Source organism: Nicotiana tabacum, chromosome 24, assembly GCF_000715075.1.
Source record: "Nicotiana tabacum cultivar K326 chromosome 24, ASM71507v2, whole genome shotgun sequence".
NCBI lineage: Eukaryota > Viridiplantae > Streptophyta > Magnoliopsida > Solanales > Solanaceae > Nicotiana > Nicotiana tabacum.
Window position 1 is genome coordinate 22,310,762 of NC_134103.1, and position 71,389 is coordinate 22,382,150.

A 71,389-nucleotide genomic window follows, 5' to 3' on the forward strand; every position below is an offset into this window, starting at 1 on the left:
GTCAAATTCCTTATTCTATTTATCTTTTAAATATATAGTGGTACAATTTTTCTTGGCAATCATGTCATAGTTAAATTTTACTACTTCATAGCGAAAAAAATAAAAAATAAAAAAAAAGTAGAAGCTCAATCCAGTCGGAAAATAAAAGCTGAAAGAATTTTTTTGAAATTAAACTATTTCAAGTCAATGATTGATTTTATTACGTTCAACTTAATCATTTATTAAAGATACACTTAAAGTGAAAATTTACACGTAAGATGTCTTATACTTTCTGTTAAGTTTTCCCCCATATAAACACTTGTTCACATAGTGCTCAAATGTTGTTTAGTTTGTACTCCCTCCGGTCCACTTTAATTGATTTTTAGCCTGTTTTTGTGGTCCATAATATTTGTTTTTACAGATATCAAGAAACAATTAACTTTTTTTTCCAAATTTACCCTTGAAGTACAGAACCTAAGAGTAGGGGTGTACAAAGGAAACCGACAAACCGCACCAAACAGATAATCTGAGTCAAACGAGAAAAAAACCCTACAATAGTTTGGTTTGATTTTGTTTGGTATTGGAAAAAAAAAATCCGGCTATATATAATTGGTTTGGTTTGGTTTTAACTAAAAAAAGTCAAACCGAAATCAAACCAACCCACATTATATGTATAGAAGTTTTAAATATATTTAATACATAAAAATATTTATTGTAGTGTAGTTTATTAATATTTCTTAAATTTTTTTATAGTTTTATCTTTTAACGTATTATTTTAAGTTTGGACTTATAATTTTTGAATGATCCAATAAGTTTTAAACTCCATAAATGTTAGTAACTCAAATAAAGTCCAAACCATAATCAAATCAATATTACGGCTAACAAAGGCAGATTTAGATAAAAATGCATAACCTTGTTTTAGCATATAAATAATTCGTACTTACTACTCGTACTTATTTTAGCATCTTAGTAATTTTAGATTATGTTCATTTTTATTATCGCTTATTAATAATATTTTTTTTATGATTAGGCAAGGTAGAGATAGAGGTGGGCCAAATAAGAGGTGGAGAGAGGTGATTAGGCAAGACATGGCGCAACTTCTGCTGACCGAGGACATGACCCTTTATAAGAAGGTATGGAGGTCGAGGATTATGGCAGTAGAGTATGTGGTCTAGAGTACTCATAACAGTAGTATTTGCACGCAATCTCGCTTTCTGTTGGTAGTAAGTTTTTTTTGACTAACTGTTATTTTTTTCCATTGTTGATCATTTTACTGTCTTGTTATTTTTATTTTGCTTTTATAAGGCTTTTTGGTACTTTCCCTTCTTGTCTATATTTTCATTAATGTGGTGCTTATGATTTCCTGAGCCGAGGGTCTATTGGAAATAACCTCTCTATCCTCACAAGGTAGGGGTAAGGTCTACGTACATACTACCCTCCCTAGATCTCACGATGTGGGATAATACTGGATATGTTGTTGTTGTAATAATATTTTTTATGAGATTTTATTATTGAATATTTTAGTACAATGCCATGACTCATATCATATTTTATGTTATTTTCTTGAATAACACCTTATATAATTCTGTCTTATTTGGATTAAAGATATATTTGGAGCACAAATTTTATATTTTGTGTTATGGAGAATTTATGGGGAAAATTCCAAAAATTCGAAAAATCCGAGATTAAAAAATATATTTGTATTAGTTTGGTTTGGTCTTTGGATTTAATAACCCGTCAAAATTGGTTTGGTTTGGTTTGGTAATTGAAAAACATGAGTCAACCCGACTATTACACCATGTGCGTCCAAAGGAGACGTATAATGAATATGAGATTTGTTAATCATGATTTAAATGAGTTTAAAGTCATAATATGGCTATATATGATGTTTGGATAGAAAATATGAAGTTTGAAAAAAATCGGATTAAAGTTGCGGAAAAACCGACTAAGAATTTGCCTTGTAACAGAGCTTTTTGAGAAATAAATTTTGTTTGCTATATGTGGTCTTTTGGGACATATTATATACAAAATTTAAGGTCTTGGAAAGTAGTTTCCAACGCTCATAATCGTTTGTTTATACGACACCCGAAAACAAAGTTATAAGCGTTGGAAGAAGGGCCAATCATAGGATGTCAAGCAGCACCTTTTTGACTTTTTTTAAAAAAAAGGGGATATTTACATCCCATCTCGTCTCTTTCTTCATTTTTTCAGAGAACACACCTATTTTTTCCGGGCACGAAATCAAGAAGCGTTAACATTAAAACGATCCCTATGACGTAAGTATTGCTATATCGCCTCTCTTTTTCTTTGTAATTTGAGTTTTGGAAGGTACTTCATAGTTAAGAAAATGTGTACTTTCTGTATTTAAGTGTTTAAATATCAAGTAATGTTGATAAATTCGTTTTCTAATAGTTAGAACTCACGGGGCGGTGATCGGAAGCCGTGAGTTCGAGTTATTTGACTTATAGTGGACTATTTTGTGGGTTGTTTCATGTTGCCTTTGGGCTGTATATTTTTCTACTGTGTAATGGAGTTTTGGAGGACAAATGGTGTGGAGAAACACTACATAATGACGGAATGGTGGACTGGTCGTTCGTCGTTACATTGTTTAGGTTGTTAGACACTACTTTGGTTGTCGTTTTATGTATGAAGTGATTAGGGTGCGCGAGCTATTTTGTGGTATATTGTGATGGAGATAAGGTTGGAAAATAATGCTTACATGTTGTTATTGTTGTGTTCTTGTTGTTGTTGGTATATGGTATTGGAGGAGGGCCTAGTTACATGGGAGATGCTACCCAAATTTACGTAAAAGAACTACTAGTTTAAGTTGAGGACTTAGCCTTTACTCAGCACAGATTTTGAATCTCCTTATGTTGTGGTAGATTGAGTTGAGTTGTTTGAATAATTTCTTGGTAGGTATTAAGGACTCAACGGAGTTAAGGTATGTTAAGGCTATCCCTTCTTTTTTTTGGCATGATCCAAATGATACAAACGAAACGAGCAAAATACTCAACTTTCATAAATGACTCTTTTCATAGAAATACTAGGGGTGTCTCTATTCTTGATTCCCCATGTGAATTATTATTATTATATCCTCTATTCATGAGTCTCAGAAAAATACGTATTTGATAAAGTTTGTCCGAAAGGCATATAAATTTTATGATATTCGAGAAATCTTATTAACGTATTTCTTATGTATTTCATGAATTTATACATGTACATTGACCCATGACCAGAAGGAGTTATATACGCGTATATTATATTTATATGGAATATGTAAAAAGGTTACGACGTTATATACGCACAACCACCTGATCAGCTGGTATACGTTGATAATTTTGCCCACAGTAGCTGAGATGATATGATGGGATGTCATCATAGGCTTGATGATGTTATGTACCCATATACCTATGCATGGTATGGTATTTGTACGCACATGCATGACATTATAAATTTTCATGATTCACAGAGCTATTTAGAATTTCAGGTTGTGTTCTTTACTCCATGTTTCTTTCATGTCTTTTATATACTACTGTCATGCCTTACATACTCGGTACTTTATTTGTACTGACGTCCCTTTTGCCTGGGGACGCTGCGTTTCATGCCCACAGGTCCCGATAGACAGGTTGAGAGTTCTTCTAGTAGGCTATCAGCTCAGCAGAAGGTGTTTGTGTACTCCACTTGCTCCGGGGTTACCTATTTGGTCAATATAATTTGAATATGTATTATTTGGTATGGCGGGGCTCTATCCCAACATTTATGGTATTTATCTACTCTTAGAGGCTTGTAGACATATGTCATGTACGTAAAAGATTGTATGGCCTTGTCGGCCAACGTTTAGTGTACGAGTGATCATTTTGGTCTTATAGGCCCAAGTTGGTATTACATGTTTTATTCTAGTTATCCTACGACATCCTTTCCATCTCATTTACCCATGATAGCATGATACAAAAAGATACGTTAAGTTGTTATTCAGTTGAGTAAGGTACCGGATGCCCATCGCGGTCCATCGGTTTGGGTCGTGACAGAAGTGGATATCAGATCAGTTCTGTCCTAGGGAGTCTACAAGCCGTGTCTATTAGAGTCTTGTTTATGGGTGTGTTGTGCACCACACTTATAAGCTGGAGGCTACATGGCATTTAAGACTGTCACTCTCTCTTCTTACTCTAGATCGTGTGGTAGAGCTCAGTTGTAAGAAATTCAAACTCCTAAATTCTATTTAATTCTCTGTGCAACGACATCTACATCCAGAAAGACAGTTGGTAAGAGATTGAATGTGGTTGTGGAAGAGTTGAGTCAGAAGAACTCGATTTTGCATCATGCTTATGATGAGTAAATGTAAGGCCTTCAGTAGATATGTGTTTGCTACGACGTGTGAACCTCTTGATAAGGAGCCATAAGTCATGAATATCTATCTACCCCTATGGTAAAAAGTAACGAGAGAATCAGAAGGTAAATACAAATTTCAACAAGTAAAAGAAGCTAGGTGAAGAAGGATACGAGGTACCCAGTTAGTGAAGATTATATGTATTTACAATTTAGGCAGAGAAATATAAGCATTTTGAATTACTTTTAACAATAACAAAGATATATTCACTTGACAACACCCATTTCAGTTATGTCATGTGGGAGCTAACAAATATAATTTAAGAGAAGGACGGGATATCAGGATCCGGCTGGGGTTAGAGTAACCCAAAATGGTGGATGGATTGTTTGCGTTAGTTGACATTTCCGAAGGATATTGCAAATGTGCTAATAAATCTCCTTGTGAGACACCCAGATAGTGCACTCTAAAATATTACAATTAGATGTGAATATTAGCATGATCAAAAAAAAAATTCAGAAGATAGGCACTGAAAGCTTGGAAGGGATAAATATTACCTTAGTGTAGCTCGCGTCCCTAGTAGAGCGAGAACGTTAAGCAATCCGAAGAGCCAGTGAGTCAAATCAAGGGGAACTAAAAGTGAAAGAATGTTTTGAAGAAGTTTTCATAATAAGGTGATAGACATAAATATTAGCAGGAGAATAAGAAGGAAGTAAATGAAGCATTATGAGTAAGATGTGATAAATGGATGATAATAGTAAATCAAAATATGACAGGACTACAGATTTTATAGTAAAGTGAAGGAAAATACAAGAAGTTAGAGGCCTTGAGACAATAAAAGAGTATAAGCCATAAAGTCATGTCCCCATTTCGAGAAATACGTTGGTGATTCATACGTGATTACCAGAAGGAAAAGTTAAACCCCCGGAGTAATATAAATTAGTATGGGCTAGTGAATAAGATAAACTAAACATGAATTCGGGACCGAAGGATTTGATAATAGTTGACATCGTGAGAATTTCAGAGTTCGCGTTCTAGGAAATAATTGAATGGACAACATAAGAATAACTTTTAAAGGTCATTCAGGAAGACATTTCCCTAAAACAAGCGCAATGAGCAGAGTTAATCTTAAGGGATTAAGTGTGCCAGTTACACTGGGTGTCACCTTTGTATGCAAGAAATTAAATTATCCCTGGTACAGAAGGGTCACCACAAGGAAAGTAAGAGTCTGTGAAGATGTGAAAAGACACAAAATATGAAGAGGTGAAACTTTTATAGGTAAATCTTCATAGCAATAAATGTTAGTACTCCCCTAAAGGGGGAAGATGGTGTGATATGGTATTAAGTCGGAGCTATGTGGTTATGGTAACTATGGAATAGTATAGGAAGAATGTGGTAGAAAGGCGAAAGGAATGAGATTGCATTTATTCAAATCGTATGGATATGATACAACTCCAAAACATTATGTAAGCATGATAACAGGGAGAGGCAGTAAGGGTTCCATCACTGGATGTTATTGATAAATAAGTGCAAATGAACACTGGATACATAAGAAGCCAGTGTGCGGGATAAGTTAAGACAAAGGATATAACCCAAGAAAGTTTATGCAGAATATAGGTATGAGAATAGACTAACATGTATTTAGTAGTTGATTCAGGAAGAGCCTAGCCATGGCTAAACAAGAGGATATAGACAAATCATCAGGTTGTGCAAGATAAACATAGTGAAACCCAACGTAGGGAATTCAGTCTCGCAAATATGATGACATTGTAATCCTTGAGAAATATTCAGATAGGAGTTGGGGTTGTACAGTCAAAAATTTCAGTTCAGAATCAACCTTACGAGCACAAGGGCGCGTAGGTAAGTAATTAAGGATAATTATAGGTGACTAAGAACATCAAAAATTCTTTCGGGTATACGATGTAATAAGCTCGCAGCTTTATAGGAGTCAAAGGGTCTCTCTTAAGTACTACAAAGAAAGACTAGCTGAGGGAATAAGGAAGAGGGCTTCAACTTAAGCATAGTTACATAAGGAAGAAATGGTCTTGTAACAACAGTCTCACAACAACATTGTATGCACTTCATAACAAAGTCGTACATATCATGACTAATGAACGGGAAGAAAAAAAAAATCAAAATATGATATTTGAGATCATATGAGTTACAGGAAATTTCAGTATTTGTGGGCAATGAGATAAGCCATGTATTAATGCAACAAGCGGCAAAACGACCATGAAAAGTAATCGCTTATGTTTAAAGACAACTAAGAAAGCACAAAAAGAATTATCTAATCCACGATTTAGAGTTAGCCGCGGTGATTAATGCACTAAAGATGTGGAGGCACTATTCGTATGGAATTTATGTTGATGATATCTATACAGATCATAAGAGCCTTCAATATATCTTCAATCAAAAGGAATTGAATGTACGCCAAAGGCAATGGTTGGAGCTACTAAAAGACTATGATGTTTATATTTTATACCATCTAGGAAAGGTAAATGTAGTAGCCGACGCCCTCAATCGCAGATCTATGGGTAGCATGTCATATTTACAATCATAGAAGTGTGGGATAGCCCATGAGATTCATCAGCTAGCTAGTCTTGGAGTTCGATTACTGGATTTAGGTGATACCTGAGTTACTATTCAGGACACGGCAACATCCTCTTTAGTAACTGAAGTGAAGGAACGCCAGTATGAGGATCCTGTGCTAGCTCATTATAGAGATACATCCCCTCAAAAGGAGAATACATCATTTGAGATTACAGGAGATGGAGTCCTCAGACATCGAGGTCGATTGTGTGTTCTAATGTGACAGGGTTGCGTCACCAGGTTATGGGAGAAGCTCACTATTTTCGTTATTCTATTTATCCAGGAGCGACGAAGATGTATTATGATATCAGGGGAATATACTGGTGGGACTAAATGATGAAGGATATAGCCGAGTTGTTTACTCAGTGCCCAAATTATCAGTAAGTGAAGATTGAGCAACAGAAACTATGTGGATTATTACAGGCTATAGATATTCCGACTTGGAAATGGGAAGTGATTAATATGAATTTCATCATAGGCTTACCTCATACCTAACGTAAGTTAAATGCTATATGGGTTATTGTCGATAGACTTACAAAAGCAGCCCATTTTCTGTCTGTCAGGACTACTTACTCAGCAGAGGATTATGCAAGGCTTTACATTAGGGAGATAGTACAACTTCATGGTGTCCCTATATCTATTATCTCTGATAGAGGTTCTCAGTTTACAGTTAAATTTTGTAGGTCCTTCCAAAAAGGATTGGGGACTCAGGTAAGTCTTAGTACAACATTTCATCCCCAGACAGACAGTCAGGCTGAACGTACTATTCAGACACTAGAGGATATGCTACGGGCCAGTGTGATGGACTTCAGGGGTGGCTGGGATGATCATTTTCCCCTTATTGAGTTCGCATATAATAATAGTTATCATTCCAGCATTCAGATGGCTCCATATGAAGCTCTTTACGTACGAAAGTGTAGGTCACCTATCAGATGGTTCGAGGTTGGAGAAACTAAGTTAGTTGGACCAGAGTTGCTACAACATGCAGTTGAGAAGATTAAGCTTATACGGGAAAGGCTATTAGCATCTCAGAGTCGTCAGAAGTCATATGCAGATAATCAACGGCGAGACTTGGAGTTTCAGATAGATGACTGGGTATTCCTAAAGGTATCACCGATGAAAGGCGTTATGAGATTCGGTAAAAAAGGAAAGCTTAGCCCTCGGTACATTGGACCTTATAAGATCATACGCAAAGTAGGCCAGGTAGCATATGAGTTAGACTTGTCTTCTAACTTGGAGTCAGTATATCCAGTTTTTCACGTGTCTATGCTCCGTAAGTGCATTGGAGATCCTTCTAGAGTTGTTCCAAATGACGATGTTCAGGTCACAGAGCAGATATCATATGAGGAAGCTCCCATTGCTATACTAGATAAACAGGTTCGGAGATAAAATCTCTGGGAGTTTAACATTCGAGGACGAATGTTTCTAAGGAGGGAAGATCGTTACACCCTGTGCGTCCAAAGAAGACGTATAATGAATATGAGATTTTTTAATTATAATTTAAATGAGTTTAAAGTCATAACATGGCTATATATTATGTTTGGATAGAAAATATGAAGTTTGGAAAAAATCGGATTAAAGTTGCGAAAAAACCGACTAAGGATTTGCCTTGTAATAGAGCTTTAGAGAAATACATTTTGTATGCTATATGAGGGTTTTTTTGGGACATATTATATACAAAATTGAAGATCTTGGAATGTAATTTCCAACGCTCTTAACCGTTTATTTATACGACACCGTGACAAAAAGTTATAAGCTTTGGAAGAAGGGCCAATCATAAGGTGCCAAGTAGCACCTTTTTGACTTTTTTTAAAACAAAAGGGATATTTACATCCCATCTCGTCTCTTTCTCCATTTTTCTAGAGAACAACGCGTCCATCACTAGGGCGAATAAGAACGGACTGAGTGCAGAACCTTAGTGTAACCCCATTACAACCGTAAAATGCTCAAAGTCACCTCCTACTGTCCTAACCCGAGTCTTAGCCCCATCATACATGTCCTTAATCGCCATAATGTAGGGAACCGACACACCTTTTGCCTTCAGGCATCTCCAGAGAACTTCTCTAGGAACCTTGTCATATGTTTTCTCTAGGTCAATAAACGCCATGTGCAGATCCTTCTTCCTCTCTCTGTACAGTTCCACCAACCTTCTAACAAGGTGTATAGCTTCTGTAGTCGAATGACCCGGCATGAACCCGAACTGGTTTTCGGAGACAAACATTGCCATCCTCACCCTCGCTTTAACCACCTTTTCCCACACTTTCATGGTATGACTCAATAATTGGATACCCCTATAATTGTTACAATTCTAGATATCACCTTTGTTCTTATACAATGGAACCACCGTACTCCACCTCCACTCATCTGGCATCCTCTTCGCCTTAAAAATAACATTAAACAACCTAGTCAACCACTCTAAACCTGCTCTCCACACACACTTCCAAAATTCCACCGGAATCTCGTCTAGCCCGATCGCTCTGCCCCTACTCATCTTATACATAGCTCCCACGACCTCCTCAACTTCGATACGCCTGCAGTACCCAAAGTCACGGTGACTCTCGGAATGCTCCAATTCGCCTAGCACAATATCCCGATCCCTTTCTTCATTCAGAAGTTTATGAAAGCAAGTCTGCCATCTCCTCTTAATCTAGGCATCTTTCATCAATACTCTACCATCTTCGTCCGTGATGCATCTCACTTGGTCCAAATCCCGAGCCTTCATCTCTCTCAACTTGGCCAGCCGGAATTACTTCTTCTCTCCACCTTTTTCCCCTATTCCTCGTACATACGACCATAAGCCGCAGTCTTAGCCTCCGTGACCGCCAGCCTAGCCTCCTTCCTAGCTGCCTTATACCTCTCCATGCACGCTCTCCTCTTCTCTTCACCTATGCTCAAAACTTCCAGATGACAAAATGGATGAGGGAACGTGAAGATGAAGAGAATGGATGAGAGAATTTGTTGATGAAGAACTAGTCAACCCCTACTACTTGAATTGAAGATGAAAAGTTTTAGTGAACTTTTTATATTTTTTTATATTTAATCATAGTACTCAGTTAGAAAAATTAAAGTCACATGTTTTGATATTGTTAAACTTGCTATAAATATTACCTTATAAAAAACATTGCTATAAATATCTGAACCATATAGCTAGGAACTCATTACAAATTATTGAAAAATTATTTCAGTAATGTTCTTCTGTTGCAAGTGGCCGCAAATTTATAGTAGAGCTTGAGGCTAATGTGAGTCCATGGATGGATAATATAGTTACTCATTTTATCTGTCGGTTAACTCGTTTATTATCCGTATTAAATATGGGTCGAGTTAGATAATTTACTCATTTTTTCATTACCCGTTTTCGACCCGTCCCATAACCGACCCGACCCGCCCGTTTGTCACATCTAATATAACCATTATGTATCATTCTAGTAAGGCTAATGTGGTGGCCGATGCCTTGAGTAGAAAGGCGGTGAGTATGGGTAACCTTGCATTTATTCTTGTTGGTGAGAGACTGCTTGCAGTTGATGTTCAGGCCTTGGCCAACCTTTTCGTGAGATTAGATTTTTAGGAGCCCAACTGGGTTCTAGGTTGTGTGGTTTCTCGGTCTTCCTTATATGATCATATCAGAGAGTGCCAGTATGATGACCCTCATTTGTTTGTCCTTAAAGACACAATTCAGTACAGTGACGCCAATGATGTTACTATTGGGGATGATGGGGTATTGAGGATGCATGGTCGGATTTGTGTGCCTAATGTAGATGGGTTACGAGAGTTGATTCTTGAGGAAGCCCACAGTTCGTGGTATTCTATTTAACCGGGTGCCGCGAAGATGTATCAGGACTTGAGGCAGCACTACTGGTAGAGGAGGATGAAGAATGATATAGTAGGGTTTGTAGCCCGGTACCTTAACTGTCAGCAGGTGAAGTATGAGCATCAGAGACCGAACGGATTACATCAAAGGCTTGAGATCCCGGAGTGGAAGTAGGAGCGTATCACCATGGATTTTATAGTAGGACTCCCACGAACTTTGAGGAAGTTTGATGCTATTTGGGTTGATTGTGGATCGGCTGACCAAGTCTGCGCACTTCATTCCAGTTGGGATTATGTATTCTTCGAAGAAGTGGCTGAGATTTACATTTGTGAGATTGTTCGCCTTCACAGTGTGCTAGTGTCCATCATTTCAGATCAGGGCACGCAGTTTACATCGCAGTTTTGGAGAGCCATGCAGCGAGAGTTAGGTACCCAAGTTGAGTTGAGTACAACATTTCACCCTTAGACGGACGGACAATCTGAGCGCACTATTTAGATGTTGGAGGATATGCTACGCGCTTGTGTAATAGATTTTGGGAGTTCTTGGGATCAGTTTCTGCTGCTCGTAGATTTTGCCTACAACAACAGCGACCAATCGAGCATTCAGATGGCTCTGTATGAGGCTTTGTATGGGAGGCGGTGTCGATCTCCAGTGGGTTAATTTGAGCCGAGTGAAGCTAGGCTATTGGGTACTGACTTGGTTCAGGATGCTTTGGACAAGGTTAAATTGATTCAGGATCTGCTTCGCATGATGCAATCTAGACAGAAGAGTTATGCCGATCAGAAGGTTCGTGATGTTGCTTAGATGGTTGGGGAGAAGGTACTGCTCAAGGTTTTATCCATGAAGGGTGTTAACACACCATATTCAAGGGGATGTGCCATGGTGCATGCTATTCGCCGATGACATAGTTCTGATTGATGAGTTGTGAGCCGATGTTAACGAGAGGCTGGATGTTTGGAGATAGGCTCTTGAGTCTAAGGGTTTCAAGCTGAGCAGGACGAAGACAGAATACCCGGAGTGTAAGTTCAGCGCTGAGCCAGGGGAAGAAGGCGTGGATGTGAGGCTTGATTAGCAGATCATCCCGAGTAGAGGCAGCTTCAAGTACTTTGGTTCGGTTATCTAGGGGGGAGGGAAGATCGACGAGGATGTCACACACCGTATTGGGGTAGGATGGATGCAATGGAGGTTAGCATCTGGAGTCCTGAGTGACAAGAGAGTGCCACCGATACTCAAAGGTAAGTTCTATAAAGCGGTTGTTAGACCGTCCATGATGTATGGTACTGAGTATTGGCCCGTTAAGAACTCACATATCCAGAAGATGAAAGTAGCAGATATGAGGATGTTGCGGTGGATGTGCGGGCACACTAGGATAGATAAGATTAGGAATGATGATATTCGGGAGAAGATGCATGTGGCTCCCATTGATAACAAGATTTCGGGAAGCGATACTTAGATGGTTCGGACATGTTCAGAGGAGAAGCCCAGATGCTCCGGTACGGAGGTATGAGCGGCTGGTTGTGGAGGGCACGAGAAGAGGTAGAGGGCTGCCTAAGAAGTATTTGGGAGAGATGATCAGGCCGGATATGGCGAGGCTCCAGATTTTCCGAGGACATGACACTTGATAGGAAGATGTGGAGGTCGAGTATTATGAAAATAACTAAAAAAAATTAATTAATGTGAATCGGGCGAGTAATAACAAAGAGTAGCTTGCATTAAACATAATTAAGTCATAATTAATACGAAGAGTTCCACACACTCGCTTAATTAGAAAGACGAAAAGAAACTAAAGAGAAATAGTGTAAAATAAAACAGAGCGCCATCAGTGGGATTATTTTGCCTAGAAAAAGTGAGAGAAGGGCAGATGGCTGTAATCTTTCTTTAATAGATTTGCTTCCATTGCTTTACTACTTTTTTGCTTAGCTTTTGAAAGAAGGGCTCAACTCAACAACCTAAACACCTAGCTAACTTAACTACCATATTCAAACCGTTGGATCCTTTTTCTAAAAGCACTTCCAACTGCCAACTTTGTTTTTCATTTGGTGGGAAACCCTTTAAAATATGAAGTTGCTTTTTGCACACCCCCTCTCCCCTCCAAAAAAAAAAAATGATTGTCTCCTTTTAGTTTTGACAAATAAAATTATTTAGATAGGGATTTAAACCCATGAACAACACCTGCACACACTAGACTACTGGATTGTTACACTGAACAATTTTAAAAGTGTTCAAAATGTAATATATATATATTCATATAAATTAATATTTTATTGATATACGCAATATAATTTTCAGTCAAGGTTATACTTGGGATAGTGTATTAGTGTAGCTACGCCACTACTTATAACCCTGACAATTGCACTATCAGTTGATTTTAACATACTATTGTATATAACTTTTCAATGTTTGAGTCTTTCCATATGTATACGCGACAGTGTAACCTGCTAACTTTTCAAGTTATCAACTTTACTTTCTGCGGATAATTACATGTATATATAGAGAGAGAATTAAATAGTTTTGACAAAAATAAATGTATACATAGGGCAAAACCAAATCATGCCTAGCTAAGATCATTTTGATTGGGGATTTAGATAATCTTTGATTAATCATTGTAATGACTTTGTTAACTGCCGACATTCCAACTAGTTATGCATGGTTTTTATGTTACATTGGCATTTGCTTTCTATCTTGATTTCGCTGGCAAAGTTGATGCTCCATCTTTAAGTTAGCGTGAAAAGAGTTATCAGAATCTCTTTAACTTTCAATAATTTTAAGTGTTCGCTAAGTAATACTTAATTTATTTATGTTGTTTAGTCATCATTTTGCTCCTACACAAGCCATGATAGTACACAGATAGATGAAACTTGAATTAAAAGAAAAAAACAAAATTATACAATTGAATAAAGGAAATATCTAATAAATAGATTTACTATAATTATGTTCAAAATCCTATTGGTTATGTTAAAGTTTCATACACTACTAGTTACCATCTAACCAGTGTGAAAAAACAAACGTCTATTTATTATTGGTACATAAATACCTTTTATTATACATATATCATATATCCGTAGAATATTTTTCGTTTAAACAGTTGGTTAAGCGGCTATTTAGGTTAATTTTTCAACTAAAAATTGTTGGCGATGTATATATGGGTAATTCATGTGTAATATATGTAGTCGTGTATAATCAATGTATAGTCTATATGTTCGTAATCTGTATTTGTAAAATAATTCTGGAAACAGAAATAACAAAAAATAGAAATGTAGAAGAACATAAATTAATCCGAGCCTACTGAATTTACAGTATTTCCTTAAGGAACTTAATCCCCTCTTAGAACTCGAGATTTAAGATTATTTCCTCCAAGGATAGAACGGATTACACACTGGTGTAGCGGTACTTCAAACCCTCGTGTTTCATCGAACACATATGGCGGTAGCAATCACGCTTACTTTGTTTCTTTGTAAGAAAATAATGCAGAAAGAAAGAAGAGATTTCAGAATTTTCGTAAGGAAAATCTAAGAGAATGGTCTCGTATTTATAGCCAATAGATTGGGTTCAAACAAAGAGGTGGAACTCTTCAAGATGAACTTTCACGTAAAATGAAATAGCTATTACGTAAATGGCTATTTACGCAAAATAAAACGGAAAAATCAAAACGGAGAAAATTCAAATTACTATTACGTAAAAGGTTGTCTTGGATTAAAAATATTAAATTAAATTTTACTATTTAATAAATAAATTTGGTCCAAAAAATTAATCAATCAATTAGATCAATTGACTAAATCCAATCCGAACGGCGATGACGTCGCGAGCCTTGCCTTCTTCTCATCTCTTTAAGAGTTAGAAGAACCTCTTAAACAAACGTGATATAGTACAACACATGCAACATGTCGGCATGATACCTCCGGAGCATAGACACGCCATCTTCAGTTATTGAGATTCAAAGTTTTCTCAGCTTAGCCGGTTATTATCGTCGCTTTGTGAAAGGATTCTCGTCAATTGCATCGCCTATGACTAAGTTGACCCAGAAAGGTGGCTTGTGGCAGCCAAGCTTTCATAGCGACGTTGCTTTTTGATCCTTCAATGTCGGTTGTTCCTATCATTGTGAAGCAGAATTCACCAAGTGTTGGATTGTTCTCCTGCTATTTGGGAGAATTTTTCAGATGCCTTCCTTGACCAGTACTTACCGCGAGAGATCCGACAGGCCCGATTCAGTCAGTTTCTATATATATACTCAACAGATGAGCTTTCCTTCTACAATAAGGGACAATATTCCTTTGTAAAGGAGGAAAAATTAAAATTTTATTTTTTTCTCCATTTCCCATTCATCTCAATTTTTAACTAAAAATCCAACAATCTCCCACATGAATGGCGAATGGCTATAAAACGGAAATATACATGAAAAATCGTGTGATTCACAAGCAAAACCCCTTTTTCTAATAAAAAATTATATTTATAGTGTCTTCATTAATTTATCTAGTAATACTGAAAATGACACCATTAGATAGTATCAAAACTGATACCCGATAAGTCGGTTCAAAGTGTATTTTTTGGGTCCATTGATAAGATTAGGTCAAAGATTTATCAGACATGGATTGAAGTATTATTCATGTTGATTATGAGTTATGGCTCCAAACTGATAAAGTTATTTCACTACGTAATTCTTCAAATTATGTGCTTTCTTTTTCCTTTATTGTCCTTCATTGAAAATTCGAAAAGATAAAATTAAATGAGATGTTGATGGGCTAATCTTAGTACTTTATCAATTAAAAAAAATTAAATACGAAGATAAACAGTAATTAATTACTACTGTAATCACAAAGAAAAGAGTTAAAGGGACTGGTATGTCAGTCATCCTTGAAGAAGAAAGATAAAGTATAAAATTCAAGCTTTTCACTAAGTTAAAACTTTCTTTATTCTGAACAAAATAGATTTTAAAAAAACAATTGTTTAATTATGATTTTTCTATTCTCTATTTTTTTTTCTCTTTGGCTGATGGGGCCAAATTAGTCAATTATGCATGTTGAATCGGAATTTAATGTTGAAGCATTTTTTTCTTCAAATCCCTTTCATATAATAATATCAATGATTCATACGATATTCTATCATATGACATAGATTACCTTTAATTGTGGACTAAATCTCTGATATTATTTATCGTTTAAGGTCCACTAATCTCATTTTCCTGAACATACAGTACTCTTGTCATTCCAATCTTTAGTTTTGGACAATTACCTCAAAAAAAAGTGGAAGTTCCCACCCAGTCTTCTCCCATAAAATCCAACAAGAAAAAGAACATTTTTTATCGTTGTAGATAGGTATAATCTCATGAGTTGTTGCATATATACTAATTGTTGGAATTTCATTCTTCCATCAGTTACGTGTAGCGTCTTATTTTACCAAAAATCAGTTGTTTATAAATATAAAAAAAAATATACATACTCGATGTTTACGTCAAATCATTTTAAATTACAACGATCACGTGTAAAATAAGGTATAAAATTAGAACTCCATTAATTAATTAACTACGATAAAGTGATGTAAGTATATGCACATGTCATACATATATACTTATTCGTCTGGCATAAATATCGAGTTGCAATAAGTATTTCTTTTAATCTCCAACACACTGTCGCTCTAGTCTTTTTTGTGGAGAATTATTCTCCCACCCTGTTCAAAACCAAATTCATCCAATCCTTTATCCTCTCCCATAATTTTCCAAAAAGAAACGAATTAAGAGAGAGAACTTTGGACAAGTATAATATATCGAATAAAATAGGTGAAGAATTTTCCATGTCTGCCATGACATCCAGAAAAAGAAAAGAAAAAGAGGTATAATCATTAAGTTGGAGAATGAGTGATGGATCTACACGTGAAGTGAAGAAGCAATATAATAGCGCATGCAGTTGGTTGACTTCGATTGAATCTTTAATTTTATGAGACATATATGTATAGTTATAGGTAACGAGTTCGAGTAGGTAATTGAGTGACTTGAAGGAAGTATTGAATGTACGATAAAGTTGTTTTTATATGAATTACAAGTCATGAGTTAAAGTCGTGGAATCAACCATTAATACTTGCATAAAAATGAGCTACCTACGTCACACTTTTTGGAATATTGCCATTTTCCGGACTCTATATAAATAAGGAATGTTTCATTATACCTGTTAATCGGGCCGGGCTGACCCGTTTACATAGAGGGCGGGCTGGGACGAGTTGGGCGGGGAACGGGTTTCAAATGAACAGTTTTTTGATACCGGTGCACCGGAACCCGCTAAGCCCGTTAACCCGTTAACGGATTGTTAACGGGCTACAACCCGGTTCAGCCCGTTAACCCGTTAACGGGTTGTTAACGGGCTACAGCCCGGTTCAGCTCGTTTATTAACATTTTTTTTTATTATTATTTTTAATGGACCAACTGAAACTCCTGATATTGACATTTGTATTTTTTATCTACACAAACATTTAGAAACATTATATAATTATTATGCTAATATTGTTGATGCTTCTTCTGCTATAGATGCAAATATTCCTTCAAGTTCAGTTTCAACATCTGGGACCAGTGCTTTGGATGATAATGATGGTGTTGAAGATTATTTGATTTGGTCTACAATACGGAAGCATCAACAAACCAGTAGCAGAAATATCAATGAACTTCAATTCTACTTGCAAAAGTCAGTAGAGCCCCGCACAAAGGAATTTCTACCATTGGATTGGTGGAGGAGCAACTCAAATCAATTTTCTGTTCTTTCGGTCATGGCTCGAGACGTGCTAAATATGCCGATTTCAACAGTCGCATCAGAGAGCGCATTTAGCCAAGCAAGGCAGCAACTAGGAGATACCTGTCATTCATTGGGTAGCAACGCTTTGAAAATTCTAGTGTGCTTAAGAGATTGGATAAGATCAAAACGACGAAATCAAGGGTGTGACGAGGTAGATGAAGCGGAGGACCAAGAAAATAGAGATATAATGGTTTATGGTTCCGATTAAACCAATGCCGGAAACCAAAAATCTCATGTTGACATGGATGAACTTACAAAAATGATGCAAAGCATGTGATGTACTATTTGTTTTTTTATAATTGTTGTAAACTTTTAATTTGCAAGTTCAAAAATAACAAAATCAAAAAAAAAACTTGCAACTTAATTTGAAGTATTATATATTATTCAATAAAAATATCAAATGAAAGTCTTCGGAGTTTGATCCTTACATATAGGTCTTATTAAATAATTTTTTGTAGCCACTTACTTTCAAATTTTAATTTTAACATTATAAAATTCAAATTTCAAATTTCAAATTTCAAATTTTAAACTTCAAAGTTTAATTCTAAGCCTTAAAAGTTTACAATCACTTAAGTATCAATAACATTAAATAAGAAAAATAAAATTTACTTAAAAAAATAAAAAATCCACGGCCCGCTAACAACCCGCTAAGCCCGAACCTGAACGGACAAAAAAACTCCGAAAAAATACAACCCACTAACAGCCCACAACGTTAAACGGATAGGCTGATTTTTTTTTGTACGGCCCGTCTCAACCCGCCCGTTAAACACCCGTAAGCACTGGCTTGCCGTTTTTATGACGCAGGAGACCTGAAAAACTTTTCCCATTTGGAAAGTCTTCGAGCCACATGCACCTACACTTTTCATGCTACATTTTGTCTACCAAAAGTTATGCTATAAGCAACTTTTAATTCCCTTGCTTCTGCTTGCCAACCAAACAATTATCCAAAGCTCAACAACAAATAATAACTTCATTTCATTCAAATCGTTTATACAAAAATATATGTACGCGCAAGTGAAGCTAAAAGGTAAGTTGTGTCGGTCGAACTCAGTAGCTTTAGTCCAGAATTTATATTTATGTTATTTGAATACATTCTGCTACTAATATTATACGATTTTACAAGTTATATAATTTCTATAACTTAAATCTACTTACTCATCAAATTTGAAATTTTGATACCATATTTTTCTATCAGAATCACTTTAAAATACATTTAAATATTTTCTTCAATTATTACTTTTTATTTAATCATCAAGTCAAATTAATATTTATAACTTTATATACATTCACATTGCATCGCATAAAAATGTAATATGAAGCAAAGTCCTTTTGAAGTTTCTTTTTCTTAAAAAAATATCTTTTAAAAAAATTCTCGGTGGGTTAAAGACTTATTAAAGTTGTATGATGGTTAACAACTGGCTAGCTTTCACCTATTCTATTAATAAAGTGAGAGTGACAACAATCTATAGGCTCTCACTGAAGAAGATATATCAACAATAGTATGCACATGGGATGAGTGGCCCAAATTAGAACTATGCTTGGAAGCATCATCAATTCTCTCTAATAAATTTGATTTTGGCATCACCCCTACAAAGAGGAAATAGCAATAGATATCTAAGGAAAAAAAAATGAAGAATTAACCTGAATAGCAACTCACCCGGCGCTTAAATTTAAAGTAGTCAGTGGATGTATAACATATGTATAATCTATAAAAAAAAATCTGTATATAATCATATATAATTTATATATACCAACTAGAAAAAATAAACAGTGAATCCGCTCGATTATTTTTGTAAAGATAAGAAGAAAAATCAAATTACTATTGTTAATAGGTTAATGCACGACTCACACATTCATGAAACGAATAAGCACTAACATAAGCAATAGCCCACTTGTTTGACAAAACCTGATCAGAACTTTTCAAAGAATTGCACTAAGGTTAGAAGATACATACATGTTACATGCATATGATAATTGGTCGATTCAAAATTCAAAAGTTGTGGTTACTAAGTTACGAGAGAAAGTTTTGAAATGCATATCTAATTCTATGTATATTTTTTTCCGCGCATTTATACATGGTTCGACTAGAAGTGCGTACTAAATTCTACTAGATCAACCAGCAAATTCATTGTTGGATTCGCTACTACGTCCGGATAATGTGTATCTCTATAATCTTTGACTAACTTATAAAATAGTACATTTTGAATATCCGTGATATATCATGGTGACTCGTTTATATCAAGTCAAATGAAAAATTAATGTAGCATAGATAAATATTCAAACATTGCAACAGTAGAATTTAATATGATGTAGGCAACAATTCTTGCTTGAGAACAGTTTTTCACATGTAAGGGCCAACATGTTTGAGCCCGTGAAATAGTCAATTTTGAATGGTTTTTTTCTTTGCCTTTTTTGTTTGTTCAAATAACAGCACAATGGCCCCATTGTCACATGTAGCCACATGCATTATTTACACTTGCATCAGGAAAAGAGATTTTCTCAGTGTACTTAGCTCAATGTCCATAATAAATTCTCCTATCCAATGTTCCAACCAACACTAACAACCCCTTTATTTTCCTTTTTCCTAAAATTCTAGTTGTTAACCGATTTTTTTTTATGACGATGGTGTCTAGACTAGCTTGCACGTGCATCGTGTATTTCATCGCGCACCTATTACCACGTACCAACATAGATACCATGTAAAACTGCCCACTAAAGCTTGAGAAAATGAAAAGAATCACCTAGTGTTAAGGGATTCTTATTTCATATATCAAATGAAAGACATCGACAAGTTGATTTTTTCGGAAATATAAACTTGAAAAAAAAATCACGAATTAGTTGTTCCAATAGAAGGAAACAAAGGCAAGACAGATAGTTTTTTTGTAATATTATACTACCAATTTGTGTACTCATTTCAAATTGCAATGTTTTTTGGTAAAATTGGCCTATGTAATCTTATAGTACCAATTTGTGTAGTCATTCAGTGAGGTAAAATTGCTGCTTTGTTTTGACTTATTTTTTCAATCAAGAACTTCCCAATGTATCATATACTGTACAATTCACCTTAAAGAAGGAAAACTCAATTTCAATACCTCAACCTTTTCTTTTGTCTGCAATAAAAAACCAAAAACGATTACTTGTAGTGGTTGAAGTATGGGGCTTTATTGTGTACTGAAACTATTTGGACCACATTATGATATGGGCCATTCAAACTTCAATGGCACATTTATAACGCAGATAACAACCTTGTACAAGAATTACTTATCATATTTTTCTCTTCATTGTTTGGATTTATCTTATATTTAACCATAGTGTAAATGCTACCGAATAAGGGTACATGTTGTAGAAGATTATTTGCCTTATTTTTAGGTCAATAGTTTCATTATTTATAGGCGTTACCTTTAATTACCTTTAACTTACCTTCAATAATTGTAGTAGGATGAATAAGATTTTTTCATCCTTAATCAGATATTTGAGATTCAAGCTTTGGTATGAAAAAAATCTTAGTAAGGAGCGCTTCCCATTTAATAGGCTTTATGCTACGTGAATCCGGATTAGTTGAGACTAGGGGTGTTCATAAAAACCCGAAAAATCGAACCAAACCGACCAAAAAACCGATACTTTTTAGGTTTGGTTTGGTTTTGGTTTTGAATTTTAAAAACCGATCAAATTTGGTTTGGTTTTGGTTTTAATCAAAAAATAAACGAATCAAACAGACTATAAAAGTAGCTATTTAAATTTATTATTACACACACACACACACACACACACACACACACATATATATATATATATATATATATATCTAAAATTTTATGGTACATATTAGTCGTTTATATTTTTAGTCTAGTTTTTTGCTATTATAATAATCTAATTCTTTGCCTTTACATTCTAGTTTGATTGGTAGTTTTCTTTTGCTAAGTACAAGAATTTATTTCATGTTAAAAATAATCGATTTTTAATTGAGTACTTAAATTATTCATCACTATTTGATTCAATTATCATCAATATATCTTGGTAAATGATAGATTTCTCAAAGAGCAATTGATTTGATAGTGTTACGTTGAAAAGGTAGTCGCCGGAATATACGTTTGATAGTGTCTCATATTTAAGAAACCAAATGATAAATAATCGGAAAAACCGACAAAAACCGAATCGATAAAAACTCGGCTTAATTGGTTTGGTTTAGTTCGAATATTTGAAAAACCGACTTACTTGGTTTAGTTATTTTTTAGGGAAAAAACCGACCCAAACCGAACCATGAACACCCTTAGTTGAGACTACCATGCGAATACTGGACATCAGGTGAAAAACAAAATAAAAAACTTTAAATTGACCTAATAGTGTAAAGAAAATTATGTTAAGCGTGTATAGAAATTAAACCTTTAACAAAGCAATTGGGCCCCAAAGAATTGAAGAACTAAGATTTTTTTCTTGAGAAGTTTCAACATATTATCCTTTGCTTGATTATTACGTTTTTTACGTTATGTGGTAAGCAATGGAACGAATGGAGGAATCCTAAGTTATAACTGCGTCAAACGCAAGAAGCAGACTTGAAGTGGGGTTTTTTCTTTTTTTTTGGTTTCTCATCCAATGTCCGATATTTGCATTAAGATTCTAAATAATTTAGATTTGCAACCACGTAAAGCCCATTAAAAAGGTAAGCGCTCCCTATCAGAATTTCTCCATTACTGAGACTCGAGCACCAGACCTTTAATTAAGGGTGAAAGAATCTTATCCGTCTCACATTATTATGTTCCATAGCTCATCATATTTATATACATATTTGGTTCAAATGTGTTGGCAATTTGTTTAGGACCATTTCACTTAGCAAATCCTTAAATTCCTTTCACACTCCGAAATTCTTCGATGAGGCATCGAACAGCTTGTCCACTAGAAAGGAATAAGCAATATCTACTGTATTTTAAATATTAAAACAAAAAAAGGAGAAAAAGACCAAGTAGTTATGGTGGCATTTCCACCGTATATTTATCATCTAGATAAAGGTTTTATCTCAATGGAGCAAATTGATGGAATATGACAAGGTATTGAACATAATAAAGAAAAGATGAAAACTATTTGGGAGCAATTTAGCAAATAGATAATGTGGAGTTGAAATTGGAGAAAAAATACACCAAAGATTAAGCACATGAAAAGATTCAGTTGGTGTCCTGTGCCTAAATACAGGTGCCCTTTTCTATATATCTTTTTTTTTTGGGCATTCGAATATTAGTATGATTAATTTGAGTTTGCGTCAGATAGGCCCATTAAGAGTAGGGGTGTCAATGGATATTTAAAAACCGACTAAATCGATCGAATCGCACCGTTCCGAACCGATTTTTAGGTTTCTCTAAATAAAATAGTAGGTTTTTATATAAATCTATAACTGTACCGATAATTAGGGTAGGTTTATTATTTTATGAAAATAAATCGAAAAAGTACCGAACCGTACCGAATAAATTTACATGTGAAAAATATATTTATATTTTAAGTTTTAATTTTTTTCTTGGGCCTTGGAATTATGAAAACAGATACAAGCCAACAAGTAATTAAACTCAAAATCCTAATTTCCAAACCTATAATGCTACTCCTATTGAAACTAAATTTTTTTCAACATATTCACTAATAAGACACAAGGTATTGTAGCGATTATGAGCAGCAAACTACAATATATTGAATACGTTTACTTTCGTATGATTTATATTTATCTTTTTGAATACTTAATCTTCTATAGACTTTATTCTTAAGTCTCACCTTGGTTAATATCTTTCCACTCGTGTGATTTATATTTTTTTGTATTTGCTTAGGGTTTTTTACGTTGTTATAGAATAGTTGATGGATCTGTATACTCTGGCGATCTTTCATATTTTCTTAATTCATCATCCTTTAAACTGTAAAAATGTATAGAGAGTTTTGCTAAGTCGTATAAATATACGTATGTTATTGTATTCTAGTTCTACTAGTGATTTTTACATGACATTTTAAAAAAATACTGAAAATTAACCGAACCGTACCGATACCGAAGAAAAACCTACATGATTGTACATAATAGAGTAACCGAAAAATTGGTATGGTACAAATTTTATAAAATAACTGGCCAAACCGAACCATTGACACCCCTAATTAAGAGGATAAAGCGCTTCCTATCAAGAAGTTCTACATTTACGGGCCTTGAACTCGATACCTCTAATTAAGGACGAAGGAGTACTTACACCAGATCCTTGGGTATGATACAGTTATGTCACACGGATATAGCACATGAGAGTGGGCTATACATTTGAATGGTCCCCTCTAAATCCCCAACCTCTCATGCAACTATTTCCAATTTGTGAAATTGAATGGCCATAGCCCATAAGAAATGGCCAACATGGACTTTATTGCAAGAGAGGAACTTTACTGCAAGAGGAGCTTTCTTTGGCCCAGATAATGATTGCTGTGTAGTTATTCTTGACAAAACTCAAACCATCATAAGAGAAGTGGAAAGGTTGAATATTGGAGTTGGACCTAGCAGCAAAAGTTGCAAAAAGGCAGCATTTTCACTGTTGAACATGATGGTCTTTTAGTAGAAAACTTCAGAGCTAATAAAAAACACAATATAACAAGAAAGTGGATCATGAGTTTCCCACAAATAATGATGGTAAGTCATACAAGAAGAGCGCACATTTATTGTTGTTGTAACAGTGGTTTCAAGCCAGCTTGAAGGACGCACATTTCTTGTTGTTTTAAGAGTGGTGTCAAGCCCAAGCCAGCTTATACGTACCTCCACTAATGAATCGCGTGAAGCTGGATCATACAATCTCACACTGTACCATGAGGTTCCCACAAATAATGATTGTAAGTCATACAAGAAGAGCGCACATTTCTTGTTGTTTTAAGAGTGGTGTCAAGCCAGCTTGTACGTAACTCTACTAATGAATCGTGCAAAGCTGGAACATACAATCTCACACTGAGTGTTAAACTGAAATTCAAACCAAAAATCACTATGTAATCATTTCACTCCTAGCTCACACTGAATGTTAAAAGCTTTCAGTCACCTTGCATCAATGCTATGCAACCATCATTAAATGCAACTTTGTATATGGAAAAGACAATCAATCAGCCAACTGAAACTGCATAACCACAATCCAGGTGGAATTCTAACCAGAGTTTCATGGCAAAAATTGTCAACCATGAAAGACTTAAATTTTACAGCTTCAGGTAATCATGCACTTGATGCACAAAAGATAAGTCAATTGATGCCTACAACTTGCAAGTCACAATTTTCACCACATTAGGTATACAAATTCTGATACAATGATCAAGACCAGTTTTAAAACTTACAACAAAACATGCAATTTGTTTGATGCCCTTTAAGTGCAAATAAAATTTCCTCTACATTACATTTTACAACATGATTAAGCCACTAAACATTCTGATTCAATAAACAGGATTAGCTTTAGGAGACCCACGGCCGAAGGCCATGGAAATCGGCCTGCAATTATATACAAAATTCCATTGTTACTTCTTCCCGGAACTTGTTGCTTTTGAAGATCCCACCACTGCATGATCAACTGACCCAATAAATAGCTGTGACGAAAATGTATTAGTTTTTCTTAATTTCCCTGAAAATTCCTTTCCCGAATTACCCTTCAAAGAAAGATTCTTCCTAAACCGGTTCTTGTTTAGTGAGAGCATAGTGCTCCGAGATGGTGCTTGCAAGGCCCCTTCAACACAATCTCCAGAATAAGCACAGCCCCAAGGCTTGGATGGTCCGTCTTCATTGAACGTTTTAAGCCTAGGAAAGAACTTGGAAAAAGGTCGCTGATCCGGAGAACTACCATCTTCGAGCTTGGCGCAGATGGGACACGGAGGATCACTTTTACATGATTTTGGTGTAGTTTGCTCCAAACATTCAGCATGAAATACATGGAGACATGAAAGAACCCCAGCAACTGGCATATCTCCACTTCTCACAATTCGTCGGGAACTCCAAGGCGACCTCTGCGAGAGAAACCTCTCGCATAACCCACATCTGAAGCCATCTGAAGGGTTACAAGGTTTACTTAGGAATTCAGATTGGAAGGATTCAGAAGCCTCTGTCAGGTCAAGACTGCCACTAGCACTGCTCAAGCGGTGTTTATCTCTTTGCGGTGTTGAGGTATCAAGTTCTAAAAAACCAGGTGAGAGGCTGTCAATAGCTTCTCTTCTAGGTGTTTCAGTTGGAAATGACAGAGGATGTATGGGTTTAGACATAAAGAAACGACGACTTGGGAAGCTACGATGAGACGAATGGGACTTGGTGATTGAATCACAATCACTATTGTCAGATCGGGATGAAGTTGAACCTCCACCATCCCTAGCAGTTGATGTTCCCTATAAAGAAATTCATTGTCATAAGAAAGCTGTATTTAAACTAACAAACATCAAAAGAATGCAGATAGTGGAGAACAGCAAATGCATACCTCCATTGTGGGTGAAAATGAAAATGGCCTCAAGATTGCATCTAACAAGAAAAAAAAAAAGAAGCAAAATTAGCAGTAGAAATGAAATATCCAGAATGGTGGCATCCGTAAAAGAGCATTGGCTGACCAATAGGCCAAATGTTTCAGAAGCAGTAACAGAATTAATTCTTTAAGCACATTAACTTGCTATCTTATCTCTACAGCACTCAATGTGAAATTAGACATCGTAAAAAGGAGCATGGTCAACCATAGAGTTTCAGTCCATATTATTACATTTTAATGAAAAACTAAATCAATATCATGTTAAGATAGACTGGCTTTTCTATCCTATATGATGTTGGTAACTGTCCTTTTATAGAAATAATCAAGAACCACAGCTTCCAGCTTCAAAACTCAGTGGATAATGAGTCCTCCTCTATCTACCTTAAAAACAAAACTTAGTTACATTCCTTAGCAGGGTTCGAACTCGTGATGTCGCCTACCACACATCTTGTGTTGCAATGCATTGCCCTTGAACCAAAGCCCTGGGGGCATTGGTAAGCGTATTAAGACTTGTGAAATAGATCTAATATGTTACTTAGAGTTTTTCTTTTCTTTGAGATAAGTATATGGGTGTGTTTGGTACGAAGGAAAACATTTTCCGGAAAATGTTTTCAACTTTCCCATGTTTGGTTGGCTTAAATGTTTAAATGTTTTGGAAAACATTTTCCTCAAGAACTCATTTTCCTTCAATTGGAGGAAAATGTTTTCCCCATCAAGAGAAGGGAAAACATTTTACAAAACTCTTTTTCAACAAACCACAACAGACCTATTTCTTCTAAACTACAACCTCATTTTGGGGGGGGGGGGGGGGGGGGCTCTTTAGATAAGTCTTTGATTTTGCACATTCGATTGTCCTTTTGTTTGCTCCAGATAGTCCACATATAACGGTGAGGAGTAACTCCTAGATTCCTTACCTGTGTATCTTGTTAACTGATGACCTTCAGTTAGCAGAAATATTAATTTCAGACAGCATAACTATAAGCCAACAGATTAAAGTTACATTGCTTCAGTATCAAGTTGACATATGTTTTCGTGAATTAGCTATCTAACACATTTTAGAGAGGCCCAACTAAGACTTATTTAACTAACTAATGTTTCAAAAATATATAAGAAATTAGCATCATAAACAAATTTTAACTTTTAATTAACATCATACACCTGGAGAATGTGCATACTGGTAGACGGGAGCCAGGAGAAAGAAATATGCCAAAATTTTCTAAAAACTCTGTGTACCATTAGGGGCATTATGTAGCGTGCCAAACCTCGAACCTGTTTACAACTAATATTTGACAAAGACACCCACCTATCTGTATTTTTATACACCAGACTACAGAATGTTAGTCAGAAAAAGAAGCGAAAGAAGCACCTAAAGGATTTGCCACCATTCACCAATTATGTGGTGGATGAGAATGGTAACTCAGTTGTTTCCGTGCAGGAAAGAATGAAGAACACGGATCTTCATTTGCCTAGAAGCCAACATCCAGCAGTCATCCTAGTACAGGAATACTATGGAGGAATTACTGGTAAGAGATTGCTCGCTCGGTCAAAGTTCCCGCAACAAATAAATGCATAAATGGTTGAATCAAAACTATTTAAAAAAATGAATCACTTGCGCCTAAAGCATATCGCCTGAAGGTTTTGTGTTTTGCAAAACTGCCACAAAATACTTGTTTGCAACAGTTGTGGCAGACGAGCAAAATCTCATTTTTACACTTCTGCCCTACACAACTAACGCAGCCTTTTCTTTCGTGACGGTGGCTATCAAAAGATCCATTACAATGAAAAAGAGAGAAAAGGGGAAAAGGAGTCTTTCGGATGGAAGTTCTCAGGCTGAATACTGAGCAAATCTACTCATTTTTCCTTCATTCATCTGAAATACTGCAAGCACGGAGAAAGATGAAGGTTGCAATATGTTTAAGGTCACCATGCAACAAGTCAAATCAAGATGAATCTTAACAATATTGGATGTACTGGAGCATGATCAGAATGAGACTAACCCAAATACAGCTCAAAATAATACAGAGGATTGATATAGCCGGCATAATCGTTTTTGCGTCTTAATGAACCCAAAAGCAATATCTTGCGCAATATTATGCATAATAAATATTTTCCAAAAACATATTGTGCATAGGAACATAGGAAAAGTCATTGTTATTGAAATTTAACTGAGTAAAGATTGCAGGTAATAAGGAACTTTAGGTAAAAATGCCCAAACTAAAGGCCATTCAATAAATCCACTAAAGAATCATAATAGGGCAAACAAACAATATTGTCATCCTACATACAACATCCAGGAATTCTAAAGAAAACAAATTTTCAATCTTTGCTTATTCCTACAATTCTTCTAATGGCCCATATGTATGGGCCAAACTCCTGCGCGTGCCTTCAACAAAGAAGTGCACTACTAGTGCCAATTTACCTAACCAAAAGACATAATTCTCTCCTAATTTGTTAGAGCAATTTTTCCTTCCAACGGCATCCCTATTAGCACCTCGAACCCTAAACGGCAAAGCTTGTTATCCTCAAGAATTCAGAACAAATAACACAAAATCGCTACCCTATTATCATCATCAATTAGACATCATATTACCAAGGATGTTGAACTAAGAAAACTGATTCATAAACTTCACCCCCAAAAAACAACTCAAGGGTACATCAAAACTCGAAAAAGGGGCTGGAGGATACCAAAATTAGTTTTGCACAAGCAATCGAGCATTGTGCCTTCTACCTAGACCACCTTGCCCAGTGATAGCTGAACCCATCTTATGGGTTTTAGAAAATGTGTTTACAAAATTCCAGGGCGAGATACCAAAAGATTCTAGGGGTGGACACTACCACATCAATGAGATACTCTTATTCAAGAACATGTCCACATGTCAACTGTCAATGGTAATGAAAAGAAGAAAAGGTGTTCTCTCGCTTTTCTTTTTGCAACCCGAATAGGGATCCCTCATCGATACTAGCCTTTCCAACCCCTGATGCTTTGAAGTTTCATGTAATACCCTAATTGTTCATCTTTCCAAAGTTGGAAGGTTGGATAAATATCCTCTGTTCCATAGCATCTCCGGAAATACTTTCAATCCCCTTGCATTTCCCCCATCTTTCACCTATGAATCCTACAGCTAATCCCCTTCACCTGGGCGTAGCACCAGTCATGTACTGTTTGGTTTGCCGATGGACTTAACCTACCTAACTCTAATTTATTTATTTTGGGCTTTTTAGATTGACACCAGTCAGTCCAAAATTAGCTTGTGTCAGTGTCTCATAGAACACCCCAATGCACGGGCAATACAGGATAGCACAAGCAAACGAATAAGAACCTTGTATCAAACTCCAAACAAAAACCACAAACTATCAACAAAAAAATATATACATATATATGATAAAAAACATCAGCTGATTACTCAGTCAACATAAGTGTGAGAGACTAAAACCAAAATAAGCATTCTTAGAAGTTTAACTCATATACAAAAGAAAATGCAGAAGCAATATGCTTACCCCTCCTTGAAGTACCATAATCATCAACATTGATTTCTTGGATAGCTGGTGGAGTCCACTGTTGTGCAGGAGAGATGTCCGACGGACTACTATAGTATGCACCAACACCACCATCTGATACGAGATATTGGTGATTGGCCAATTGGTTTCCCCTCACCCAACCTCTACTCTCTCTGCTGTTTGACGAAGCAGAAGATCCATACAATTGAACCCCATCATTAGACCCAAAAGATAATGCTTCAGGTTGGAAACGGAAATCCCATCTGGATGGTGCTGGCGAGAAGCTTGAATTAGTCCGCCAGTAGGGCTCATGTGGGCCCATAGACCATTCTCCGCTAGCTGCAGTGGACCCATGTGGCCTTGCAGCCACACAACAAAGGGACCCCGTCTTAGCTATGTTTCACAAGACTCACAAGGTATTATATTGGTGCTTGCTTCTGTCAATTCTCAACTTTCAAAGTAAAAGGGCAGCTACAGTAACTACTCCATTCAGCCCCACAACAAAGGGACCCCCACATTTGTCAATTCTCAATTTTCAAAGTAAAAGGGGTAATTCAAGTAACTACTCCATTTTTTCTGTATCTAACACCAAGAGAGTGAGCTTTTTCCCTCGCTGCTTAGGACTACTTCACATGTCCTTATGAAATGCACCGGTAAGTGCAAAAACCAATTATATACAACAATTCCGCTAAAACAAGCACAAGCATGGCATGATTACGTCTGCAGAAAACTCAGACGATGCTTAACTATCGGGAAGCAAGAAATACCATGCACGGAGTGTTGATAACAGTATTATTCTTCGCTACTTGACAATCACCAATCTACATTCATGAGAAGGAAAACGTCAGGACGAAATATAGAAGGTTACCAACAGGAGTCATGCTTAGAAGGCTTGACTTAGAAAAAGGGAAAACATTAAGTGCAACTAACTTAGCAAAATAAATTTAAATAACACCAAGGTGCATAACATGAAGGTAATATAGGCATAAAAAACTCTTCTTTAAGGTGATGCAGAAAGCCGATGAAGCTTTGGCCCAATTGACAAGGCTGAGGAGCTAATTCGGTTCAATACTTCAATCACAGCAGGAGGAAGGTAATCATATTTGTTATATTCTTCCAAAAATGTGAATAACTTCGTAATTAATATCCCCAAAATTAAGATACATTGTATTTAGCATGACTATTCATAACTTTTTATCTCTCTTACCATAGTGGGTTGTACTCTCACTTCAATCAATAAATAACTACGCCTCAATCACAAATCAGTCGAGCTTCGCGAAATCCATCATCCATCACTTCACTCAAAAACAAATTGGAAACCGAGATTCGAGAAGGCAAATACTAGTTCGTATGAATGCTGAAGTGTCTGAAGTGATACAAATTATCATAATGCATTTGAAATTTCCTTTCTTTTTTCATTTTTGTTTCTCAGGTAACATTAAACAGTAAACAACTTCATATAAAGAACACAATAATTACAAGTCAACCACAAATATATACAAAGCCATCAAAACTAAGAGTTAAACGAAAAGGAAATACCAAAACTACTGCAAACAAGAATAATGACCTTATCAAAACATATTTATTACTACCAATTATTAGAGACCCAATACAAATTTAAAACCCCACATAGTAATAACAAAACCCCAACTCCAAAAACACTTCAAAAACTGATCTGAAACCTCAAAAACCAATAAAAAGCAAAAAAGACACAATCTTTACCTAAAATGAAATTCCCAAAACCCTACTATCAAGATTATAAAAGTGTATGTATGGAAGTGAAAAATTGGATATAAAAATATAGTAGCTAAAAGGTTATTGAGTGAAACTTACAATTATTTGAATTATTGGGGTTTTGATGATTGGAATTTTTGCAGACTGAAAGTGGAATTTTGAAGGAATAAAAATGTCTGCGTGCAAATGTGAATAAAAACCCTAACTTCTCGCTGATACTGCTATTGTTTTATTATTTTATTTATGTGTATCTTTTTGCTCTCATGACCTTCATTTTTGTTGCTTTATCCATGTTGGTCCCTTTTATGTTTTGATTTGCGTTTACGCCCTTATCACTGTTACTAACTATCACTATTTATACTGCCGCTTGTGGGTTCTATATTTCTCTGACTAGAATTGAGAAATATTTTATAATTTTATAAAACTGCTATTATTTTATAATTTTATTTATCGAACATTCTTTATCTTATTTTCTTTTTTTTAGCACCTTTGTAAGTTCTCAATCAATTAATTGTCTCAATCTCATATCATTTGTTGCTGGTAAAATATGTTGAGAAACCGCTTGGTGTGATCAAAGTAGAAGTAAGACATCCCTATTTCCCTCAATAATTAGCTATATATTAATAATGTGTGTAGTGAATCTAAGTGTGAAAATGTCTAGCTTTTCACGCGGCACGATGCCGAGAGCTAGGGGTGTTCGCCAAAAAACGAACCAAATCGAGAAAAAAAATTGATATCTTTTTGGTTTAACTTGGTTTGGTTTTTAATTTTAAAAAACTGATAAAATTTGGTTTGATTTTGGTTACAAAAAAAAACGAAAAAAAAAAAACGAACCAAACCGATCATATAGATACCTATTTTAAAAATTATATATATATATATATATATATATATATATATATATTCTAAAAAAAATTTATACTATATGTAATATTTTACACTCTTGGGCCTAACCTTTGAAATATTTCTTTAACTGCAATGGGCCTAAGTCAATTTAGCCAGTTAAGACAAAAGGTCTTTAATTCCTTAGGGTTTATTTGATTCTCTTTCACCCCTTCACAACAAAACATACGCAGCTTCCATGCCAAACAAAATTCTCTCCTCCTTCCCTCTAAAATTCTTGATAGCGACCGATGGCAACCACAACTGTGAGAAATGAACAGGTTTTTGCCTTTCTTTTTGGTCTTAACCCCAACTAGTTATCTTTTTTTTAATGGATAATTTGAAAATAATTTACATGAAATTGTAAAGTATTTTTGTATCTCTTATGTAGTTCTTTTTGTTCTTGACCATTGTTTGCCTGTTTCGTCTCTCTTAGCAGATGGATTCATAAGCCGAGGTTCAGAAAATTTCTCAACTTGAAGGCAACAATACTCCAGTTATTGATTCAAGTGTTCCTACTCCTCCTAAAAAATATAAAAGAGCAGCACCTTCTGAAAATGATTCTGGTCTTGGGAGGGAAACATCAGACATTTGGAAATATTTTTCCAAATTTTTTGATAAAGATGGTAAGCATAAGTCAAAATGTAGTTTCTGTACTAAAACTTTTGCTTCCGATACTAAGAAAAATGGGACTACTACATTATAGAACCATTTGAATATTGTTTGTAAGAAATTCCCTTTTAGATTCATTGACAGAACGCAGACAACACTCAGGTCTTACCCAAATAAAGGAAGCGGACAAGAAGGTAGTGTTGGTACTTATAAACTGAAAAGAGTTGTGTATAATGTCAATGATATAAGAAGGGTTATTGCTGAATTTGTGATCATTGATGAACAACCATTTAAAGTCGTCGATGGTGGAGGTTTTAAAAGATTAATGTCAATTGTTGTGCCTAATTTTGAGCTGCCCTCTCGTTTGACTATTGCTAGGCAATATTTAAAAAATTATCATGAGGAAAAAGAAAAGTTGCATATTCAAAATCAACATGTATGTCTCACTAGTGATACGTGGACATCGCTCCAAAACCTAACTTACATGGTTATAACTGCCCACTGAATTTATGATAATTAGAACTTGCAAAAAAAATTCTGAACTTTTTTCAAGTTCCAGATCATAAGGGTGAAACAATTGCAAATGGTATTGAGGTTTGTTTATTAGATTGAGGAATTGAAAATCTATTTACTGTGACCCTAGATAATGTAACTGCTAATGATGCAGCAATTAGACACTTGAAAGGGAGGATTGAGGATTGGAAAGAATCGTCTTGGGAAATGACTTTCTACATGTTAGATGTAATGCTCGCATTTTGAATTTAATTGTAAACTAAGGATTAAGTGATCATATTGAGTCTATTTCTCGGGTCAAAAATGATGTGAAGTATGTTAAGTCCTCTTCTGTAAGATTAGCTTCCTTTAAATCAACTGTTGAAAAGGTAAAGATTGATAGCCATGGTCTTTTGAGTTTAGATGTTGAAACCAGGTGGAACTCAACTTATATGATGTTAAGTACAACTATAAAATTTGAGAAGGCCTTTTCAAGAATGTATATTGATGATCACAAGTACCAAAAGTATTGTCTATATATGATTGGAAAAGCAGTGCACCCAAGTGGGAATGATTGGAATGAGGTAAAAGTTTTTACAAAGTTTTTTGACATTTTCTACCATATTACTTTGAAATTTTCAGGAACTTTGTATGTTACTTCAAATTCTTTCTTCCATGAGCTTTTTTATCTTCTTAACTTTATTGCCAAAAATTCTCAAGGTGATGATCAAGTTCTGATTGATATAGTTGTTAAGATGAAACTCAAGTTTGATAAGTATTGGGGTGACTTTGATAATATGAATATATTATTATTTATCGTTGTTGTGTTGGATCCTCGGTATAAGATGAGGTATGTAAAGTTCATTTTTGCTAAATCTTATGGTTCTATGGCGGGAGATTTGAGATCAGACAAAGTGATAGATACTCAATCTCGCTTGTATAATTGCTATAAAGATTCTCCTGCTGAAAATTCTGATGAGATTTTGGGAGGTCAAGTTAGTACGATGAGTGAAGGTGATACTGGAGAGATATGAAAATCACAATGGAAAAAATATTTGTTAGTGTAAGATAATGAAGGAAGTAAGACTGATCTTGAGAGGTATTTGATAGATAATTTGGAGTTGGCCAAAGATTTTAATATCTTGTCTTGGTAGAAAGATGCAAGTAAAAGGTATCCAATTGTTTCTAGGATTGCAAGTGATGTTCTTGCAATTCATGTTTCTACTGTTGCATCTGAATCGGCTTTTAGTACTAGTGGGAGGATTCTTGATTCATATCGAAGTTCTTTATAGCTAAAGACGGTAGAAGCTCTAATTTGCACTCAACAATGGCTCAGGTTAACTCCCAAAGAATGCAACATTGAAGATATTGTAGAAGAAATCCCAAAACTTGAAATAGTTGAAAAAGGTAATTTTATACATTTAACTCATTATGAATATATTTATATTTGTGAATTACTTAATACTTAATATTTTTATTTTTTTTATCTTTCAGAATATCCCGATAATGTTTTGAGCATCGATTAGATCGGATAATGAAACTGGCTTCAATCATATTCTTGTTGCTTGAAATTTGGATGTATTTTTTGATGTGGATACTTTACTTTACCATATGAAAAACTATTTTACAGTATCCTATTATAATTTTATTATTGTAATATAAACTTTGTGACTTTGCAATCTTCTGTTAACTTTATAAAGTTGGGGTGATAGAATAGCATTAATGTGTGTCTCTGGTGATTAGCATCATCTTCAACTACAAGTTTGCATTTCTTTTTTCATGAGGGATTGTAGATATGTATTTATTTGTGTAATGAAGTTTTAAGTGCACAGGTCTGAGTAGTGAGTGATATAGAAATTGGATATGCTTGTCTAATTTTTCTATGTGGCCAGAAAGGTCATATAACTTCTCTCTTTTAGCTGCACTCTTTGGCTAGAGTTCTAAAGGAGCTAGAAATTTGTTATGTGCTTTTTGTGAAAAGTTGGGACACCTTGTTTCTTTGTCCAGTCATTTCTTTATTGAGTTTCTCATTACTAGTCATTCAACCGAAAGCAAACCCCTTTTCAAAAGGAATCATAAAGTCCACAACTCATGTATTCTTAAAAAACCTGACAAAAATCGAAAAAATCGAAAAATCAAAAAAACCCGACAAAAACCGAAATTTATAAATTTCTATTAATTTGGTTTGGTTTGGTTCAACAATTTGAATAACCGACGTATTTGGTTTGTTTTTTTTAAGGTAAAAACCGACCCAAACCTAATCATGAACACCCCTACCGAGAGCTTAGATATTTATTATGATGAAGATATCATTAATCCAAAAAGGCCTTTTGGCCGCATTGAGGAAATCAGTCAATGAACCTAGTTGCTTGACACCTAGGTATGTACTTCATTTACAATAGATAGTTGTAATGAAATGTTAAATTTCTACGTCATGAAAAACAGATTTCGAGTCACTTAATCATATCCCATAATCATGGCTTCCTTCATGCGTAGTTAAATAGATCAGGTTCCTAAAACTATTATAGGCACGTCTTTATCGCCCAATTAGAGCTAATTAAAACTACCTCATTTAAATTTTGAACATTGGGCCCTTAATTGATTAGGCTCAAACTGTCACTTATTTAACTTTCTACTCTCAATTACCTCCCATAATCTCTTACCTCTCTATGAAATTCTTCGAATCATAAGCAAAAGCAAACAACTCCAAACCCCATTTCTCTATAATAAACCTGAAAATCTTAACAATGTCGACCTCACAAAATTTTCCCACATCTAGTTTCTTGAAGCCTGAAATCACTCCAGCTGCCAACACCCATTTTGCCTCACCAACTCAGTTCGAGCCATACCAAACCCCATCCAAGAAACACATAAGTTATTACCGGACTAGTCGTTGACTTCAACGGGGAATAAAGTGAAAAATAAGAACATACAAGTCCAGCAGTAGAAAAATTTGAGATTCATGGGAGAGAAGCAGTGAAAGATAAGAATGAGAATGAGAAAAAAGTAAAAAATTGAGTGTTGATATTAGAGTTGCCACTGCTCATATGTAGGACACTGGATGCCCTAGTAAAAAACTAGAGGGAAAGGATGTTAGTATTGGCGTAGAAGAAGTCTTTGGCCAACAACCATTTTCTTCTGTTGCTGGTGAGGGCGTATAGGTTGGAGAAGAAAATTCATAAAAAGTTCTTATAAAGGAGACTATAGGAGATAATTTTGGAAAATGTGCTAAAGAGGTCCATGGACATGGTACCTTGGCCTCTAACAATGAACAATCTCCATATTTGAGGATATAATTTTCTGATATTAAGGGAGAACTTGAAGTGGACAAGGAAGGGAGTGATAGTGATGATGTAGTTTTAGCTTATATATTTACTCAATTGAAGAAGAAAAGTATAGGTGAAAGGAAGAAACCATATAGGAGTGTTAAACACACAGCCAACAAGACAGTTAATATGGAAAGTCTGTGACTCACAAGGCTAGGATCCAAACACCAAGGGGATCCCAAGTCTCTTGAGAAAGCTTTAGAGGAGAATAAATAAAAGAGAAAGAAATGACACGAGTTTTAGTAGAGGAATGAGTCTGAGGTGGAATAAGTTAACTTGGTCAGTGAGGAAGGAGAGGAAGACGAGGAGGTTCCTCTTTAAAAAAGGGAAAAAAAGTTAGATTATCTTCAGCCACACCAAAAAAGAAGAGGACCGCCAAAAAGGGAAAATTTGTGTAGGTCAAAGGAACCAATTCCAAACATTTTAAGAAAACTAAATATTATTGTTGTAGGCAAAGTATTCTGGTTCAGTAATATGGTGATATCGAATGGTAGAGTGATAAACCTTGCTACTTCAGAGATGTTTAGAATAGAAGAACTATTAGAGAAACTTAAGAACCAAAAGTGGACAAACTTGTTTCTGTGCCCACTCTATGTGATGTATGGTATTGTAATGTTGCACTTCTATAAGAATTTCAAATTGCTTGAGGAAGGTACAGTGAGCACTGAGGTGAGGGGAATAGACTTGGTTCTTACTGCTTAGCTCCTAGAAAAAATCTTGAAGGTGCTTGTGAATGGGTTTGATACATATGTTCGATGAGAATGGCTCAAATCAGGGGAGGTAGAGTATGATATGTATTTGACCTTGAAGTATATACATGGAAAGGGAAAGGCGAAACCAATGAAGGCAAGTAAAAATAAAATAAAATCGATTCACAAGCTCATGTTCAAATTTGTGAATAAGTGTGTTATCTCGCTCTAAAATGAGGCATGAGGCTACTTACCTAGATCTAACAATTATGAAAGCTATGGACCAAAATAATTTGCTTAACTTTCCCTCAATAGTTATGAAATATATGACAGTTGACTATGGTGTTTTAATAGGCAGATATGCTTTGCCATATAGATTCTTGTTGACTATGGTGTTTTAATGTTTTAAGGTCCATTTGCAAGGACCAGTAAAGGGGGCAAAAGAGCACATGCTTGATGAATAGACCTTGAGGGAATATGACTACATTAAGAGGCCACCGAGTATAGAAGGTAAAAGCATAGTCACACATTTATTGAAGGAATTGACTGCTACCAAAGAAGGGATGGAGAAACTGCATGTTGAAGGCACTTCCTTGAAGGAGAAAAATAGCTGAAAGAAAAGATGAAAAAGAGCAGGTTGTTGTTGCTGCACATTTTGATAGGCTCTTGGGGCTCACTCGTGGAGAGTCTTCTTCCAGCAAAGAACCTGGTGCTTCGTCCTCTTACGCGTCCTTGTCTAGTCCATAATTTGTCCCTATTATGATCAAATTGTGGATTGTTACCTTTTTATTTTTGATTGTGTGGCAGTTTGATTGGTTTGTTCAACCATCATTGGCTTAAGTCATTTGGCTTAACGTGGTACAACTTATCAATCAATATAAATTCCTATTTTTGGGCCATATTTATCTATTCAAAGTTCAAAATTTTTAATTGGATCAAACGTTTGAGATTTTAATATTATGTATGTGTTACCATGAGTTTGATATTGCTTAATTCTCACTTTTAAGAGCGCTTTATTTTTTTGATGATGCCAAAAGGGGGATAATATTGAAATTTTGTCTTTTTGAAAGAATTAAAATATTTTATGCCTAGTCATCTATAAAGTTGCATTGAATGGAAATTCAGTTCCTTATACTTGTGCAAACATAGACACTTTAAATAAGAGTGCTCACAACAAAACTAGTTCTTAAGCCGAAGAACACGAATAAGTTGAGTAATGTTAGATGAGATACACATGGATTTGTCATCGTCAAATGGGAAAAAATTATTAAGGTGAGCATATTCTATCATGGATATGTTTTAATGATTGACAAACTTTAATCAACTATATTGAAAGAACCAGGTTTTATGGACAATGTACTATGCTATAATGGTGTGTATATATGATATGCAGGTGCGAGGAGAACCAGGTTCTTGTAGAATAACATTTAATATTGATCAGACGTGAGAAGATATAATACGCGTGCAAGTTGTATTTGGAAAAAAAAATAGTTGCGTCTATAAGAAAATATCTTAGCTGGAGGAATTCATGTGTTAAAAGGGTTTTAACAAATAAGGAATAACTTGCACGGTAGAAAAAGGTTGAGGAGGTAAAAATAAAGAAACTAAATCAAATTAGCAGAGGATTTCGCTAACTGAAATATTCTAAATTTTGGAGCATTAATTAGAGAAGAATTTCGGTCACCCTTATACCGATATAAAGAGACCTATTGCAGACGTATACAACCAATATTATTCATACAAGTTAAGTATTTACTCTTGGCAGTAGCAATCAATGCAAGAAGGTGCTCTCAAAGGATTTAAACTGCTCAACTAAAGAACCTATTCCAGAAAATGAAGCTACCTAGTTTTTTAGTTGTTTGGTTGAGTATATTTGTGATGAACATGCCTTTTACCAATAATACTATTGGGCTGGTATTTGGGTTAGTTGTTAAAATAAAGAAATACCAATATGTGATGTGGGATCCGAGTTGAGAAAATCTATTAAAATATTAGAGTGCTGAAGGAAATATAAATAACATGAGTATGTAGTTGTTAGGCTAAGCAAGAACATGGTCTTTCTTTTTCATTTGCTATTTGTAATAGCAGTCTGGAACCTCTATTTTCTTATTTTTCATTTTTTTTTGTTCATGAGTCAATTGTAATTCCTCAGTTTGGTTGACTATCAGATTATCTTTTCATTTGATAAATATGGATCCATTATAATATTGATATTGAATTGTAACCTATCTGCTTTTGAAAAGTGTAATCATAAGTTAACTACAAATTATTGTAAGTTTTATTTCATTTCTAGACTAGAGTTAATTTAGAAATGGGTCGCTATGATTGAGTTAATTTTAGGGTTAGGGTGCTAGAGTTAGTCTCATTGGTTATTGAGTTATAACCTAAGACCGCTCTTTGAAGTTAGTGAAGATTAAAGGCAAACCCTACGGGAGTAGGTCATAGTTTTTACTCACTTAAGTAATGTATTTTTCATGTAAAAATCGTTGTGTTCTTTGCGTTCAATATTTTGCTAGCTGTTTGTATCTGTTTTGGTATATCAAATAACTTGGTTTTTAATTTGTAAGAATGGATGAGACACAGTTCACTTCTCTTTTGTGTTATGATGTAACCCTAAAATAACATGATTCATCAAACTTCTAATGATGATTCTAAACCAGCTACTTGCTTCACAACATTATTGCGTCCATTTACTTTTGAACTTAATATTATACTAAAAACATATTCGCTTTAGTAGTAAATCATAACATAATTGCAATTCCTTTAAGAAAATATTAGTCATGTATTATTGTGAAGTTTCATTGCATTAATATAACTGAATTGAAGTTAATTTGATAAAATTTTCATATCAATTCCGCTCAATTGAACTAATTTCCTCCAAATATTAATAACTCATCATTTAAGACAAAGAGAGATTCTCTAAAATTAGAAATTCAATAATAACATTTATACTCATTTATACTTAAACAATCTACTCATTATAAATTAGACAAAATCCCTTGTTCATACAAAACCTTATCTAATAATCTATTTTAATTAATTTGTATTGCGATTACATCCTTAACTAGATTTGCATGCACGTCGAGATAATCTATACTCCTTGTATACAATCGCTCGTTTCAACACATTTAATCATCACTATGTTATACATATATATCATCTCAAATGTACAACCCACACACTCAAGTTAATATCTTCACTAGAACAAATACATATATAAAGTCTCTCTCTCTCTCTCTCTCTCTCTCTCTCTCTCTCTCTCTCTCTATATATATATATATATATATATATATATATATATATATATATATATATATATATATATATATATATATATTGTATTTGTGAGTAATTCTCTCGTTTCTCTTTCTTCTCCATTGTCTTCTCTAAGGTATTATAGATTAGGTCATATTTTTGGAGATATTTGATAAAATTAAAAGAATACAAAAAGATTAATATGACTCTTGCACAAGGACGATACAAGTAGAAGTAGGAGTGTCAATGGATTTTTAAAAATCAACTAGATCGTATCGAATCGGTTATTAGGTTTTTTTTTTAATAGAATTATAGGTTTTTATTTAAATTTATAATCGCAATGAATAATTAGGGTAAATTTTTTATTTAATACAAATAAATTAATTTTTTTTAACCGTAACTAATAAATTTATATATAGGAAAAATATATTTTATATCTTAAGTTTAAAAATAAAAACACATTAGATTTTTCCTTGGGGCTTGTGATATAGAAATGGCTATAAGCCAACATGTAATTAACACCTAAAGCCCCAGTTTCCAAATACATTCTACTACTCATATTGAAATTAAATTAGTTCTAGCATTTTTAGTAGCAAATCACAAATTATTCCAACGATCTTTAGTAGCAAACCACAAAGTATTGATTATCGTTCCTTTGGTATGATCTAAAATTTTCTTGGTTAGAATCTTAATCTTCTAATACTATATTTTTGAATTTCAACTTGATTAATATCTTTCAATTCGCTTGATTTATATTTTCTTGTCTTTACATAATTTATTTTACGTTGCTATAGAATAATATTGGGATGAATCTCTATTTTGCTCATCCTTCATGTTTCCTCTCATCATATTAAAATAGTAAAAGATCTAGAGAGTTTTGCGTGAGTCATATGTAATGTCATGGGCGGCTTTCCAACCATGCCCCATGACCCCTTGGACGCGCCCCGTGGCGTCCTGGCCAGCCTCCCAATGCCCGTCGCCACGGTCGGCCCTGTGGTCTCGGCAGCTCCAAGTGACAAGCGCGCATGTGCCTCTGTCGCCCCACCGATAGCCATCGCGAGCGCCCAGCCACAGGCAGATGCTAACAGCGCCGCGCGCATAGACAATGCCGCGCGCGCAGACCCTGATGCTAAAGACAAAGTTGCTGCCAACGGACTTGTTGCTGCTTTGTAGAAGACTAAGTCCTTTTCATTGTAAATATAGAGTAGTTTTGCTGCATTTTCTTTAAGTGTGATTTTCCAGCTTTCATAGATCTAGTCATGTAACTTTGGTTTATTTTTTTAAGCATTATTAAGGGGGACCAAGCAATCAAAACTTTCAAGCAAGCAAACAATTCTCTGTACTGGTGTCTCTCCCCCCGACACCGTCTTGTTTTCTGTAATAGCTTTCATTCAATGCAATCAAGCTTTCTTTCATTCTCAATTCTCTTTTCTGTTCTCTTTCAATTCCTCACGACATTGGTTTTCCCGTACGGCACTGACAATCTAGTCTAGCGTACGGAGGAAACTTCAGTTGGCGGACAGCAACCGTACTGACATCGGTTGCTTAGCCTTACGTCGCCCTTTCAAGGAACTTCAGGAAGGCGCCGCGTAACAATAAGTACGCATGTTACCTTCTTTTAACTTATAAAAGCGACTCTCATATGACATTTTAAAAAATATCGAAAGTTAATCGAATAAAAATAAAATAATTGAAAACTTAATATGTTATAAAATAAAATAACCGGGTGAACCGAAGTATTGATAGCCACAGGTTAGGCCTAGTTAGGGTTAGTTACGTTATTTTAACAAGGCTATAGGTCTTTTATAAGGCTGGACTATATATATACTCGGTTGGATATTTCAGTAATTGACGGTTCTTACATGCAAACCCTAAAAACTTCCTCCATTTGGCAATATTTGTTCTGATATTTTCTGCAGTTTTTTGGTTCTTTATAGATCACAACGAAGTACCTCTACTGGTGTAATACTTATGTTATCCTGCTCGTGAAGTCAAAAACAACAGACCAGAAAGACTCCCTTTTCCCCCAAAACACTGTAATTTACTTGCTCCATTTTCATTACTTCTTTGTGTTTTTTTTCTATCCATTAACAAGATCAGTTATTTTATCCAGTTCTTGGATGTTGCACCTGGTGTATTTTGATAAAAAAATGATTTCTTGTTTTTGCCTTTTTTAATCGTTGAATGTATTAATTAAATAGAAGTGCTTTTTTTTTTTTTTATGGATAAGTTTAATGAAGAGAAGAAATTTTTGGGCGAGTGAAAATTGCTTCTGGGTTTGGGTTTTCTTGTAAAGTCGGTTACTTCGAAGGAAATTATGGAGTGCTAGAGACCACCCACCCCCCCTAAAAATAAAAAAACCCAGAGTATCCAATTTCAATCATGAATGCTTTATGTGAGTTTATTTGGGGTTTCTTAAAGGGTACGTGTAAAGAAGAGAAAAATCATGCTGTGACTGAAAATTGAATGTGTGTATGTATTTTTTGTTAAAGTTGATTGCTTTAATTGGAAATTATATAGTGTTAGATATCTTATTGCTGTAAGAGGGTCTCAATTTCAAGCATGAATCTTGTATGTGAGTTTGCAACTTTTGCTTCTTCGATTAAAAGTTATATTTTTTTTGGGGGGGGGGGGGTGCGATTTGCATTGGTAAGTTTACAGAAAAGTAGAAGTCTTGAGTGAGTGAAAATTGCCTATTGTATTTATGTTTGTAAGGTTGATAAAACCTGGGAATTTTCACTGAGTTTGTTTTGTAGCTTGCTTAGTCGGTTGGTAAAAGTTTTTATTTGGTCCTTAGGTCATTGAGTATAGCAATATAGCTTCATTGGGAAATTGACATTTGCATATGATGTCAATCTGCATCTCTTTGAATTGTGCTTTCATTTCCAAGTTATGCATTCTGTATGTTCCACCTTATGAAGATCGATGTGGTAACAATTCATGAGTTGTTAGTCTGTTTCCATTAGTTGCATATGGATTGTTAGATTGATCCAAGTTGATATAGAGCATTTGGTTTGTAGGGTGACATATTCAGCTCATCTTGACATGGCAGGCCAGAGGAATAACTTTGGGAAGAGAATGCAATCGGAATCTGACTATACTAGGAATGACGGAAGTAAGAGAAGGAATCCAACTGATGAAAAAGAATCAAATTCCATTGGTCCAGAGGATACTGTTTTTCGTTATTTGTGCCCCACAGGAAAAATCGGAAGTATCATTGGAGTTGGTGGGGACATTGCAAAACAATTAAGGACTGAAACTAATTCAAAGATTAGGATAAGCGAGACCATTCCTGGCTGCGAGGAGCGTGTGGTAACTATTTATAGCGCAAGTGAAGAAACTAATGTCTATGAAGATACTGGTGATCTGATTTCACCTGCTCAAGATGCTCTATTGAAGGTGCATGACCGAGTCTTTGCTGAAGAACTGCGTATGGAAGAAGACCTAGAGGATCCTCAGCAGATTACGATAAGAATGCTTGTCCCATCAGATCAAATAGGTTGTGTGATAGGGAAAGGTGGGCAAGTAATCCAGAATATGCGCAGTGAAACAGGCGCACAAATTCGGGTATTAAGCAGTGAGCACTTGCCGCCTTGTGCCTTAAGCTCCGATGAACTTATCCAGGTACCAAAGTTCTATCTCATCTATTAATTTTTCTGAGATCACTATAAGCATTACATTGTGCATGTACTGCAGAGAACTGAAATATGTAGGGCATGTATGGTTTACTTTACTTGAAGTAATTTCATCAGCATTTTGAATGTGAGCACTTTCCTTAATCATAATTGATTTGGTTATCTAATAAGAATATCAGGTGTTCTGATCTATGACAAGATAATACTCTATGCCAAAATAAAATAGTAGCTAGAAACAAAGGTTTTGATTTTCCAGCCGTGGTCTGTAGCAATGAAGAGGTTGTGAGTTCGAGTCACCCCAAGAGCAAGGTGGGGAGTTCTTGGAGGGAGGAAGCCGATGGTCTATCGGAAACAGCCTCTCTACCCTGGCCTCTCTACCCCAGGGTAGAGGTAAGGTCTGCGTACACACTACCCTCCCCAGACCCCACTAGTAGGATTATACTGGGTTGTTGTTGTTGTTGTTGTTGTTGTTGTTGTTGTTGGTGGTGGTGGTGGTGGTGGTGGTGGTCTGTAGCAATGAAGAGGACTGCCTATACGTGATAAAAAAAATGAAGAGAATGTTTGTATGCTAGCTGATTGCCTGGTCGAGCTTGTCAACCGGCTTATACACATGCTATTCCCACTCTTCTCCCAAAGATTCTGGATTTCCTCAGTTTTTAATTTATTTTGAGCTCTTTATTTTTTGGTTTGGTTATGTGGAACATCCACGGCATTTCTGATAGGTTGGGGACAACAGTCTTCTTAATTTTTCTACGTCCGGCGGATAGTTCAAATAACATAGGTTCATTTCTCACCGTTTCTTGAAAACAACAACAACATAGCTTTAGATGGCACACATAGAGGATTACTGAGGCCTAGCTTTTACTTTTATAGTGGGCTGAGAGTTCTGCGCTTTCTAATCAAATAAGGGATCATACCAGTCCTGGAGCCCTCTTACATATTCTAAAACTTTCCAAGGTCTGCCTCATGGCATCCACATTGAAAGAGACAGAGTGATCAAGTATGGTCGTCCTTTGCTGGAATTTGCTATTAAACCTAAATTGGGTTTATATGTGGTGGAACGTCGTCCACATTTTAGATTGTTCAGGACTTAGTTTTCTATGTTTGATAGGGAACGCAAGTTGCACATGTAGATGATAAAATGAGAGTTTCATCCAAGATAGTCTGTTCATGTCTTACATAGATGCATCGATCTATAGCTGCATCACTTTGATTTTTGATGATTGAAGGTGCTTAAAGGGAGTGACATAGACCTAAAATTACAGAGGTGTAAGTTGTTTCAAATGATTTGAAACTTGTAGACTTGGTGCAGACTTAGCTAAGAAGAAAATGTGATGTAGCAAGGATCCATACAGGTGATACAACTAGTTGGAGTTATGGCATGATTGCTGTTATATTTATGTTATGTCTGCTGCCTTATTAAAAAAGAAGAAGAAAAAAGAGTCTACTGTCTGCGAAGAGTCCTTTTTAGTCTGCTCACGGATTGCATGTTAGTTTTTTAGTGTGAGTTCTGGAAAACTCCTAATTTGCCTTAAAAGATCATCCTCAAATGAGTAAAATGAGTCCATAGAGTGGAATGGTTATAAAGGATTCGTGCATCAGTTGTCTAGTTTGGGATTGAGGGGTAGTTGATTTGTGTGAAGTATAGCAGGGGAAGAGCAGAAACTTAAAACATGATCAGTTTGTTTCTCTAATAGCTGTTTTATTATCTGTTTGCTATATCCATTTTTGTGGGGTATCCATAGATGAATGGTGCTAAAAAGTAAAAACACTAAGAGGAATAATGACAGAAATCAACTTAGAACCGATTGTTGAGTGAGCAACTGCTGTATTCAAGTATTTATTTGCAAATTTCAGAATATGCTGTCAAACTTAATCTGATGCTTATTTCTGCTTATACAAATACGTAAATGATGTGCTAAGCGATGCTTCTTTTATTTTCAGATAACTGGAGAAGGTGCAGTTGTTAAGAAAGCACTTTATCAAGTAGCAGCGCGCCTCCGTGATAATCCATCACGGTCCCAACATCAATTGCTGTCGTCGCCCAGCATATATAGGTCTGGTGCTGGACTTGTTAATCCTCATGCGGGTCCCCAAGTCATGGGCATGACATCATTGATGGGTCCTTATGGGAGTTACAAAAGTGATGGTAGAAGTCGATCTGCTTCTGTAAAGGAGTTTGCAGTTCGTTTGGTTTGTCCAACTGAAAATATAGGAGCTGTAATTGGCAAAGGTGGAAGCATTATCAAACAGCTAAGACAGGAATCAGGTGCATCTATTAAAGTCGATAGTGCTGCAGCTGAAGGAGATGATTGCATTATATTTGTATCAGCTAAGGAGGTGAGCCACAGTTTGTAGTTATTAAATTAATTATTTGATGGCTAGGACTGAGCATGCCTGTCCGCAGCGTTTGTTGCTTATCCAATTGTGATCTCAGGCATATGAAGATCAATCCCCAACCATTGATGCAATAATGCGCTTGCAACCAAGAAGTAGTGAGAAAACTGAAAAAGATTCTGGTGATGCTATTCTGACGACTCGCCTGCTTGTACCTAGCTCACGAGTTGGATGCCTAATCGGTAAAGGTGGTTCCATTGTCAATGAGATGCGAAATACCACAAGGGCGAGCATCCGCATTCTTTCGAAGGAAAATCTTCCTAAAGTGGCATCTGAAGATGACGAGATGGTGCAGGTAAATGGTTTTTCCTTTTTGGTAATTTTTAAAAAACCCTTGCTTTGTTTACCTCAAAAGAGTTCCTAGGTCGGGGGTGATGTTTGGTTAGGGTGTGCTTTTGATGCAGAAATTGTTATGTCATGTTGTTATTTTTTCTCCTCCAGATAACTGGAGATGTTAATGTTGCTGGCAATGCGTTATTACAAGTACTTATGCGGTTGAGGGCCAATATATTTGAGATGGAGGGAAGTTTTGCTGCATTTTCTCCTCCCGTTTCTTACCTCCCCTTGTCTCCAAGCATGTCAGATGGTTCAAGATATGCAAACCGTGATAATAAATCACGTCGGCATGGTTATTCATCATATTCTGGTGGACATGATTATAATGATTCGTCTCCAAGTGATAGTTATGGCGGTTCACAGGTAAATCCCCAGTGTTCATCTTTAAGAAGTTAGTTTGGCTTTATCTCATTTTTACAGGTCAGCGTTAGATTATCTTGTTCTGTTCCTATTTTCATTGATGATTTTCTGTATTTCTATCTATTTGGTGTTATCTTTGTATAGCAAAAATATGTCGGGATTAGTAGATCTAAATTCATTTTTTCAGGTTGGTGGTGGAGGTGGTTATGCACCATATGGCGTTTATTCCTCTGGGCGATCTAGTAGTGCAGGGTAAAGCATTCTTTGATTACATGCTTTGGCATCCAGGCTATCTGTCCTGCCTATAGCTGTTACAGCATCTTTCACTTTCTATAAAAAGCTGTTGTTATTTACCTTTTTTTTTTTTTTTTAATTTTACCAGGGTTTCCAGCCATAACTCTTCTGCCTATGGTAAATCCTACGGATACTAGGTTGAGCACATGGAGGTACAGAATTTTCTCCTTTATTTTCTGTGTCATACATAGTCAATTGGATTCTCTATTCTGTACTTCACTATAACCTCAAGCACATCTTCCTATTGCTTACGTCAACTAGCCTGAAGCCTGTGCTGTCACTAATACTCTTTCTTTACTTTGCCTTTTCCCACTTGCCATTTAAACAGCTACAATCTCCGATGCCTGATTCCAGCCTATTGCCCCTTTTGATGATGCCTCCAGCCTAAGAACAGAAGACCAGACGAACAAGATAGAGTAACTTATGGCCATCCGTTCCCTAGTATTTCTGTTTCTTAGGTGTTACCAGCACAGATATTGTATGAAACGATGCTTCTTGGCCATTGAAGGCCTTGTACCCAATAATACCTCTGCTTTAGTGGATCTGTGTAGCAGACTAAGTCATGACAGTTCTCCTTTATATTTTTTGTTTGTTTTGTGTTTTGTAAAACTTTTGTGAAGTGGTGGTATCATTTTTTCTGTTTTACTATTGACCAGTTTTCTACAGGGTTGAACATTCTATCATTTTCTCTTGCATCAAATTTTTCATGTTTTTTTGACAGCTTTTTAATTATTGAACCAAAGTTCAAGAAAGTCAGGTTTCCGCATTTCAGGAGGTAAAATGTAATCAGTCATCTCATACTTATCAATCCCTTGTCTGCTTTTGCTTGTAGTAATCTCGCTTAGTTTGGCATGATTCCCACTGTTGGGTTCAATCCTTGTGAATGAAGCCCTTCTTAGTTGCTTACACGCATCTAAGAGCTTTTAAGAGATAAATCAATAGTTAATTATGATCAAAATTCTTGTTCAACTTTGCATGTTATAATATATTCTGAGAAGGCAGATTTCTATCGAAGCCGTGTTAATTTTCTTATCTTGCTTCTCCAGGGTAAAAGGTACTTTTTATTCCTTTTCAGGTTGGTGAGTAGGCGTGAATATGCTTTCAGACATGTATGTGATAAGTGTGCGTGTCTTTATCTTGTTAATATTTTTGCTCCTTTGGCCTGAAGGAAATGATGATGTTCATCACAATTTCATGTCTGATTATTTGGTGTAATTTATTCTGCAGGATCGATAGATAATTTAGTTCTCATGCTAAATTCCTATGAGGTAAGTAATTTTCTCTTTTGCAAATGCTAATTTTTTCATTGATCTGGAAACTAGAGAGCAAGAACTCAACATGAGACAGATTTTAAGATTTTGGTAGAAAACGTACACATACATGTCAAATATTTGAGGAGGAAAGAAGCCGGTGGTATTGTGCTTAGCCAGTAAACATCATCCTTGTACTGGCAAGAGAGGCGTCTTAGCCCATTATGACAAAGGGAGATTACTTTTGATGGAAAAACATGACATCTTGATTAGACCAGTATTAGTTATGATATGGAACCATATCACATGTGCGCCCCCCATTTTTTTTTCTGTTTTTCTTTCCCTTTTGGGGGCTTTATATGAAGCCCCATATCTGGGCTGTGGTGACTTTACAGTTGTGGGATAACTGGGATTCCATGTCTAAGTTGTTTTTTTTAATTAGCTATTATTTATTCTTTGAGCATGGATTGTGTGTGGAGAAAAATGGGGTTTGCTTTATGATATACAGTAGATTTATTTGTTGCATTCTTTTTGCTTCCCGGTGCTAATTTAGAACTCTACACCAAACTTTCTAAGCTGATCCAATTTCTTTTCTTTTCTGGAATTCATGCTCCATTAACAAGGTTATTTTTAGTCTGCTGTTTGCATGCCGTGTTAAATTCTATCTGGGACGCTCTGCCGGTAGGGCGGTGTGTGCATTTTTGCCCAAAAGATGTGATGTTTCACCCTATCTCAAAGTGGTCTAAAAGTTTGCTAGCACACAAGCATGAAGCAAGTGATTGTTATGTGTTGTTGTACTAGTGACTGCACATCTGAGGCTTAAGTTTCTTTATGACTTTCAATTGGATTGCTGGTGTTTTCATCTTCAGAAGTTTAAAAATTCCACAAGTGCGATGGATTCTGTTGGCTTAAGGTGAGAAAGGATGTTGTCGATTTGTATAAAGCATATATACAAATTGTTCTAAGAAAACTTGAATTCAAATTGGAAGGCAGGACAGGGTTCACCCATTGAATAGGCAACTTTTGTGGCCATTTAAAGCATTCTTCTATTTGACTTGCTGCAGAGTAAATACACAAACATATTAGTTACTAGGTATTAAATCATTTAAAAGACAACAACAGGTCTCGTTCGACTATTCCAGTGCACTGAATGGTCGTCGTGTGTGCAAATCAGTTTGGGCACCACTAACATCTTTTCTAAAAAAGACGGGAGCGGTTCAGAAGCTCAAGAGTATCATTAATCAAGACTTTGCTCGCCAAAAAAATAGAGTTGCCAAAAGTTCAGTTCTAGAAAGGAATTGTGTTTGCTGAAGTGGTGTTCAATTGAATTTTATACTTCTTGGGGTTCAAGTGTTATACCATTTGTTTGAGGCAAGCAAGTTCGTGTTACATTTTTTATCATGTTACCTTGTTTAACTACAAGATAATAGGATCTTTTCCTACTACTAGTAACAAGTTCTAGGGCCACAAGCACTGGCGGAGGCAAGTTTTTTCACCAAGGGGTTTCATAAAATAAAAGAAACACGCAAAAAAATTAAAGTTAATATATATATAAAAAGAATTTTACCATACATACACAACTGCGATTTTCCAGTTGCGCTAAACATACATTTTTGGGTTAAAAACGAAAATTCGGGTATATTGGCAAAAAAAGTAGATCATAAATATGAAGTACAATATAATGTACCAAAAAGGTGAAAACATAATACTGCAAAAGAAATTATGTTTTCAAGATTCATTACCATGATGATCTAGAATTTTACCACCAAAAAGTATAATACATCACCATCACCATTCTGAGAATAGCACAGGCAGATGAGAAATGATCGTTCTTGTGAAAAGAACTTTGCACGTAGTTTTCCGAATATTTATGCAAGCAAATCAGCTTAGTATAGGACCACAACTCTAAAACTCGGTACAAAATTTTGGCATGAGAGCATTTATTCTTTCTTTTCTTCTTTTTACCTCTAGCCAGATTTACAATACCAGTTTTAGTTAATTCAACAGGAATCTATGATGAGGCTGCTCCGAATGTCTCGGCTTTGGTGCTTCTGATTCTAAGAATTATTCTCACCGTCGCCTGCTAGTGTTCCGCTCTGGTCATCTAGCTGGTCAGAGCCGTTGTTGCTACCATCTGCAGCCAAATTTTAAACGTGTATAGGTCAAGAGACAAAGGACTCGAGTTTAGCTCCAATACAGGAAATGGATTTTATGTACATACCTTCACCGGCATCTGTCAGAGAAGAAGCTGAGAGCCGAGTACGAAGTTGCTGGTGTGGCGTAGGCTGTTATCAAAGAATATATAAGTAATGCTATCTTTTTGTTTGATAGTCGAATACAAATCGAGCATACAGCAACTTGGAGCAGGGTGTGTACTTGTATTTGTTGCTATTTATTAGATAGGTTTCTGTAGCCATGTTGTGGTTGGATTTAACTTCCTTATCTATGTCTACTTCAGGATTTAGTTCGAATATATAAAGGAAGATACAACTTTTCCTACTGAAACAAATAGTCAGCACATTGTTTCTCAAGGCTAGATCCAAAAGTTTTGGAGTAAGTTGGCCATTGATCTGTTTAATTCCAGCCCAAGTTGTAATCTAACGAATCTAATATGACAAAGGCAGAAAAAACTAAAAAAGACCAAGTATGTATTCAGACCGACAATAAAATTGGAAATGTGTTTCCAAAGTAACAGGGTAATGCACCTCCAATTTTGGGCGAAGTGCCTCAGCAGGCGTTTTGGGCTTCTGTCCCCCTTGCTGAAAGATAACGTAAAACGAAAGAACATGGTATAAGACGATCAAACTTCAGCATTGAACTTTAGCTAAAGATCGAACAGCCAAAAGTTAGGCTAGAGCTGAGTACCTTTCCTAATGCCCAGTCCGCAGAATCAAAGAAAGCACGTTCATGGTCCTTGAAAATGTAAAAGAGGTTGATAGAAAATTGAATGAGGACAAGAATTGAAGTAAAACTTAAAATACAAAGATAAAAAAGAATTTGAGATACCAAAAAATTGAACTAAAACTTACCTTAGATATCAATGGAGGTTTCTTTTTCACCAAGCCACCATACTTCTTCTTCAGTTCCTCCTGGATATATTTAACAAGGAAAAGAATTATGCCCCGAATCTCAAGGAAAAGTTGGCAGAGTATGGTAAATGTTTCAACTTTTTGCAGTTAAACAAATTTCGAAGTCACTTTCTCTAAACTGTTCATCGACCTACACAATCTTCCTCAAATACCCTTATAGGCTTATAGATGGATACTAGTCTTATGAACGCAATTTCATTCACACGGTTTTATGGCACAGAAAAAAGAAACAAAGTATATGGGGATTGTTCCAAAAGATCTTCGGATGCAAAAATGTATTCCTCAATCCCTATCACTTTAAAATATGCTGCATCAGTGATAGGCATTTTAAATGGTTTGAACTCCAAATGAAAGAAGTAAATAGGGATCATTCTAGAAAATCTTTTGGTGCAAAAATGTATTCCCTTATCCCTATCACTTTAACGTATGCTTCATGATTGACTAGTATTATAAAAGCTCTGAGCTGCAAATGAAAGAACAAAGTAGATAGATTTTTCTTAACAAAAAACTTTTGGTGCAAACTTGTATTCCTGAATCCCTGTCGCTTTAACATAAGCTTCAGTATTGACTAGTATCGTAAAAGCTTTGAGCAAATGGAACCAATTAAGTGTAGAAACCGCATATGCCAATGTGTACCTCCTCCTCTTGAGATGGAACTTGGTTTTCTTCTACTTCTGAACCCTTTGGATCTTCACCTTTAGGAGGATCATTAATAACGTTTGGTTCCTTCACACTTTCATCTGCGCTTGGGTTTGACATATTGCACGCTTTTTTCTGCAAAAATATAGCTGGTTTATTATCACCCATAGGCCATAGCTAAGTCAAGCAGACACAGCTGCTCGCTACTCTTCTGGATTATGAACTCTTTGCTTGAAACATTTTAATGGATGCCATGACAAGCAAAGCCAAAATATTGGTCATCTTCCAGTTAAATTTTGAAATTCAAGGTAATCTCTTAAATCTAAACTGAATGCAAAAACTTTCGATTGACCCACATATCAGAAAATGACCGTAAATAGAGGTAGGCAGAAACAAATAAATGGATGTAAAATCAATAAGTCATGAATCATTGTATATGTAATCTTAGGTACCAAACGCAAAACCAAAAGTCAACAATATAGTGCCCTTGATAACACAAAGCTCAATATAAATGCTTTTAAAGGATCAAGAACACAAGAATCTAAAAGCATATGTAGTCTGAGGTAACAAATTCAAAACCAACAGTCGTACATACCAATCCACTGCCCTGGAGTAAGCTGGATAACATAAAGCTCCGTATAAATGCTTTTGATCTTTAATCAAATTAATGGCTAACACACCCATGTTGCGTGTTCTACCAAGATACCACATTCTGTGGTAGCTCTACATAAATGCTTAAAGGATCTAGAGCAGAAGAAACTAAAAATCATAGATTACAAAAACCAATTTCAGTCTACATCTTTTTTTTTCTTTTAACTGTGGTGTTCGGGTCAGCTTGTGCGCATCTCGACTAATTCCATGGGATATCTGCTATCTCCCACCAACAATGGTAATTATGTCTACCAAGGCTTGAACAGACGGGGGAAATCGCCTAGTTTTTTGCATCCGTTGGGATTTAAACCCAAGACTTCATGGTTCTCAACCTACTTCATTGACCATTAGGCTACACCCTTGGGTGCTTCAATCTACAAACTTCTTTTCTTTTGGGATAATTTAGTAAATCCCGAGGGCTAGTGGCACACAGTTCAAATCACGATGGATAATGGACCCCCTTACCCTTCTCCACTTACATACCATACTTTTGTCTGCAGCAAATTCGGACCCCCTAACGTGCCTAACCCACACATCACACATTGTGCTCTTACCGCTAGACCAAAGCCCTAGGGGCCACCAATGTACATACTTAAATCCAACATCAATGGATATCCAATCGACTTAATCAATACAAAATAAACTGAAGAGTTGAATCACTGCTCATGACCAAGAAAAGAAAGAGTTCCTTTAGAGAAAAAGGAAGAAAAACATATCTTAAGACAAAAATAATTTAGATATTCCTATTAGTCTATAATGTCAGTTTCTAGTTTGATATGTTGGCTAGATACCCTACAAAAATAACAGTTTTACACAGCTGAATGAATTATTCAATTGATTATAAATTTCATGATTTCAAGCTTTATCATTTTTTTTCTTTTTTCGAGATATCAATTTACACAGATTATTATACTATATCAAGGAGCCAAGCTAATAAACATGCAAGAGAAGCAAAAGAAGGGGAAAACTATGTTATAAATTCCCAGTTCAAGAAACATGAAATGTAATGCATAGATTCAGTAATTCACATCAATTTAAGCACCAAATCAATCATTACAATTTTTCATAGTCAAATTTGAATCATTACTAAAATCCCAACCTAACCCATAACAGAAAAGTAGATTATCAAATGATAAGTTAAAATACAGAAAAAAAATTCAATCTCGATAGAAGCCCAATAAGCAATACATATTGAATATTGCCACCTTTTAAGAAAATAAAATAGAAAGCATGGAACCGAGAAAATCAGTTTCTTGATATGGAAAAAGAATAAAGAATAAGGAGAAGAAGAAAAAGAAGCGTACCTGGAATCTGAAGTGAAGGTGGGTGGAAACCGATGAGTTATACCAGAAATATGGAACAGAAAGAAGACAGCAAATAAACTGGAATATGGAAAAAAAAAAAAGAAAAAAAAAGAGGTTGCGTCTTCATTCCACAGGAGAATATGGGCCTCCTCATATTGACAGGTGTTTTGGGCTTGGGTTGTCTCTCGGCATATGGTTGGGCTTTATTGTTTAACTTCATTTGGATTTTCCGCACATACTATTTAATTACCACTTATAAATCTAATTATTTTTGAATTTCGCCCCAGCTCATAGCCCAATTATTGAGATCCGCTAAAATGGTGAAAATGACACCAACTGCTACTTTTAAGCATGATATTTAAAATATATTGACAGTTCATAATATATTTAAGATTAGCCAATTCGCTCAATCTTTGGTACCCAACATCCTGAAGTTTAAATCTCAAAGTTCAAATTTCAGGACATTGTGTCATAACGTTCGAAAATTGTATCCAGAAATTCAAATCTTATGTCATCAATTTTATATTATCAGTTCAAAAATTCAGGATACTTAGTCCTGAATTTCAAATTAGCACCTAAAAAATTCAAGACACTAAGTCCTGATTTCCAAATTAGCAGCTTAAAAATTCAGGATAGTTCCTGCAGTTTAGGTGAATTGGCTAATCTTTAAATACATTATAAATTGTGGATATATTTTAAATCTCAGGTTTAAAAGTGGCTACTGGTGCACTTCGCACGCTAAAATGGGATGATTTACACGAATAGGATCGTTTAAGGCCACTATTTAAATTTTATCTCCGTTTAAGAAAATTATAAAAAATAGCCTCATGGATCATAACTTTCATAAGCGGGTGAAGAATGTAAAGTTAAGCTTTCACAAATTATGTTGTGCAGGTCATAACTTTGGTACAAATTGTTCACAAGTTCGGTTGGATAGACAAAACTTACCTTGTACATGAAGAGATCACAATACTTCTTTATCTTTTAAGTTGTTCTACCATGTTTTTGAAATTAAATTATTGGTGTATTCATTTGTTTCTTACAATCTTTAGGCAGGGAGAAGTGTTATTATTTGTTACGAAATTTTGGCACATTCCGATAAGATTATCTTTTTGTATCCTTGAATACAACATTAATTATGTGTGAATGAGCAGTAAAATATTGTTTTGTATCAACATTAAACAGACAAACATAAAGTAATATACAAAAATAGAAGTTGAAAAAACGAAGTGCTTCCTAATAATTTCTGAAAATAAGATGATTCAGTGTCCATCGCTATCTCTGATATACAGAGGCGGACCCAGGATTTAAGCATAACGGGGACACCATTATCTTTAGTATCCCAATCACCAGCGATAAAGTTCGGGTGCAACTCTTTGAAATGACTATGATAATTTATGATCAAAATAAAAACATCAATATTATCAAATACCATTAACTTGATACTAATATAACAAAAGTACATTGTCCACTCATAGTTGAACTCGACGCGCTTTTATATTTTGAAAACGGTCAATAATAGTATCATTGCTTATATTTACAAATACTTCCTTCTCAAAGTAACAAACTAACAATCATTTAAAAATGCATCACTAATACTACTACGCAATTCATCTTTGACGTACTTCATGGATGAGAATGCTCTTTCTACCGTTGTAGTTACGACAGGTAAAATTAAAGTCAATTTTACAAGCAAATAAATAAGTGAATAAGTCTCTACAAGATTTGCCTCAACCAATGCTTTTGCCAAATCACCAATTCCTTTCAAATCAGAGAACCTAGGGTCACCATGTTGCATGTGCCATATGAAAGTGTCAAGTTGGCGACTAAGATCTCGAAGCTTCAATTCACCAAATTCATCGGGATAATGCTTGGCCAATATCATTATTCTTTCCTTATCAAAATTAGCAAATGAGTTAGCCGGATTCAAGCTAGCCATACCAAGAAGCAAGTTACTACTCACAACATCAAAACGAAGTTGTAAATCAATCACTGCATAAAAAAGCTCAACACGTAAGTGATGTGAATAAGTAACACTAGAAGGCCTACGCTTCGACTTTCCAGGAATATAGAATTCTTCCATCTTGGGTACCAAAATATCATGTTTTGCACAAAATGAAGATACTTCATCCATCAATGGTTCCTTTCCTTCATGTTTTGCACACTAGAAGGCCTATGCTTAGAAAATTTGTGATAAACTGGTTGGCAAGGCCCTCTTTGGATGTATTGTTCTCTTACTTCATCCCGTATTCTGGAGCTATACCTATCAATGGGTATTCTCTCTCTGGGGTCAGAATTAAGTGATTTCACATCAAACTCCTCTACAAGATGGGAGGAATTGTCTCTAAAACTAGAACTTGATTGAGAAGAATTAAACCTCGTCAAAAATATGTCCATCTCAATTCACATCAACAAAACTTCCTACAAAGAAACAATGCCAAGCAAAACAACATTTTAAATATGATTAGTCACACTCTTTATATTAATACTAGAATAGAAATAACATATAATAGAGGAATCACACCTCTATATTTTATTATAAGTCATAACTTATAACTATATTATTATTATCTTAAAGATAGAAGAAACACTTACCAATTTGTGAAAGGTATCCTTGAAATCCAAATACAACTTGGCTTCAAATCATCTACTTCACTGAAATAATATTTCAAATAACATTAGCACAAAATCTTCAAATACCTATGAAATTAATTTATTAAGATAAAAGAATTAGGACACCAACTAAAGATTTAACATCATGTAAATGTGCACCATAATTGTTGACTGCTCAAACAATGAATTAAAAAACTAAAAGAATAGTAGCGAATTCAAAAACTAAAAGAAGTGTAAGCACATATTTTTTGACCCGCACAACTTTTAAAAGCAGTAATTTAAAAATATTTACTTATTTTCATTTTAATAGAATTTCAGTCAACTTTTAATTTTTAAATAGTTTTATAATATTTCTTCTCTTATTATATATCTTTTTATTTTTATCCTTTTTGTTTTAAATTTATTTAAGCTTATTAGTATTTTATAATGATAATATTTTAATTTTTACCATTACTTTAACATAGTTTTCTCTACCTTTTTTATAACATTTAAACAATATCAAAAATATTTTTATTTTAATATATAGTTCACTCTAATAGTTTATTCTTATTAACTTAGATTAATTAGTATATTTTGGTAGTATTTTTTATTTTTGTTCATTGAGAAAGAATGGAATTTGGGCCAATTAGGAGCTCATTTTCGGATTTTAGTGACCCAGCAAGACAAAAGCCAATTCTTCCCAACCCATTAGCCAACTCTCCACTTAAAATGTAAGATTTAATCTTAGCCATCTATTTCTCTCTAATCCAATGGCCATCATCCCTTCCCACCTCCACAGAAAATATCCAATTATGAAAACCCTACGGGAATTTCTCTAAGCTAAGAGCCGCAGTTACCATTCTTAAAGAGGCCACTCGTCATCTCCCTCACCGAGCAGCCGCAACTCACTCCATTTTCGAGGCTTCCCATAGCATGCTTACTGATCGCTGTGGCAATTTCATAAATCTCTCCTGGCTTAAGGTTATTCAAATAACTTCATCACATAACACAAACAATCACAAAAACTTATGATTTCTCCTATTAGCCATGCCAGGCAACCAATTTGTCAACACACCGACATACAGAAAGGGTGACGAGATGAAATAGAGGCGTCTGAGGGGAATTCTTAAAAACTGATCGCTGCTCCTTCTTCTGTTTCAACAAAAACTCCCTCCTCTCAAAACTCTTACCTTTGACATTACAGTGACAAAAAGCCACCTCCGATTCTATAACAAAGAAATGACCAATACTAATTTTTCGGCAATTTCAACTTTTACGGCTGCTTCCGATACTGTTGAAGAAGACGCCAGGCCGATTTCGCTGCCATTTCTGAAAATTCGGAAAAGGAAATATATAAAATATTCTAGTTTCTTCTTTCGAATTTTGGTTCTAAAAATGGAGGTCATCCGAGGTCGCATTTGATTCGAGTTTTCCGGCGAGTTTCGAGGTCGTCGAAGGTCGTAGTCTGAGCTTTTCGGTGCCGATTCGAGTTTTCGTCCGTGGTTTGTTACATTTTTGAGTTCAAAGCAGTGGAACAATCAATTTCCAGCTACATTGAGGTCCATTTCGTTTTCCTTTACACAGTTATTTGAATATTCCTGAGTGAATTTCTGGCTTAATTTGGTTTGACATGCTTTAGTTGTTTCGTTCACTAGTCTATTTTTTTTTAAGTTAGTTTCTTTAGATGTTTCGTTCACTAGTTTATTTGAAATTGGTTTGATGACTTTCTGAGAATATTGAGTTGCTTGCTGTATCTTTTGTGGATTATTAATTGTTCAGTAAAGTTGAATTAGGTAGAACAAAGACTAACATGCAGTGGAGGTTTGGTACATAATTAAAGAGAATTGGGTTTAATATGATATGTTTGATTTCTGCTTCGTTACTACTAGTTTCGTTAATGCTAGGATCATGTTAGGCCGACAACACTGGGGTAGGTAAACCTTTAGGATGTTCGTGTTTTAATTTCGTTTGAGGTGAGAGGTCACCCCCTTAGTCAATTAATTCATCAGGGGAACGCCCCGTAGAGTTTGTATATATTTTTAATACTCTTTTATCCGGGGAATGCCCCGAAGTGAATGTAAACGGAAGCCGAGGCTAGATCGTGGAAGAAGCACAGTCTAGGATAGATTAGAACTCTTAGCATATTTCCTCTTAGCACTTTCTTTTCTTTTCTCTTATTTTTCTTTTATTAGATGGGGACGACCTCAAGCCTCTTTTGTGTTTATTTTCTTTTTATGTGTTTTGTCCTCAATTCGAATATTTTAAAAGCCGACTTGATCACGTACGCAACCGTGACCTTCACGGGACTCGGGGAATGCCTAACACCTTTTTCCCGAGTCAAATGAACCCCCTTATCTAGAATTTCTGGTGCAGTCAGTTTTAGAGTCAAACATGTTTTGAAAGAAAAATTATTTTTAAACGGTGACCTGTCACACCGAAACCAAATGCTAGGTGGCAACTCTGCTGGGGAGTTGCAAGTTCAGCTGGTACTCGATCTTGTTGGCTTTTTAGAATATTCGATTGAGGTGTTTGTTTTCATTATTTTCTTTGTTTATTTGGTTTGTTTGTTTTATTTCCTGTTTTTTGTTGTTTATTTGTTTATCACTTTTTTCTTATGTGTTTACTGCTTTATAACTGTCATCATTTGCATAACCATGGGTCTTTTTTCCGCAACAAGTCTTCTGGAGTACGTTTGAGCGTACACGGCCTTTTGTGAGTCACCCGTGTCTTTAGGGGGTGACGTGGGAGCGTGGAGTGAGCGGACAGCTAGAGTAGCCGCTATCGACCAAGTGCCGCCCCGAATTGCCTTGTCTAGTGAACCCCAAATGTAGGTTAGCTTTTCAGTCATGCTTATTCGCATCATGTTATTTAGACCTAGCAGGGCTCGGTCCCAGGCACCGTGTCCCTTTGTAGGAGGCCTATCCAAATTATGTCAATACGGGCCCATGGCCCAAAAAGGCTTTTAATCATCCCTATGTGCTACATGTTATTTTCTTTAAGGGTGAAGGGGTTATTTGGTGGACCAGTGAGAAAGAAAAGAGGGTGAAGTATAAAATGAAGCAAATTGGGCCCATCCACATTTTTCTTTCATAGTTTTTCCCAAAAATAAAAAAAAAAAGAGAAAAAGAAAATCCAAAAAGATTTTACATTTTTCATTATTTTTCTAAAAGACAAAAGATATATTTTCTCCAAATCAGTTATTTTTTTACTTTTCTTCCGTATCCAATCTTCCCGAACTACGCATACATGAATCTCGTCTTTCGGGGCGGGATACGTATGCAGTCCACATAGGGTCCAGTCTTCCTAGTGAGTCTTAAGTTCTTGGCTTCGAGGGTCGTAGCCAAATCTTGCATGTCTTACCATTTTTGGCCACATTAGCTTTTTCGTAAAATATGGCTCTTTTTGCAAAGTGGCTTGTTGAATCGTGTTTGGAGAGTCTTGAATCCACAATTAGCTGTATCCTCATTTTAAGATCCGTCCTTTTTGAATTTGCATGCCTAACCACTTTTAGGCCGCATCAGCCGTTCTTGCAAAATGGGGCCATTTTCGCAAAAGTACTTTGTTAACCCATGTCTTAGAGTCCTAAGTCCACAACAAGGTGTCCTCTCTGTTTAAGGTCCATTCTATTAAATTTGCATGCTTAACCATTTTTTGGCCACATAGGCCATTTCTCCAAAATGGGTCATTTCTGCAAAGTAAATTTTCCATGTCTTAGAGGTCATCTTTGTTGAGTTTTCACTTCTAGCCATCTTTTGGCCACGTAGGCTATTTTGCACAATCATGTCTTGCATGTGTCCAATAGGAAGTGTTATTGTCTCACATAATATTCTAAGTCTTCAACTCTATTTGGTCTTATTTTTCTGTGGGTCTACTAACTAGAGCTTGAGCATGACAGACACCCCAGGACCATTCCAATCTGCGTCGTTGCATACCTAAGCTGCTTGAAGATACTTTTATGTTTTGAGTCTATCATTCATGTTGTCTTTTACTTTCTAATCTTGTACAGTAGTATCGAGTCTTTTAGGGGGTGTCGGAGTCTGTCATAGTCTAGTTGAGTTCGTCGAGTCTTTTGTTATCGTACTTACTATTCTGTATGTGAAAACCAAAAAATTATTAATGAAAAATCCAAAAAGATTTTTGTTTTTAGTTTATTTTGTCCATTACTTTTCCAGAACTACGCTTGGTCTGATTCATGTGGAACATGATACATAGGCAACCTACATAGGGTTCGATCAAATCATTTATAAAATTAAAAAAAAGAGATTAGGTTGTGGGATGTGAAAAATGAGAGGAAACTGCGGGATGCAAGAAAAGAGCGATGATCAGAAAGAAAAGAGAGGGAAGAAAATGAAAAACCAAGGAGTGCTAGAAAGGAAAAAAAGAGGAAAAGAGCCAGGAGTGTAAAATTGGGATGATGCTAAGATGACCTTTATACCCTCGAAGTCATTTCAGAATCGATAATTGTGACTAGGTGCATTGTATATAATATGATAATACTTGCATTTAAATGCCCTAACGCTAACATGATGACATCATTTTGTTCCTCTGTGTTATCTTCATTATAGCAGAAGGGTGATTGGTTTGTGGTTCTTAAACCGGTAACTCATTCCTACACCATAAAGTCGAAAGGCAATGGCAGACGATAACAGAGTTGAGTTGGTTGATACTGGTACCCGAAAATAATTGTCTGAACGAGACACTAGGTTGGTTGAAGAGGAAATGATGTTAAGATAATACATCACAGACATGTATCAGGTTTGGATGATTGGTAAGGCACCACCCTCGCCACCACCTAGATTCCTAAATGCCACCCTCACCCAAGCTCCGGTCATAGTGTCAGATGATCCACCATACTCTCCAGATTTTTCCACTTATCATAGCCTTCCCAACCTCCCTAGTAGCTCCATCATTCGTCCTCCAACTATATTTCCCGAAAATAGCCCTCCTGTCACCATCACAACCTCTCAACAACCTCTCCTTAGGTCCAACAGTGAACACCAGTTCAAACCTCATGATGCCCAATACTACTCCCCAGAGTTGGCCCACCAGGTCCCGGACTCGTATAATCGTAACCCTCAGAATGAGCCTTATGTTGAAAATGAAAAGTCCACAGGAAAAGAAGGGCGAGATGAGATATCCAGAAAGCTGAAAGGTATAGAATAATCCTTAAAGAACATGCAAGGGATGGGAAATCAGATTAACATGTCTTAGAATGACTTGTGTATGTTTCCTGATATTCATCTGCCCGCGGGGTTTAAAATGCCGAAGTTTAACTTGGATGACGTGCGTAGAGATCCAGTGGCCCATCTAAGGGGTTATTATAGTGAAATGAGAAGTGTTAGCGGGAAAGATGAGCTGTTGATGGCATATTTCAGTGAGAGCTTAAGTGGGGCAGCCTTAGAATGGTATACTCGTCAAGATGTCAGTAAGTGGTATACATGGGATGACATGGCTCAAGATTTTGTTCGATACTTTCAGTACAATATAGATATTATCCTAGACCGATCCTCCATATCTAAGATAGAAAAGAAACCCGAGGAAAGTTTTGGGGAGTTTGGACTCAGATGGAGAGAACAAGCTGCTCGGGTCAATCCCCCAATTAATGAAGAAGAAATGGTTAAGATTTTCCTACAAGCTCAGGGACCCACCTAGTTCAGTCATTTGATCCCAGCTTTAGGTAAGCCTTTCGATGATGTGGTAAAAATGGGGGAGATGGTAGAAGAAGGAATCAAGTCAGGCAAAATCATGAGCTATTCTGCATTAAAAGGTACTACAGAAGACATTCAGAACATCTCACTAAGTTTTGGGGGGGGGGGGGGAGGGGGAAGAAAGAGAAATAGAAAAGATGTTGTTGAGCCCCGCCAATGACAAGATCTAGTGGGCGTTCCTACTCAATGCTTTCATCCTCAATATCGACCCCATGAATATCCTCGTACTCTAGATAATCCTCCCCAATGCTACTTCTCTCCACAAAATCCCCAAAGTCATACCTCACTTTCCCATTACTCTATCCATAATGCACCGCCATATGCTCCATATCCACAAGACCCGCAATGGCCTACACCACCTTCACAAATATCTTATCCACCTCTACAAGCATATCAACCACATACCCACAATAGGTTCCAATCGAGGTTAGAGTACAAAATGAATAGGCAACAATAAAAGAAAAAGTCTTTCACACCTATTGGAGAATCATATGCCAGTCAGTTCCAAAAGTTGAGGCAATTGGACATGTTGAAGCCGATTCAGATAAAAATGCTGAACCCCCTCCCAAAAATTTTTGATTATTCTCAAAGGTGTGCATATTACTCTAATGCCCCGGGGCACAGTATAGAAAAGTGTTGGCATCTGAAAAGAGCAGTCTAGAATCTTATTGATTCAGGTGACATTACCGTACAAAATCCAGATACAGTGGATACTAGCCAAAGTCCATTGCATGTTCATAATGAGACGCATATGTTGGGCATGATTTGTGTTGAAAAGGAATGTGAGAACTCTTCTGAATCTCTTGGAGGGCCACTTACCGCAAAGTTTTCAGCACTATTAGTCTTGGTTCCAGAAGTTGATCTTAAGAACGAGGTGGTATTAGGGACCCAAAAGCAATTTGCTGAGGTCAATGTGATGGAGATTTGTGAAGGTCCTAGAAATGTTTATGTGTGACTCAGTGGCTAAGATGTCGAGCTTGGAAATTGGAAAGACACTCCTTTCTTGGTTAGCCATGAAGGAGTCTTGGTAGTTTATTTTGTCGTCGTTTCTGTTGTCCGAGTTATTTCAGGGTTGTAATTCGGATATTGTCTTGTGGCTTAAACCCTTCTTCCTCTTATTTTGCCTAGTTCGTTTAGTTGTAGTAACTCGTCTAGTGTTATCTAGGATTGTTCCAGGGTTGTAACCCATGTCTATTTTGCTTGTTTTATTTTTCAAACCCTTTCACCGTCTGTCTAATGCAATCTCCTGTTTTCTGTTATTTTTAGTCAGTTTTTGTTTAGTTATCTTTTCCTTTTATAGTTCTTTTCATGGTAACTCTAGTGATATGACATGCACGTATAATTATCAGCCTGGTCTTAAAAGTTAGTCTAATCATGAAACAATGAAACAAGGTTTGAATATGACAGGAACATTTGAGGGAAATAAGTAAAGATTTGGACATTTTAAAATTATTTAAAGCCCGAATTTTATGAAACTGGGTAGATAGTTTGGGAAGTTAATAGGACAACAAGAAGTTGGTACAATAGAGTGCATCCCAGACAATTTGATGCAAGCAACTTTGAGTTCAAGTGCATCTCAAGTTACAAGATAAAGCCAAGGGAGTTTGTCCCAAACTGACATAGGGTATCCATTGTGAAGAAGAAATCACCCAACGAGAGTTCTGTACTTGACAAAGCACTAAAGAAAAGTGAAAGGAATATCAGTGATATCAATGCCGAAGCTGCAAAAGAAATGTTGTGCCATGATCTTCATTTTTTATCCTCAAGTTGCATGTGATGTACTTGGCATTTTCAGAGATTGGGAGGCCCTCTTTCAGATACCCAAATACTTTATACCCTTCGGTACCCTTTTGAGCCAGTGCTAATTTCTTTGACCTCCCCTATTTTGGAATCAAGTTAGAGTCACTAAAAAAAAAATCCTTGTCCCCATAAGATTTCTTTTAGAAGTTCATCCCGAAAGAAAATAGAGAAAAAAAGAGAAGAAAAGGAAAGAGATAAAGAAAAAAAGAAGTCAAAAAAAAAAAAGAAAGAGAAAAAGAAGAAAAAGGAAAAAAAAAGGAAAAGAAAAATGGCAACAAAAAAAAAAATTCTTTTTAACTACGTTCGACCTGATTCTTGTTACCACAAGATACGTAGGCAGCCTTACGGTTCGGTAGCACCAAATAAAATATTTCATAATCCCACGTAGTCAAGAGTGGGTCAGGTTTTTAGAAATTCTATCTCAAAAAGAAAAGAAAAGAAAAAATTAAATTCTCTTGTTGCAAAAACTGTGGTAGAAGTTTCATTTTCTATAAAAGACTGTTCCAAAAGTTGTAAAGTTACCATTTATATTTGAATTTGAGCCTTCATGCCTTTCTTTCTTTCTAACCCTGTCCAAAAGCCACATTACAGTCCAAAAAAAACCTTTCAGATAATCTTTGAGAGTGCCGAGTTAGACATGCGTGGAATATATAATGTTTTTACCATGGTTAATGCCTTGTCATTTGCAGAATCAGAGAAAATAAGAAGAAAAGAACAAAATAAGAGAGTCTTATCGGTGAAAACCTTCACATGCACCATAAGGCGATGATGAGTTGAGAGAAAGAACAAAATGAGAGAGGCTTGATAGTGAAAATCCTTCAGGGCGCTACAAGTTGACTGAGGATCGTGATTTAGATAGGACAATTGGAACATTGAAGCCTAGTTTCACAGCTTAGAGGTATGACAAGAATGGAAGATTAGACTTGCTTGACAGATCATGCCACTTAATCTAAGATGCACGTCATGGTCATTAGAGTTGGTGTCACATCAGAGAAGTTTCTATTTGATAATTTTCTTGTTAGATATCATCTCTTTCCATTGTCCCCTTACTCTGTTCCTCTTGCTTTGTTTAAGTCCTCTTTTTGAATCTGTTTAGTCAGAACAAGTGAGAAATGACTTCAAAATTTGCTACCAGCTTTCCAATTGCACAAAGCGGATTCTGGCTAGCACATCAAAGCGGCATATGTCAGGAAAGAGTGTTATGCGCACTAAACTGGTGACGATTGACGTGCTTTGTGATTCCTATATGTCACGACCCAAATTAACCCTCTGTAAGGTGTCATGATGGCACCTAGTCTTTATGACTAGGTAAGCCTAATATTACAAAAAATATATAAAGAAAACACAATATTTTAAAGATAAAACAACTTATTGTGAATAGCCAAGAGTAGTACCACTCGACATATACAAAATAATTTCTCAAAACCCGGAATATCACTAAGTCACAAGCTGCTATAATCTGTGTAGCTCTATATAAAAGTCTGAAGATAATAAAGAAAGTCTCTAGGAGAGGGAGTAGAAGGGAACTACAAAAATCTGCGGATACAAGCAGTAGTACCTTGGAGTCTCCGAGAATCAGCAGCATGCACTAACCCCGAGGCTGATAGCTCGCACCTGGATCTGCACACGAAAACATGTGCAGGGAAAAACATGAGTATACCACAATGGTACCCAGTAAGTGCCAAGCCTAACCTCGGGCGAGTAGTGACGAGGTCAGGTCAAGGCCCTACTGGAGTGAATATAATAAATTAAATAATAAAATATATAAGTAAAATTTACGGTAACATAGTTAAGGAAATTCTCGAAATTTAACAGTTGAGGGAGCCCTCGGCTCAAAACAAGGTAAACACAGTGGGAACTCTCACGGGATACCGTCCCGTAGTTCTGAATAAATATGCAGTACAGGAGGATCTCTCGGAATATGTCCGTAGTCCCAAAGTAAATATGCAGTGCTGGGGGATCTCCCGGAATACGTCCGTAGTTCCAAAGTAAATATGCAGTGCTGGGGGATCTCTCGAAATACGTCTGTAGTCTCAAAATAAATATGCAAGACAGGGGAATCTCCCGGAATACGTCCGTAGTCCCAATTTAAATATGCAACGCGAGAAGAAATGGCAGGTATGGCATCGAGTTATACAGTTTACACTGAACACAGATAAGGAAAGTAGGGACTTAACTAAGAATGACACACAAAATGTCAAATAGGCAGTTAAAATACGTAAGCATGCTTCTATAGTCTAAGTTTAACAATTAAACGTATTAGTGCAATTTAATAAGGAGAAACAATTTATGATTTAGAAAGGAAAAACGGAATTTTTGCAATAATAGCCAGTGTACGTACTCGTCACCTCACGTACACGATACCCACACATCAATTAATATCAAACATCCTTAAAAGTCCCCAACACAAGATTAGGCAAGCCACTTACCTCGAACCGCTCAAATCAACTCAATATCACGTTCTTGCCACGAGTATCCGACTCCAAATGGCCCGAATATATTCAAATTAATTGCATAATGTAAATATAACTACAAGTAACTAATTTAGCTAATTAATTCGAAGCTAGAGCGTGAAATTAGGAAAAAAACCCAAAAAGTCTCCCCGGGCCTACATCTCGGAATCGGGTAAAACTTACAAATTTTGAATACCCATTCACTCACGAGTTTACTCGAATAAAAGTTATCTAAATCCGACGTCAAATTCCAATTCAAATCTCAGATTTTCAATTGGGGAACCTTTTCCCCCATTTCCAAACTTTAACCCTCAAATTCCTTAATTAGACGAGGAAAACAATAATAGATTAATGTATTATGATCAAAATAGAGTTAGAATTAGTTACCCAATAGTTCTCCTTCAAAATCCCTCGATAAATCGTCCCCCACCGAGCGCTAAATCGAATTTTGTGTTATGAAATTTCAAACCCTCAGAATCCTCTTTTCTGCCCAGCGATTTCCGCACCTGCGCACTTCCTCTGCACCAGCAGCTCTCGCACCTGCGTCTTCCCTTCCGCTGGTGCGAAAGCACCAGAACCAGCAAAGGTACCAGATTTTTGCTAAGTCCAATTTCATTCCGTTAAGCATTCGAAACACACCCGAGGCCCCCGGGACCTCAACCAAACATACCAACCAATCCTAAAATACCATACGAACTTAGTCGAGCCTTTAAACCACATCGAACAATACCAAAATCATGAATTATGTACGGATTCAAGCCTAAGAATTTAAAAATTTCCAAATTCTACAAACGACGCCGAACCACATCAAATCTAGTCCGAATGATCTCAAATTTTACACACAGGTCACAATTGACACTACGAACCTACAGCCACTTTCGTAATTCCATTCCGAGCTCGATATCAAAATTTTTACTATCGGCCGAAATCGTCGAAAAATTAACTTTCGCCAATTCAAGCCTAAATCTACTACAGACCTCCAAAATATATTCCGAACACACTCCTAACCCCAAAATCACTCAACGGAGCTAACAGAGTCGACAAAATTCTATTTCGGATCCGTCTTCACATATTTTCGACTACGGTCCAAACTCTAAGGCTTAAATTCACAACTAGGGACTAAGTGTCCCAAAACTCTCTGAATTCCATAACCAATCACTCTGGCAAGTCTAAATAGCGGAACCCCACATGGGGAAATAATTATTAGGGGATCAGGGCTCTAATTCTCAAAACGACCGGCCTGGTCGTTACACTATAAAAGGCAAAGGTTTGGTAAAATGACACACAATGCAACAAATATAGGGTATTGGGCTTGAACGGATCAGAGGTATTTTTTGTGATGAGGGTGACAGATAAAGTGGTTAGCCAATACAATCAAGGTCTTCTAAGTTGAAATCAAAGTTATCATGGCAAATATAGGAGCAATCGCCCTCAAGATCAAGGCCACAAACCAACCACCATGTTTTAAACTCACAAGTTTTCTTTGTTTGAAATAGGGACAAAGGCTATGTCCAAATCAAAGCTTGGAAGCTTGAAACTTTCGGGTGTCATGCCCAGATTTTGTCAGCACAAAGGTTGTTTGAGAAAGTTTTTACCTCTTATACATTCCCTAGTTGAGAAGACCATTACCTCCTAGGCATCTTCCCTAGTTGAAAAGAACCGTACCTCCTAGGCAGTCTCCCTAGTCGGAAGAGTCTTTAGCTTTCTTTAAGTTCAGGATCCCTCCTGGAAAATAAGGTCAATTTCTAGTTTCCTAAGTTGTTAATCTTTAGCATTCCTTTAGTTCAGGGGTCCCGCCTGGAGAATAGGGTCATGTCTTAGTTTTCTTAAGTTGCTAATCTTTAGTTTTTCTTAAGTTCAGGGGTCCCGCCTGGAGAATAGGGTCAGTTTTTAGTTTTCTTAAGATGTTAGTCTTTAGTTTTCCTTAAGTTCAGGGTTCCCGCCTGGAGAATAGGGTCAGATTTTAGTTTCCTTAAGTTGTTAATCTTTGACATTCCTTAAGTTCAGGGGTCCCGCCTAGAGAATAGGGTCAGTTTTTAGTTTCCTCAGGTTATTAGTTTTTAGTTTTCTTAAGTTCAGGGCCCCCGCCTGGATAATAGGGTCAATTGTTAGTTTTCTTAAGTTTTAATCTCTAGTTTTTCTTGAGTTCAGGGGTCCCGCCTGGAGAATATGGTCAATTTTTAGTTTAGTCAAGCTTAGTTTATAGTTTTACTCAAGCTCAATCTCAAATCTAGGAGATGTACTTTCTAGTTTGGGTTTTTCAGATTCTATTTCTTTAGGAGGCGCACTTCCTAATTTTAGGTTAAAGGTTTCACCCCCAGGAGACGCACTTCCTAGTTTGAGACTTTCGGGTTATACTTTTTAGGAGACGCACTTCCTAAATTGAGATTTCACCCCTAGGAGACGCACTTCCTAGTTTGGGTTATTTAAGTTCATACCTAGGAGACACATTTCCTAGTTTGAGTCATTTAAGTTCACCCCTAGGAGACACACTTCCTAGTCTGGGTCTTTTAGGATATACTTTTAGGAGACGCACTTCCTAAATTGAGATTTCACCCCTAGGAGACGCACTTCCTGGTTTGGTTCATTCAAGTTTCACCTGTAGGAGACGCACTTCCTAATCTAGGTCTTTCAGGTTATTCTTTTAGGAGACGCACTTCCTAGTTTGGGTCGTTTGATTTCATCCCTAGGAGACACACTTTCTAGTTTGGGTCATTCAGGTTTTATTTTTAGCAGACACATTTGCTAGTCAAAGTTTCTTGGTTTTATTCACAGGAGACGCACATCCTAGTCGAGTCTTTAGTTTTACTCTCATTATTGCATCAATAGCATAGGTGATTTACAGTTTTGCTAACAACTCACAAATCTTCCTAGTGCAAACTTGGGCAGAAAAATTTGTTTGTTATGGTATTTTGATTGCAGGCACCCACCTGGAGAACGAGGGTCAATATTTCAGAAATCAGTTTTATGTTCAAATTAGAGAAGTACCAGGAGACCACCTGAAGAACATGGTCAACTTTCAGTTTCTTTCAAGATCAAGCAGGGGGAGCCCGCCTGAAGAACATGGTCAACTTTCATTTTTCTAGTTCGAGTCAAAGGCACCAGGAGCCCGCCTGAAGAACAAGGTCAACTTTCAGTTTTCAAGTTCAAGTTAGAGAAGCATCAGGAGCCCGCCTGAAGAATAGGGTCAACTTTCAGTTTTCAAGTTCGAGTGAGAAGTACCAGGAGCCCGCCTGAAGAACAGGGTCAACTTTTAGTTTTCAGGATTCAAGTAGAGATAACCGGATCCCGCCTGAAGAATAGGGGAAAATACCAGATTTTTTTTAAAGTTCAAATCAGAAGTAGCACGAGCCTGCCTGAAGAACAAGGTTTGCAAGCTCAAGTCTACTCCAAGTTCAAGTTTATTTCAAGTGCAAACAGCAGGATGTCCGCCTGAAGAATAGGGTCAACTTTTAGTTTTCTTTAAGTTCAAGTCAGCAGGAGCCCACCTGAAGAATAGGGTGAATTTTCAGTTTCATGTTGAATGATCAAGTGGAGATTCAAGGAAGTTTTGAGACAAGAAGTAGATAGGATCTTGTATTTTTCTTTTATTTTCGCTGTAATATTTCTTTTTATTTTTTATGTAATGGCCGAAACCGCGGACCGGAACCTCGACGGCACCTCAATCGGCTCTCCACATCGGTATACTCCATCGCTCTTCTCACTTCTGAACTACACGTGACCTGATTCCTTTATGGCCAAAGATATGTAGGCAGCTCAATACCAAGGCTCAGTCACAATCTTTTTAGCTATCTTTATTTTCTTTTGAATAAGCGTCGGGTCATAAATCAATTACGTTGCTTATTGTTCTTTGCTCCGAAAACTATTCGTGTTTCCAAGCAAAGAGGGGCAGTTGTAAGCACGTAAGTTTTGACCCGCGCAACTTTTAAAAGCAGTATTTTAAAAATATTTACTTATTTTCATTTTAATAGGATTTCAGTCAACTTTTAATTTTTATTTTAAAACATAAGTTTAAAAACACAAAAAATAGTTTTATAATATTTCTTCTCTTATTATATATTTTTTATTTTTATCCTTTTTAAAAAAATTTATTTAAGCTTATTAGTATTTTATAATGATAATATTTTAATTTTTACCATTACTTTAACATAGTTTTCTCTACCTTTTTTATAACATTTAAAAAATAACAAAAATATTTTTATTTTAATATATAGTTCACTTTAATAGTTTATTCTTATTAACTAAGATTAATTAGTATATTTTGGTAGTATTTTTATTTTTGTTCATTGAGAAAGAATTGAATTTGGGCCAATTAGGAGTTCATTTTCGGGTTTTAGTGGCCCAGCAAGACAAAGACCCATTCTTCCCAACCTATTAGCCCACTCTCCACTTAAAATATAAGATTTAATCTTAGCCATCTATTTTCCTCTAATC

General features: G+C 36.0%; 4 protein-coding genes, 1 long non-coding RNA gene and 1 other non-coding gene across 20 annotated transcripts; 3 read left to right on the forward strand and 3 right to left on the reverse strand.

Moving 5' to 3' along the window:
• Positions 1 to 24,712: 24,712 nt before the first annotated feature.
• LOC107808612 (uncharacterized) lies at positions 24,713 to 31,431 on the reverse strand. The gene is made up of 4 exons (XM_016633137.2): positions 31,291 to 31,431; positions 29,458 to 30,278; positions 25,918 to 25,958; positions 24,713 to 25,828 (listed from the first exon to the last, which is right to left on the reverse strand). The coding sequence occupies exons 2-4, from the start codon at positions 29,777 to 29,779 to the stop codon at positions 24,974 to 24,976; spliced, it is 1,218 nt and encodes a 405-aa protein (XP_016488623.2). The 5' UTR covers positions 29,780 to 30,278; positions 31,291 to 31,431; the 3' UTR covers positions 24,713 to 24,973.
• Positions 31,432 to 32,243: 812 nt separating this feature from the next.
• Positions 32,244 to 38,003, forward strand: LOC107808621 (uncharacterized). 2 transcript variants are annotated; one of them, XR_012706653.1, is made up of 4 exons: positions 32,244 to 32,354; positions 32,513 to 32,699; positions 34,514 to 34,584; positions 37,603 to 38,003. It is a non-coding gene; the product is annotated as an uncharacterized LOC107808621 (long non-coding RNA). The 2 variants fall into 2 exon arrangements; XR_001653189.2 differs by lacking the exon at positions 37,603 to 38,003 and adding an exon at positions 34,672 to 35,085.
• A 2,594-nt stretch (positions 38,004 to 40,597) lies between these two features.
• LOC142178770 (U6 spliceosomal RNA) lies at positions 40,598 to 40,703 on the forward strand. Its single transcript, XR_012707023.1, has one exon. It is a non-coding gene; the product is annotated as a U6 spliceosomal RNA (small nuclear RNA).
• Positions 40,704 to 42,259: 1,556 nt separating this feature from the next.
• LOC107808624 (RNA-binding KH domain-containing protein RCF3) lies at positions 42,260 to 49,182 on the forward strand. Of its 12 annotated transcripts, none has more exons than XR_001653195.2 (10): positions 42,282 to 42,483; positions 43,468 to 44,071; positions 46,027 to 46,422; positions 46,520 to 46,774; positions 46,921 to 47,178; positions 47,363 to 47,427; positions 47,558 to 47,621; positions 48,191 to 48,244; positions 48,516 to 48,591; positions 48,697 to 49,182. XR_001653195.2 is itself a non-coding variant. In XM_016633181.2 (9 exons), exons 2-7 carry the CDS (start codon positions 43,493 to 43,495, stop codon positions 47,604 to 47,606), a joined length of 1,602 nt encoding a protein of 533 aa, XP_016488667.2. In that variant the 5' UTR covers positions 42,291 to 42,483; positions 43,468 to 43,492; the 3' UTR covers positions 47,607 to 47,621; positions 48,545 to 48,578; positions 48,697 to 49,182. The 12 variants fall into 12 exon arrangements, 4 of the variants coding, with proteins under 4 accessions (XP_016488678.2, XP_075104480.1, XP_016488667.2 ...); XR_001653198.2 differs by having other exon boundaries at positions 42,291 to 42,483; positions 48,545 to 48,591; XR_001653202.2 differs by having other exon boundaries at positions 42,291 to 42,483; positions 48,516 to 48,578; positions 48,697 to 48,836.
• A 1,221-nt stretch (positions 49,183 to 50,403) lies between these two features.
• LOC107808660 (uncharacterized) lies at positions 50,404 to 54,518 on the reverse strand. 3 transcript variants are annotated; one of them, XM_075248380.1, is made up of 7 exons: positions 54,403 to 54,518; positions 52,445 to 52,582; positions 51,749 to 51,808; positions 51,585 to 51,632; positions 51,425 to 51,478; positions 50,941 to 51,004; positions 50,404 to 50,853 (listed from the first exon to the last, which is right to left on the reverse strand). In XM_075248380.1, the coding sequence occupies exons 2-7, from the start codon at positions 52,565 to 52,567 to the stop codon at positions 50,777 to 50,779; spliced, it is 426 nt and encodes a 141-aa protein (XP_075104481.1). In that variant the 5' UTR covers positions 52,568 to 52,582; positions 54,403 to 54,518; the 3' UTR covers positions 50,404 to 50,776. The 3 variants fall into 3 exon arrangements, with proteins under 3 accessions (XP_075104481.1, XP_016488695.1, XP_016488689.1); XM_016633209.2 differs by lacking the exon at positions 54,403 to 54,518 and adding an exon at positions 54,304 to 54,385; XM_016633203.2 differs by lacking the exon at positions 54,403 to 54,518 and adding an exon at positions 53,043 to 53,206.
• Positions 54,519 to 55,969: 1,451 nt separating this feature from the next.
• LOC107808604 (uncharacterized) lies at positions 55,970 to 56,536 on the reverse strand. The gene has a single exon (XM_016633126.1). It carries the CDS (start codon positions 56,534 to 56,536, stop codon positions 55,970 to 55,972), a length of 567 nt encoding a protein of 188 aa, XP_016488612.1.
• Positions 56,537 to 71,389: the final 14,853 nt, after the last annotated feature.

Bases quoted from the DNA above. Each gene is read 5' to 3' on its own strand.
- LOC107808624 (XM_075248379.1), top strand. From the start codon at position 43,493: ATGGCAGGCCAGAGGAATAACTTTGGGAAGAGAATGCAATCGGAATCT. The intron at 44,072-46,026 runs GTACCAAAGTTC...TTTTATTTTCAG, and splicing joins GCTCCGATGAACTTATCCAG to ATAACTGGAGAAGGTGCAGT. The intron at 47,428-47,557 runs GTAAAGCATTCT...TAATTTTACCAG, and splicing joins GGGCGATCTAGTAGTGCAGG to GGTTTCCAGCCATAACTCTT.
- LOC107808604 (XM_016633126.1), bottom strand. From the start codon at position 56,536: ATGGATGAAGTATCTTCATTTTGTGCAAAACATGATATTTTGGTACCC.
- LOC107808660 (XM_016633203.2), bottom strand. From the start codon at position 53,075: ATGTTATCCAGCTTACTCCAGGGCAGTGGATTG. The intron at 52,583-53,042 runs GTATGTACGACT...ATATTTTTGCAG, and splicing joins TACTCCAGGGCAGTGGATTG to AAAAAAGCGTGCAATATGTC. The intron at 51,005-51,424 runs GTGCATTACCCT...CTTTGATAACAG, and splicing joins CACTTCGCCCAAAATTGGAG to CCTACGCCACACCAGCAACT.
- LOC107808612 (XM_016633137.2), bottom strand. From the start codon at position 29,779: ATGGGCCCACATGAGCCCTACTGGCGGACTAATTCAAGCTTCTCGCCA. The intron at 25,959-29,457 runs GTAAGCATATTG...TTTTCTTGTTAG, and splicing joins TTATGGTACTTCAAGGAGGG to ATGCAATCTTGAGGCCATTT. The intron at 25,829-25,917 runs GTATGCATTTGC...ATTTCTTTATAG, and splicing joins CATTTTCACCCACAATGGAG to GGAACATCAACTGCTAGGGA.